This window comes from Oncorhynchus mykiss, chromosome 6 (assembly GCF_013265735.2).
Source record: "Oncorhynchus mykiss isolate Arlee chromosome 6, USDA_OmykA_1.1, whole genome shotgun sequence".
Taxonomy (NCBI): Eukaryota; Metazoa; Chordata; class Actinopteri; order Salmoniformes; family Salmonidae; genus Oncorhynchus; species Oncorhynchus mykiss.
In genome coordinates, this window is record NC_048570.1 from 31,995,140 (window position 1) to 32,047,303 (window position 52,164).

At 45.9% G+C, this 52,164-nt stretch overlaps 3 protein-coding genes and 1 pseudogene across 8 annotated transcripts; 3 read left to right on the forward strand and 1 right to left on the reverse strand.

The window, feature by feature from the left end:
• The first annotated feature begins 427 nt into the window (after positions 1 to 427).
• Positions 428 to 7,520, forward strand: fancg (FA complementation group G). Of its 2 annotated transcripts, XM_036979906.1 has the most exons (13): positions 428 to 648; positions 3,373 to 3,472; positions 3,629 to 3,754; positions 3,854 to 4,029; positions 4,206 to 4,341; positions 4,437 to 4,567; positions 4,648 to 4,794; positions 4,875 to 5,032; positions 5,164 to 5,550; positions 6,278 to 6,318; positions 6,424 to 6,567; positions 6,655 to 6,769; positions 6,929 to 7,520. In XM_036979906.1, the coding sequence occupies exons 1-13, from the start codon at positions 574 to 576 to the stop codon at positions 7,029 to 7,031; spliced, it is 1,839 nt and encodes a 612-aa protein (XP_036835801.1). In that variant the 5' UTR covers positions 428 to 573; the 3' UTR covers positions 7,032 to 7,520. The 2 variants fall into 2 exon arrangements, with proteins under 2 accessions (XP_036835801.1, XP_036835802.1); XM_036979907.1 differs by lacking the exons at positions 3,373 to 3,472; positions 3,629 to 3,754 and having other exon boundaries at positions 435 to 648.
• Positions 7,521 to 7,976: 456 nt separating this feature from the next.
• On the forward strand, positions 7,977 to 17,895 carry LOC110525771 (transitional endoplasmic reticulum ATPase). Its single transcript, XM_036979905.1, has 17 exons — positions 7,977 to 8,159; positions 9,161 to 9,272; positions 9,449 to 9,621; positions 12,710 to 12,852; positions 12,951 to 13,081; positions 13,307 to 13,438; positions 13,830 to 13,932; positions 14,074 to 14,207; positions 14,443 to 14,578; positions 14,680 to 14,792; positions 15,588 to 15,752; positions 15,883 to 16,005; positions 16,096 to 16,308; positions 16,446 to 16,754; positions 16,887 to 17,042; positions 17,146 to 17,300; positions 17,389 to 17,895. Exons 1-17 carry the CDS (start codon positions 8,143 to 8,145, stop codon positions 17,492 to 17,494), a joined length of 2,421 nt encoding a protein of 806 aa, XP_036835800.1. The 5' UTR covers positions 7,977 to 8,142; the 3' UTR covers positions 17,495 to 17,895.
• A 1,494-nt stretch (positions 17,896 to 19,389) lies between these two features.
• On the forward strand, positions 19,390 to 22,240 carry LOC118965021 (annotated as a pseudogene).
• Positions 22,241 to 26,601: 4,361 nt separating this feature from the next.
• LOC110517556 (dnaJ homolog subfamily B member 5-like) lies at positions 26,602 to 38,531 on the reverse strand. Of its 5 annotated transcripts, none has more exons than XM_036979913.1 (4): positions 38,013 to 38,531; positions 36,393 to 36,645; positions 35,076 to 35,731; positions 26,602 to 26,870 (listed from the first exon to the last, which is right to left on the reverse strand). In XM_036979913.1, exons 2-4 carry the CDS (start codon positions 36,601 to 36,603, stop codon positions 26,637 to 26,639), a joined length of 1,101 nt encoding a protein of 366 aa, XP_036835808.1. In that variant the 5' UTR covers positions 36,604 to 36,645; positions 38,013 to 38,531; the 3' UTR covers positions 26,602 to 26,636. The 5 variants fall into 5 exon arrangements, with proteins under 5 accessions (XP_036835808.1, XP_036835807.1, XP_036835809.1 ...); XM_036979912.1 differs by lacking the exon at positions 38,013 to 38,531 and adding an exon at positions 37,596 to 37,836; XM_036979914.1 differs by lacking the exon at positions 38,013 to 38,531 and adding an exon at positions 37,322 to 37,446.
• Positions 38,532 to 52,164: the final 13,633 nt, after the last annotated feature.

Here is a 52,164-nt window from a genome sequence, read left to right on the forward strand (position 1 = left end):
TCATATTTCCCACAGATCCACAAAGAATTTGAAAACAAGTCAAACATTGATATACTCCCATATATGTTAGGCTAAGTACTGCAATGTGCAATCACAGCAGCAAGATTTGTGACCTGTTGCCATGGAAACAGGGCAACCAGTGGAGCACATACATCATTGAAATACAACCAATATTATCTGTTTACTTATCGTCCCCTACTGTTCACACTACAACTATTTGCACATGGTTAAATCACTGTACATAGCTGATACCGTTTGAGTGCAATGTTTACTGTACACTTGTACTTTTTTTGTTGACGTTGTTTTAGTTTATTCTCACTTTAGTTTTTTCCCCACTTGCTTTGGTAATGTAACATGTTTCACATGCCATTAAAGCCCCTTTGAATGGAATCGAGTGTTGCCTGCTTTGTCCAGTAGGCGGCGGTAGAGCAACATGGACATACGCTGGACAGAACATTCTTCGCTGACAAATAGCTTCCTGTCTTTGACTCCAGAGAGGGAAAGTTCGAAACAACAACAAAGAGACTCGAGCGGTTGTATTTTGAAATACTTGTAAAGGATTGTGTGACAACGATGTCTCGCGTATCTGCTCCATGTTTGCTGGACAGATGGACTGAAGAAAATAACGCTATCGTAGACAAGTGGAAGGTGAGCTACTATAGCTAGCTAGCTAGCCAACAAAAGAAGGGTCATGTCTAGATGGATCCAACATTTGTCAAAAGTATACTCATATATATATATATAACATTTTAGGCTAACCCTTTTCCTAATTCTCAACCTGTCACGTAAATTATCCTAAACTTGCTACAAATGATGGATCCCTTCTTGACCACAAAGTGTTGCCCTCTATCGATTGAATTTGGCAGTTAATTAACGTTATAATGAACAAAAATATGAACGCAACATGTAAAGTGTTCGTTTCATGAGCTGAAACAAAAAGATGTCTCAGAAATGTTGTGCACAAAGGCGCTAACATCCCTGTTAGTGAGCATTTCTCCTTTGCCAAGATAATCCATCCACCTGACAGGTGTGGCATATCAAGAAGCTGATTAAACGGCATGATCATTACACAGGTGCACCTTGTGTTGGGGGAAAAATAAAAGGCAGCTTTAAAATGTACAGTTTGGTCACAACACAATGCCATAGATGTTTTAATGGAGTGTGCAATTGGCATGCTGATTGCAGGAAGGTCCACCAGCACTGTTGCCAGATAATTTCTCTACCTCCAACGTAATTTTAGAGATTTCGGCAGTATGTCCAACTGGCCTCACAACCACAGACCATGTGTAACCACGCCAGCCCAGGACTTCCACATCCGACTTCTTCACCAGCAGAGTTGTCTGAGACCAGCCACCTGGACAGCTGATGACACTGGGTTTGCACAACCAAAGAATTTCAGCACAAACTGTCAGAAACTCTCTCAGGGAAGCTCATCTGCATGCTCGTCGTCCTCACCAGGGTCTTTGCTGATATCAACGTTGTGAACAGATTGCCCCATGGTGGCGGTGAGGACCGGGTTATGATATGGGCAGGCAGGCATAAGCTATGGACAACAAACACAATTAGATTTTATCCTGAGATATCCTGAGGCCCGTTTTCATGCCATTCAGCCGCTGCCTTCACCTCTTGTTTTAGCATGATAATGGACGGCTCCGTGTCACTAGGATCTATACACAATTCCTGGAAGCTGAAAATGTCCCAGTTCTTCCATGGCCTGCATACTCACCAGATGTCACCCATTGAGCCTGTTTGGGATGCTCTGGATCTACGTTTACGACAGCGTGTTCCAATTCCTGCCAATATCCAGCAACTTCGCACAGCCATTGAAGAGGGGTGGGACAACATTCCACAGGCCACAATCAACAGCCTGATCAACTCTATGCGAAGGAGATGTCGCACCAGATACTGACTGTTTTTCAGATCCACGCCACAATCTTTTTTTTAAAGGTATCTGTGACCAACAGATGCATATCTGTATTCCCAGTCATGTGAAATTCATAGATTAGGGCCTAATTCATTTATTTCAATTGACTGATTTCTTTATGTTGCATGTCGCGTTTTATATTTTTGTTCAGTGTAACTGCTTCCATAGCCTTCATGTCTAAAGGTGTTTTCTCATATAGTCCTCTTTAAAGTGAACTCTGGGGTAAAACAAAAAAAAACTGTTCTCTTTGTATTCACATTGTCCTTGCCTTTGAATGAAAACTCAACTCTTTTGCCAGTTTACCAGATGACGGTAAACCCGGATGACGCTGTGCCAATTGAGCGCCGCTCTATGGGACTCCCAATCCCATTTAATAGAAATTAGTGTATCTGGGAATTAACGGTAAATGTACTACTGGTGAGCCATTCCCGCAGCCTCCACAATGCTTTAGTCCACTCCGAGAAGCGTGAATCAGACAGGTTTCTCGTGTGCCATAAAAAAATGTATATATTGTTGGTCGACCAAGTTTTTTTTTTTTTTTTTTTTTTTTTGTCTATCTACCAAACAATCGCTGACCTCCAACTTTATTTTTCATTAACAGCACCTATTGTCCTAGAGTGCCACGCCTCCCGAATATTCTAATTTTAAAAATGACCAATAGAAGTATAAAGATGCAGGAACGCCCCAAATTGCGGGTCGCAAATTCACCCGTCTCATTTATTAGGCTACAGATTAAATAAGTTATGGCAATTTCACAGGGTGATGAGCTTGGTGCTCCTTTCCAATAAATATTGAGTGTATTATTCTGGTGACATGATCGCTATTTTGTCAAAAATAATCTAATGTAGTGGGCTATACCAGCTTTGTATCTGCAAGCTGTTGGCTAGAGCGCACTTGCCAATACCATACATTATATAACGCAAACAGTAGAGTTGAACATTTGTGGAAAATCATTTAGCTTGTGTTTTATATTCGATACATTGGAATTGAACCAGAAGGGTAGTTTATGTGCACTACGGCATCACGCACAGCCTTTTCTCCGCAACAAGTCAATTCCATGGAAACCCATCTCTGGTAGGAAAGTGCGCATATTGTTTTTATGCACATTTTGTCTATGTTCACATGAAAATCTGTCGCCAAATGGATGGTGGCACCAATGTGAGGGGATTTGGCAGGGGAAACCGTGTTGCAGTAGCCTATTGTGTGGTGTGGGAATAATAACATGCAAACCTGAAAAAGGAAACCGGACCGTGGAATTTAAGTGTACCAAACTCAGACCACTTCTGGAGATGGTCTCAGTTCGGTTCGCTACAGGGCTCTTTTCTAAGGGTCTGAGTTCCTTTGGAGCATTAACACTGCACAGAAAATTAAGGGAACAGCACTGAGTTCACAAAAGTTGTCTGAAAGGGACCAAGTGTGACAACACCCTAACAAACGTGTCTTTTCAGCAACATCGTGACAGAGGAGACGCAGTAACTCGGGAACAGGGTCTGACACTACTGAAGTGTTGCTACGTGGAGAGTCACAAACTATTACAGAAAATACAAGGTGCAATATCTAAGATGGCATTTAATTTAAGCTAGCACCCCCCAAAACAGTCTTATACAGATAAGTCTCTCCCCCCCCCCTCCTCTCTCCATCCACCCCACCTTCCCTCACCTCCTCTCCATCCCTTTCCGCCCCCTCACCTTCCTTCCCCTCCAGGTGTACTTGCGGTGCCGGCCCATGTCCAGTTGGAGTTGACAGTGGTGTATAACTGCTGTCTGTTCTCCTTCAGTCAGACACAACTCACTGAGGCAGAGCATCTCCTCACACACAGCCTGGAGAGAGGTATGAAACACGTGCACACTCACACAGGTAGGAAACACACACATCTATCTTTGCCCTCTTCCCCCATCTCTCTCACCTCACTCCCTATACTTTGTGCAGCTCTCGGTGCTGTAGGTTGTGATCGTCCACCTCCCAACCCCCCAGTGTTCTGGTGTATGGTTCTAAAGTCCCTGGGTTCCACACCTTCCCTGCGCTCCTGTGCTCTGCATCTGCTCTGTCTGAGCTGGGCTCTCTGGCTGTCTACCTGCAGACTGGGGCACATACAGGAGCTGCAGGTAGTGTGTGTGTGTGTGACCAACCTGTTATTGGATTTCTCTGTGTGTAAAACACTAGGATTGGTGTATTAGGTCATGATGAAGTAATCAGAAATTAGGTCTTGAAACAATAGTTCTTTACTGTTACACACTGACATCACAAATATTCATGTTTTTCTGGTTCCTTCTGTCTGCAGGAAGAGCTGCAATCGCTCTCTGAGGGACTGGGGGCAGTAGAGGTGGCTGTGGAGAGGAGTGCAGTCAGGCCAGCGGTGCTAGTGCACCCCAGGGATCTAAAAGACCTCCTTCTCATCTGCACTGTCATCGCTCAAGGTCTGAACCATTCAGAGCTCCCCATGCTGGTTAGATTAACACTTAACTGTCCAAGGTCAGAGAGGTTTAACCCTTACCTGACCTTACCTTTGCAGGTGCTGAGCTGCTGTGTGAGGGGCGGTGTTCAGAGGCCCTGACTGTTCTTCAGAGAGACCCCTCCCCATTGGCCCCCAGAGAACTGCTCGCCCAGATACACACTCTCATAGGCCTCTGCCTCAGCCGCACGGTAAAAACACACACCTCACAAGCCCTTCAGACGCATGGTGAGAGAGAGAGTGATGACAACTGAGATGTGTTTATGTGCAGGGTCGTCCACACAGTGCTATGCAGTGTTATAGGAAGGCGTTGGAGACGGACGTGAGGTGTGTGTGTGCACTGCACCAGAGCATCCTGGTCTACAGGCAGTTGGGAAACACACAAGCAGAGATCCAGGCTCTACGTCTGCTACACTCAGTGAGTGACACACACAGATTAAAGGCATCTGTCTGAGGCAGTAGTTGACTGAGATGTGATGGGTCTTGTGTCTGTGCCAGGTTCTGATGATGCCACCTGCCACCCAGCCTGCTGTGGCCCCACCTATCATCTGTCCCGCCTCTCTGCTCCCTGGCCAATCCCTATCCAGCCTGCTTATTGTCCCCTCCCCCCTCAGCGTACTACACAGTCTGGCTCAGAAGTGTGTGCTCCATGGAAGGCAAGTTCCCAGATAGCCAACATTGTCGACATACCTCCTAGGAACGTCTTCAGATCTGAGAGGGTTGAATTTGTACGACTGTTGTTTATCTTGTAGTGTGCTATCCTATGGTTGTGTGTTTTGTGTTGTAGTGTGTCAGAGGGTGTAGAGCACTACCTGGACCTCCTAGCTGCTCTTCAGTCAGATCACCAGCTGTCTCAGGGGTTCTCTGAGGCCCCTTCGCTCCCCAGGTTACCTGAGCTCTACCTGGAGGCTGGCTCCTCCCTGCTGACAGCCCAGCGGCCTACAGACTGCCTGGCACTTTGTGATGAAGTCATCAGTACGACTCTGGAGCTGCTCCCAGAGAGGCTGTTGCTGGAAGAGCCCATGGAGGCATCTGTGCCTGGGTCTCCAGACAAGCTGGGGTTAGGCCAGGACCGGCTGGGTGTGGTGTTGTGGTCTGGGGCTGCCTACCTTCTCCAGGGCCACTGTTACTCCCACCTCAAGGACTGGAAGCAGGCTGTCACCCACTACACCAGGTGAGCCTCATATCGCATCACACTTCACCCACTGCGCCAGGTGAGTCTCATATCGCGGGCCTCCCGGGTGGCGCAGTGGTTAAGGGCGCTGTACTGCAGCGCCAGCTGTGCCATCAGAGACTCTGGGTTCGCGCCCAGGCTCTGTCGTAATCGGCCGCGACCGGGAGGTCCGTGGGGCGGCGCACAATTGGCCTAGCGTCGTCCGGTTTAGGGAGGGTTTGGCCGGTCGCGCAAAAGCGACTCCTGTGGTGGGCCGGGCTAACCAAGTTGCCAGGTGCATGGTGTTTCCTCCGACACATTGGTGCGGCTGGCTTCCGGGTTGGATGCGCGCTGTGTTAAGAAACAGTGCGGCTTGGTTGGGTTGTGTATCGGAGGACGCATGACTTTCAACCTTAGTCTCTCCCGAGCCCGTACGGGAGTTGTAGCGATGAGACAAGATAGTAGCTACTAAAACAATTGGATACTATGAAATTTGGAAGAAAAAGGGTCAAATTCAACAACAAAAAAAACAACAACAAAAAAGTCTCATCGCATCACACTTCACCCACTGCGCCAGGTGAGTCTCATATCGCATCACACTGCACCAGGTGAAGCTCACATCGCATCACATCAAGAAGTTCACATTAGACTGGTCGGGTTACCGACTCCACCAGATGAGCATCAGTCCTTACACCTGAGTGCTGAAACTGTGTCTTCTAGTTCTGAAGGAGTGTGTGTTGTGTTTCAGGTGCATCAACCTGCTGATGAAGGTGTCTGTTAAACAGAAAGGTGAGTATTCAGCCTGGCCACTTGAACATATGTCAATTGATGTTGTATGTTTGTTGATTTGTGTATCTGGAGGTTGTCTTGATGTGTGTTGGTGTTGTGTTGCAGGCTGTGTGAAGCTGGAGCTAGGTGTTAGGACCCTGCAGAGGCTGAAAGGGATGGCTCTGGCAGGGAGAGGAATCAGCTTCACACACAGAGACCAGAAGAGGGAATCCCTGAGAGACCTACAGCTCAGCCTGCAGGCTGCACCAGGCAACTACAGGATTAAATTGTCTTTATGTAGACTAGTATCTAGTAAGTAATACATGATTGTAATCCAGCCCCTGGGTGTGCATACAGGGTGTGCGAGCGCTGGGCTGTGGCTGACTGAGGTGCTGTGGAGGCTGGGGAGGAGACAGGAGGCTGCAGCCTTTTGGGAGAAGACCCAGAGCTCCAGCACAGCTCCATCATTAGAGTAAGATGACATCAGTGGTACAAATGATCACCTGGATTTACTCGCAATACAAATGGAAAAACATGTAGAAAAACATTGTTTTGAGTATAAAATTGAGAGTTATAGGTGTCCTTTGAGACACATCCTAACCCTCTGTTTGTCTGCATTCTCTCCTTCCAGAGGTGTTCCCCTGTACCTGCTGGACCCCCAGACTGGCCCCTCCCTGGACCTCACTGACCTCCAACGCAGAGTGGAGGAGTTCGTCAACGCTCAGCACAGCTAGGGTGTGTCTCCAGAAACACTAGCGTGTCCACATAAGCTCTGGGATGTCTTCATAAGGCTTAGTAAGCCCTGTACCTGGGACAAGCTGGTTTTACCCACCCGTCATAGTGTGAGGTTCATATCCTGGCTGAAATGGAGTTCCAATTAAGTGGAGTTGGAACTCTGTTAACCTCTGAAGCCCAGCCAAGATTTTGGAGGATGGCCACTCAAGACTAGAACTCTGTAGACCAACTGTGCCACTGTGAGCTGTAGCCACACTGCCTGGCGAGGCAGTTGCCTGTCCTGTTCCGCATACAGAAGGAATAGGACAGGCAACTCTTTGGGAATGCCACAGTGCTCTGTCTGAGTGACTTATGTAAAAATGTGTCAGTAGTACATTATAGTGATATGACAAATATGATACGGTGTTGCCTTATTTCTGTAAATATGTAATATTTTTGTTTGAAATTATTGTTTATTTACTCAGCACCATAAAGAGTGTGGTTTATCTCTTCTGTGTCAGTTATTGTTTTAATGAATGTTCAGTGTGGGAGATTTAGCAAGCTCCTGTTACTGGTAAAAACAACTGTCTCTCTGTTTTGCTATTAGGATTAACTTGTGCTATAAGGTTAGATCAAGAGAGCTAATGTTATAAAGCAACACAGTGATTATATACAGTCAGCGTGATATGGGGGATTGCACTTATTTTACGCCCCAGCAAACCGAGGCAGAGTCGAGATATGGACCAGAGAATAGACCGATAATGCCACTAATTCGGTTTCAATAAATCGAGTGCATCTAACTTGTCGCCATAACCTCAACGCGGTGCACTCTGATTGGAACATAGCAGTTTAATGACAGGCGCATTAGCCAATGGGTCTGAGCACATGGATGTCGCCCACTAACTGTCTGTGAATCCAATTGGTCAACAATTTCACAACGTTTTAGAAAATGTTAAAACGGCCTATGTGATTGGGTTCTCGAATGTAGTGTCTCGTTATGCACCAATTTGAGAGCTCTAGTCCATAACAGTAGCGATTGGACCTGAAGAGATCGGTGTGAAGTTACTTTGCCAGTGACGCTTCACAAATAGCGAGCTACTTTTTATTTATACATACTATTTCAGTAGTACCATGGCCTCGGGAGGAGAGTAAGTAGAAATGTGTTACCAGTTGCTTTACTACTGTCAGCTAAACAGCCAACACATCTAGAAAAGTATATTTTCACAAGCGTGTTACTAAACTCGAGTATTATACCTCAGCTAAGGTTAGCTAGCTAGTTAGCGTATATGTCATGCCCTACTAACGTTACGAATTAACTTGGCTAGCTAACTAATGTATGAGTTAATGTAAAGTGTAATTGGGACCAGTTTGACAAACGTTTGTAGGTAGGCAGTTAACGTTAGCTAGCTAAGTTACGCTGTGTCAAGCTAAGTTGGCCGGGCCTACCGGCACATTTTACTAACTATGTAAGCTAACTAGCCTGTGACACGCTGGCCTCCGGGCTTGACAAGCTCATCCAACGACCATGATGATAAATTAGAGTCAGGAAATGTCTAAGTTACTGAGAACTCAATTCGTTAAACGTTACTAGTTAGCCAACTCGCTAGCTACGTAACGTTAGGTAACGTAAGTGGCTAGCTAACTCAAAGCTAGGTGAAAATGTCGGCCTTGTCACTGGCTTAGCTAACATACTAGCCTAACGTTACCAGCCTAGCTAACTAATAAACGGTTAGTGTTATGATGGTTTAGGAGTATGGCATATTGCGAAAATGTAAACTAGATATCTAGCTAATGCAATAATGTTTATATACCGAACTAGCTAACGTTAGCTACATCAATGTTTTAGCTGGTTTAAATAGCCGTAGCTTGCCAGCTCGGGATCCCAAAAGTTGTCCTTTTGCTGTGTCATCTGCTCACTGCTACTGAGCTAACGGTAGCTAGTTAGCCAAAATTTGCTAGCTGGCGATGAATTAACAGTATTTATGCCGAGCTACCTAACATTAGCATAGTTGACTAGCTGACTACGAAAATTACGTTTCTAAATAATCTGAATAAGACAAGGACTAAATGTTTATGGAGGAACAACTGCGAATTATCTGACGGTCAGCTTTGAGTTTTAATTTGTCGCTTTTGTTTCTGTTTGAACTAGATCCAAAAATGATGACCTTTCCACTGCGATTCTGAAGCAGAAGACCAGACCAAACAGATTGATTGTCGATGAATCCATAAATGAGGACAACAGTGTGGTCTCTCTCTCTCAGGTAGGCCTAAAATACAGGTCATTGGGTGGATTTGTGTTCACGTTTAGAATCCCAGAATGTGATTATTTTATTATGTGTTATTTTGATACTGCTGCTTGTGTGGAAAATATCTTGTTTTGTGGTCTACGTATTTAGTACACTTAGTGAAATTAATGTCATCCGTGCTCTGTTTTTAGGCAAAGATGGATGAGCTGCAGCTGTTCCGTGGCGACACAGTGCTGATGAAGGGGAAGAAGCGCAGGGAGTCTGTGTGTATTGTCCTGTCTGACGACACCTGCTCTGATGAGAAGGTCCGCATGAACCGTGTGGTCCGCAACAATCTCCGTGTCCGTCTGGGGGATGTCATCAGGTACGCACACACAACTGTATATTAACTGGATGGCGCTGATAGAGATGGAGGCTTCGCTTCAAGTCCTTAGGAAACTTCAGTATTTATATTTGTTTGTATTTCTTAACTTGATTGCCCAGAAAACAACCTTAAGTGTTATTACATACAGACGGGAATAACTATTGGATATCAGAGATGTCAACTTACCAGCACTTCGACCAGGAATACGACTTTCCCAAAGCAAATGCAGACACAAAGGTGTCTGCACCTCCCAGGGCATTTGAACTGATTAGAGGGTTACCAAAACATCGCCATCGGAGGAGATGGTGCCTGAGTGTTCTTCCAGTGAGGCTTCGGATACATGCACACCACCCATAGCTTCCGAGTATATTACTCGCTAATGTCCAGTCCCTAGTTAACAAAGTCGACGAAAATAGGGCAAGAGTTGCTTTCCAAAGAGGGATCTGGGATGGTAACATACTGTTTCACGGAGACATGGCTAGCTGGGGACATGCTGTCGGAGTCCATACAGCCAACGGGATTTTCAGTGCATCAAACAAAGGGTGGGGGTGTATGTATCATGATTAACGACTCATGGTGTAATTGTAACAACATAGAAGAGTTAAGTCCTTTTGTTGACCTGACCTAGAATTCCTCACAATCAAATGCCGACCGTATTATCTCCCAAGAGAACTCTCCTCGGTTATCGTCACAGCCGTGTATATCCGCCCCCCCCCCCCCCAAGCGGATACCAAGACGGCCATCAAGGAACTTCACTGGACTTTATGCAAACTGGAAACCATATATCCTGAAGCTACATTTACTGTAGCTGGGGATTAGAACAAAGCTAATCTGAGAACAAGGCTACCTAAATTCTATCAGTACATCGATTGCAGTACACAAGAAACACACTCGACCACTGCAACTCTAACTTCCGCGATGCATACAAGGCCCTCCCCTGCTCTCCTTTTGGAAAATCTGACCATTACTCCATCTTGTAACTCCCTTCCTATAGGCATAAACTAAAACAGGAAGCGCCCGTGCTTATTTCTATCCAATGCTGGTCTGACCAATCGGATTCCACACTCCAAGATTGCTTCAATCACGTGAACTGGGATATGTTCCGGGTAGCTTCAGACAATAACATTGACGTATACGCTATAAGGAAGTGTATAGAAGACGTTGTACCCACTGTGACTATTAAAACCTTCCCTAACCAGAAACTTTTGCAGCATTTGCGCAAAACTGAAAGCATGTAGCATTTAAGCATGGCGACTGGAAACATGACCGAATACAGTGTAATTATTCCCTCCGTAAGGCAATCAAATGAGCAATTCAACTGCTCAAACACGAGACTTGTGTGGCAGGGTCTACAGACAATCAAAGATGACAAAAAGAAAACCAGCCGTGTCACGGACATCGACGTCTTGCTCCCAGATAAATTAAACAACTTCTTTGCGCGGTGAGTAAAACATTTAACCGTGTTAACCCTCGCAAGGCTGCCTGCCCAGACGGCATCCCTAGTCACGTCCTCAGAGCATGCGCAGACTGGCTGGTGTGTTTACGGACATAATCAATCCCGATCCCAGTCTGCTGTCTCCACATGCTTCAAGATGGCCACCATTGTTCCTGTTCCCAAGAAAGCCAAGGTAACTGAACTAAATAACTTTGGCCCCGTAGCGCTCACTTCTGTCATCATGAACTGCTTTGAGAGACTAGTCAAGGATCATATCACTGCCACCCTACCTGTCACCCTAGACCCACTCCAGTTTGCTTAGTGCCCCAATAGGTCCACAGACGATGCAATCGCCTGCACACTGCCCTATCCCATCTGGACAAGAGGAACACCTATGTAAGAATGCTGTTCATTGCCTACAGCTCAGCATTCAACACCATAGTACCCCCTGCTCTGGCCAACTTGGTCCTGGACTTCATGACGGGCTGCCCCCAGGTGGTCAAGGTAGGAAACAACGTCTTCTCTCCGCTGATTCTCAACACTGGGGCCCCATAAGGATTTGTTCTCAGCTCTCTCCTGTTCTCCCTGTTCACCCACAACTGTGTGGCCATGCACGCCTCCAACTCAATCAAGTTTGCAGACGACACCAGGGTGTTAGGCTTGATTACCAACAATGACGAGACAGCCTACAGGGAGGAGGTGAGGGCCCTTGGTGTGGTGTCAGGAAAATAACCTCAGTCAATGTCAGCAAAACAGAATGTGGATTTCAGGAAACAGCAGAGGGAGTACCCCACTATCCACATCGACGGGACAGCATTGAAGGTGGACAGTCTTAAGTTCCTCGGTGTACACTGACAAACTGACTGAAACGGTCCACACACACACACACTGACAGTGTGGTGAAGGCGCAACAACGCCTCTTCAACCTCAGGAGGGTGGGAAAAAATATGGGTTGGCACCGAAAACCCTCAAACTTTTACAGGTACACAATGGAGAGCATCCTGTTGGGCTGTATCACTGCCTGGTATGCCAACTGCACCGCCCTCAACCGCAGGGCTTTCCAGAGGGTGGTGCATTCTGCACAACACATACGATCTGCCCTTCAGGACAACTACAACACCTGATGTCACAGGAAGGCAAAAAGATCATCAAGGACAATAATCACCCGAGTCACTACCTATTTACCCTGCTTCCATCCAGAAGGCAGTCAGTACAGGTGCATCAGAGCTGGGACAGAGAGTGGAACTGTTTTTCAATCTCAAGGCCATCAGACTCTGAAACGGTCACCACTAGCACAGATATCATCGGCCACTTTAATAAATGGAACACTAGTCACTTTAATAATGCCACTTTTAAAGTATATACACATACGAGATATGTGAACATACTGTATCCTTCACAATCTATTGGGTCTTAGCTGCTCTGTCGCTGCTCATCCATATGTTATACTTATATATTCTCATTCCTTTACTAGATTGTATCAGGTTTAGTTGTGGAATTGTTAGATACTGCTGCACTGTCGGATCTAGAAGCATAAGCATTTCGCTACACTCGCAATAATATCTGCCAATCTTGTGTATGTGACCTATACGATTTGATTTATATAAAAATTACCAAAGCAAATTGAGATTAGTGACGTTTCTCCTTCTACAGTATCCAGCCGTGTCCTGATGTAAAGTATGGGAAGAGGATTCATGTTCTGCCTATTGATGACACAGTCGAAGGGATCACTGGCAACCTGTTTGAGGTCTATCTCAAACCCTATTTCCTAGAGGCCTACAGGCCCATCCGCAAGGGTCAGTACACACACCTGTTACCATTCATTTTGTTTCCAAAGTAAGACTGAACAATATAGTTTGTTCTGTAATTAATTATGTGATGTCATTGTGTGTAGGTGATATCTTCCTGGTTCGTGGGGGTATGCGTGCGGTGGAGTTCAAGGTGGTAGAGACCGACCCCAACCCCTACTGCATCGTCGCCCCAGATACAGTCATCCACTGCGAGGGAGAGCCTATCAGGAGAGAGGTGGGTCACAACCTTCCCCGTCGCTTGTGGGCAGAGCACTCTTCATTTAGCCTATGGAAATGTAGGTGTTGCGCATGCTTTCCTGAAGTCCACAGCAACGGGGGGGGGGGGGGGGTGATATCTATATTGACTTGGGTCCTATGTATCCTGAAGTCCCTGCCAATACCTGGCAAATGGTGAGCAAACCTACCCTCAGACTGACTTGTGTGTTTCCTGTGTGTGTAGGATGAGGAGGAGTCCCTGAATGAGGTGGGCTATGATGATATCGGAGGAGTGAGGAAGCAGCTAGCTCAGATCAAGGAGATGGTTGAGCTGCCTCTCAGACACCCTGCACTGTTCAAGGCTATAGGAGTCAAGGTAAAACACACAGAACTCCTATCTTCTAGGCCAGGTGTATTCAACTCTTACCCTATGAGGTCTGGAGCCTGCTGGTTGTCGGTTCTACCCGATAATTAATTCCACGCACCTGGTGTCCCAAGTCTAAATCCGTCTCTGATTAGAGGGGGAAAATGAATTAAAGCACTGGATCTGGCTTTGAGGTCCAGAATTTAGTTTGAAGGTTCTATGCCTTCTGTCAGCCTCTACACACTTTCTTGATTAGAATTTAAACGCATGATTTTTTGACTTTTAAAGTCAATGATTTCAGGTGGCTTAAGCATAGGAAACATTTAGTTGTATTGGAAACTTGTTCTAATGTCCCCTGTCAACAACACTAAGGAGATTGACATGTACCTCCACTCTCCTCCAGCCCCCCCGTGGTATCCTGCTATACGGACCTCCCGGTACTGGAAAGACCCTGATTGCCAGAGCTGTTGCTAACGAGACCGGAGCCTTCTTCTTCCTCATCAACGGTCAGATACTAAACCTTACCCTGTCCCTGGTAGAGGATCACTTTCCACGATATCACTATTCTTTTGTCATTTTGTGGTAGCTGTTTTGATTTTGCCCTGTATGACCTTTATCGGTCTGTGTGCCGGTCCGTGTGTGCGTAGGTCCTGAGATTATGAGTAAGCTGGCTGGGGAGAGTGAGAGCAACCTGAGGAAGGCCTTTGAGGAGGCTGAGAAGAACTCTCCTGCCATCATCTTCATTGATGAACTGGACGCTATCGCTCCCAAGAGAGAGAAGGTGTGGAGAGGGGGAATGGGTATTAACGGTGTATATCGGTTGATGTGCAGAAGAGGTTAATCAAAATGGAATACTAAAACCTGAAATCCCCTTTTTAAAGGACAATAATAGGTCACCCAACAATGACACTATAATAAAGTGTAGCAGCTATAAATAAATGGTGGTCTGAAATTTTCTGTAGACCAACTGTTAGATGGAGAGACATTTCATGCTGTTATGTTAACTGTGGTTGTAGACTCATGGAGAAGTGGAGAGGCGTATCGTGTCTCAGCTGCTGACCCTGATGGACGGGCTGAAGCAGAGAGCTCATGTCATTGTCATGGCAGCCACCAACAGACCAAACAGCATAGATGCTGCACTTAGAAGATTTGGTACGTATACACACTATCTGTTGGATACAGGGTGTTATTGTTTTATTGTGCAGGTGTTGTGTATTGGTTTTCCCAATGCTAAAACGTGTGTGTGTGTCCAGGGCGTTTTGACAAGGAGGTGGACATTGGTATCCCTGATGCTACAGGCAGACTGGAGATCCTGCAGATCCACACCAAGAACATGAAACTGAATGACGATGTTGACCTTGAGCAGGTGTGTGATGACTCTTTGTCTCAAAGGCACTCTATTCCCTACAGCCCTGGTCAAAAGTAGAGCACTATTTGGGGATAGGGTGCCATTTGGGATGTATCCTTGGTGTGTGTCTGTATTGAAGTGTCTGACACATTTGCCTAGGGCTGGGTGATATGGGCCAAATATCATACCACTGTATTTCTCTCATTTCTGATGGTATTTGATGTTTCTGAATAATCGTTAGAAAATGTTTGTGTAGTTCATGGCAACAACTTAATTCTAAGTAGTTTTAATGGGTTTTCTCCTTTTCTGATTGCTTTATACCGTTCAACCAAATAGAGGCCAAACTGACAGTATTCCGGTTTGTACAACTTTGCATATGATACTCGACCAATGGCTGTCCATTTGCATTATTGATAAATTACAGCATTTTCATAGTTTATTTCATGCACTAATTTATCATTGTCATTTCTTTTGTCTTATAAATACTTTCTTATTTTTGCCACTAGGGCTAGTCGGACGATTTCTGGGGATCTGTTTGGCAAGCTAGAAAGTTGGCTAGCAGTTCTCAGCATTTAGCAGTTTCTTACTGGCGATTTTTAAAAATTTATGATTACCATAATTGTCTAAACATTACTGAACAACTTTAATGTAATGTAATTTTTGTGTTAGATAAAGTAAAAATCCAATCCGGTCTGTGAATGAATACCTGTATTTTACTGCCCAGCCCTGCATTTGCCAAGTCCATGTACCTGTCAGCATTGTGTTCTGAGGGGCTCCTGCATGTGTTAACTCCCTCTGTCTTTCTTTGTGTAGGTGGCTAATGAGACCCACGGCCACGTGGGTGCTGATCTGGCTGCCCTGTGCTCAGAGGCTGCTCTCCAGGCCATCAGGAAGAAGATGGACCTCATCGACCTGGAGGACGAGACCATCGATGCGGAGGTCATGAACTCCCTTGCAGTTACCATGGACGACTTTAGGGTAAGAAACACTCTACCAACTGTAAACTACGTAGGGTGGACTACACACAATATCACAATCCTGCATATAATAACTATACTATACTACCTGTTATGTGTTTTTATATATTAAACGTGGGTTTTTCTTTCAGTGGGCTCTAAGCCAGAGTAACCCATCAGCTCTGAGGGAGACGGTGGTGGAGGTTCCTAACATCACCTGGGGGGACATCGGAGGACTGGAAGACGTTAAGCGGGAGCTGCAGGAGCTGGTGCAGGTAAGGCGTGCGCAGAGCACACAGTTTAACATTACACATTATCATACCTAATTACACATTATCATACCTAATTACCTCTCTTCCCTGTAGTACCCAGTGGAGCACCCAGATAAGTTCCTGAAGTTCGGTATGACTCCTTCAAAGGGAGTGTTGTTCTACGGGCCTCCGGGTTGCGGTAAGACCCTGCTGGCCAAGGCCATTGCCAATGAGTGCCAGGCCAACTTCATCTCCATTAAAGGACCTGAGCTTCTCACCATGTGGTTTGGAGAGTCAGAGGCTAATGTCAGGGAGATCTTTGACAAGGTATGACATAGTGACTCTCCAACAATAAGTGAACATTTTGTATTGGTGCACTATAGTAGATTCTAAATCATCATAGAGAAAAACTGGGGTGTTAGCGTTGAACCCTGCGGTTCAATCTCCTGTTTCTCTGTTTGCAGGCTCGCCAGGCAGCCCCATGTGTGTTGTTCTTTGACGAGCTGGACTCCATAGCGAAGGCCCGTGGAGGTAATGTGGGAGACGGTGGCGGTGCGGCCGACCGTGTCATCAACCAGATCCTGACTGAGATGGACGGCATGTCCAGCAAGAAGAACGTCTTCATCATTGGAGCCACCAATCGCCCTGACATCATCGACCCTGCCATCCTCCGACCTGGCCGTCTGGACCAGCTCATATACATCCCTTTGCCTGATGAGAAGAGCAGGATCAATATTCTCAAGGCTAACCTCCGGAAGAGCCCCATTAGCAAGGTAAAACAAACACAGTTCCCCAACAGTCCATCCTCCTACGCCTGTCATCATGCCAATGTAGCAAGGGCTGATGATGCCGTTATATAACCTTAAATGATTGGTTAAACCTGGTCTCTTCCGTCTTTCCTGTAGGATGTTGATCTGGACTTCCTGGCTAAGATGACCAATGGGTTCTCAGGTGCTGACCTTACAGAGATCTGCCAGCGGGCCTGTAAGCTGGCTATCAGAGAGTGCATTGAGAACGAGATTCGCCGAGAGAGGGAGAGGCAGACCAACCCCTCTGCTATGGTCAGCTCACAGCTCACTCACTCACACCTCACTCGCTCACTTAATGTTTCTCTCCCCATGTCTACTTTTCTCTTTTTCAATTAACCTTTCTCCTCGTCTCCAGGAGGTGGAAGAAGACGACCCTGTACCTGAGATCAGGAAGGACCACTTTGAGGAGGCCATGCGATTCGCCCGCCGTTCCGTCAGTGACAATGACATCCGCAAATATGAGATGTTTGCCCAGACACTGCAGCAGAGCCGAGGATTTGGCAGCTTCAGGTACGGGTGTGACTGTGACTGCGGGGCGGGTGGGTGGTGTTTAATTTTTATGTTTTTTATGTAATGGTGAATATTTTCTCTCTCCCAGGTTCCCCTCCAATGCTGCAGGGGGCAGCGGTCCCAGCCAGGGTACTGGGGGCACTGGTGGGGGGCCAGTGTTTAACGAGGATAATGATGATGACCTGTACGGATAGATGGACGGCTGGATGGATGGTGCCACATGGTGGCCATTTCTGTTATCATACCTGTACAAACACTCAAACCCAATTGACCATTTTTAGGACTATGTGCTTCTTTCATGTGTTTCTTTTTGTATGATTCCTCTCTGGTGGAGAAAACAACATGTAGCTGCCTGGTTTGATCTGGAAGGGGGGCAGTGGATAGAGGTGATTGGTTGGTGGGGGTGGGGGGGGGCTTGAGTGGCCCCATTCTGAGTTTATTACAATCCCATGTGACTGGTTTTAGTTGTGGGATTCTATGCGAGACTATAAAAGGGGATTAAAGAATAGCTAATGACTTAATTTTTTTATGAGTAGTAGCAGATAATGTATGACAAGTTTGAAAATGTTGAAAATAAAATCTCACGAAATGACAATGTTTGACGTAATTAATGTCCGTCTGTTCCAATTCCTTGTTTGACACCAGGTTCACCATAACAAAGTTGTCTAACCAGTTTCTCATTCCTTTAGATGGGATGTCAGAGGTCTGACCTATTGTGGGACTGGGTATTGAACCCAGGACATTGCATGCTTTAGGACGTGTTATACCATTGTGCTAAAAAGCCTCTATTTGCTCTAGTCGCTAACCTGAGCCCTTAGGTCTTCAGGGTTTGTTATAACAAGCTTGTTGAGTAGGAGTGTTAACCCTAGTGTCCTTCCAAACCTGGTCACCGTACCACCATGGCAACCTTGCGTTAAACACCTGTAAATTAAATTAAATTACAATGGATAAAGTTGAATGTATGAGCTCTCAACGTTTATATCCAAAATGGTGGCAATTGTTTCAATGTCTGCAATCCCTTATCTAACCACACGGTGTCCCACTTACCTGACCAGCTCATCCCAGGGTGCATATAAACTGCAATTTAAACTTTGACACATGTTGATTGTTTATATTCAAATGTATTTAATGAGCCTGAGTGTTCTGTCTACGAGTAAAAATGGGTTATTTGCAGGTGGGCTGTTTCGGGGCCTGTTCCTCTAGATGCGTACGGTCTGTTTTGGCTATTTACCAACAATTTGGGTTACAGATCCAGCCAGACTTGGTCTTAAACCAGTGTGACTCCTGAGCATTACAGACTGGCTGACAGACAGAACTATCACTCCTTATGGTTTCTTACTCTAGCATGTCATTTCTACACGGATGTAACTTCTCACATTACAGGGAACCTTTACTCTCTCCACTAAGCTGCACTATTGTCTTAATTCATTCATCACTATTTGCACGCAATGTGGTTCAGAGCAGCGTTGAAAGGGTGTAGACCATAGCAATCTATTGGAACAAATGCAATTTTAAACTGAAGCTGAAACAAGTAGCAGGGGGGTAATTCTGATTTCAGCAGCATGACCTCAGACCACTCAACCTGCTTTGGGTATTGGACTATGCTTTAAAATTCTCTCACGTGACAATGTAATATAGGATGATACTATTTAGACATGTGTTCAAGCCAGCCTGTGACTGTCATATAGTTGGATCAGCTATTTAGCTACAGAAGTGAAATTAATCTAGTTAAATTATGATGGGTTCAGAGCTGTTTGAAAGCGAGATGGAGAAAAGTGGTGGATTTGGCCATTTTAACTATGTATATGGGGTATCCTATCCCTGTCTCGGATGATATAAGTATTTGTCACACGTGAGACCCCTGTGCTGAGTTAATGAATTCCGACATGAGTGATAATCAGTAACACCGCATTCAGACTTAGTCATGGTGACTTGCAACTCACTCCAGGTCATCTGGGTCATTCTCCGAGTCCTATAGAGATGGTTTGACCTCTAGAGCTAGATACCGTGTTGCTACCTCATATACAATTCCATTAATTCCTAATGTGTTTGTCTGTCTGCCTGCCTGTCAAAACCTCTGGTCTGAACCATGAGTTTCTACGTGACCCTGTTGTCTGGGAACCTGGAAGAGCGCTCCCGGACAGGTCAGAATGCTATTAAAAGTTACGTTTTCTAAGCTAGCTGTGGAATGAGTTAATGGTACGTTAACTCCGTTACACGTGCATGCACAAGCTTTCTTGTTCCCATTGTAGTGATGGGAGAAATGAGAATGCATGTGCATGCATGCAACTGGAACAAATATTGTCCTTTAATGCTTATTAAAAAATCCAAAATCATGGGTATTAATATGGAGTTGGTCCAGCCCTTTGCTGCTATAACAGCCTCCACTCTTCTGGGAAGGTTTTCCTCTAGATGTTGGAACATTGCTGCAGTGACTTGCTTCCATTCAGCCACGAGCATTAGTGAGGTCGAGCACTGATGTTGGGTGATTAGGCCTGGCTCTCAGTCGGCGTTCCAATTCATCCCAAAGGTGTTCCATGGGGTTGAGGTCGGGCTCTGCAGGCCAGTCAAGTTCCTCCACACCGATCTCGACAGCTTTTCTGTATGGACCTCGCTTTGTGCACAGGGGCATTGTCATGCTGAAGCAGGAAAGAACTGTCCCCAAACTGTTGCCACTAATTTGGAAGCACAGAATCGTCTAGAATGTCAGTGTATGCTGTAGCGTTAAGATTTCAATTCAGTGGAACTAAGGGGCCTAGCCTAAACTGAAAACACAGCCCCAGACCATTATTCCTTCTCCACCAAACTTTACAGTTGGCACTATGCATTGGGGCAGGTAGCTTTCTCCTGACACCCGCCAAACCCATATTTGTCCGTCGGACTGCCAGATGAGGAAGCTGATTGTTGGAAAGGTGTCATCCTATGACGGTGCCACGTTGAAGGTCACTGAGCTCTTCAGTAAGTCCATTCTACTGCCAATGTTTGTCTATGGTCGATTTTATATACCTGTCAGCAACGGGTTTGGCTGAAATTTCCGAATCCATTAATTTGAATGGGTGTCCACATACTTTTGTACATATAGTGTATGTGTGTCGTGTGTTGATCCCCTGTGCAGTCCCCCAGTCCCTGTATCATCAGGATGTATTTCTGACCTCAGCTGTGTAACACCCAGCATCACCCTGACTACGTAGAGACAGCCTGTAGTAAGAGTCTAATACACCTGGGACTGGAATACCTGGCCCTCTACCTCATGTACTGGCCCACAGTCTTCCAGTGAGCAACACACACATACACCTAATCACACCTCGAATTTGTCCCACACATGTTGGTCCTCTGAGCTGCCTGCGTGTTCTCCAGGCGTGGGACAGAGCTGATGCCCAAGCGGGTCGTTGGCAGTGTGAGTTACGATGACATACGCTACTGGGAAACCAGGGTTGCCATGGAGAACCTGGTTGATAAGGGGCTGGTCCGAGGCATCGGTCTGTCCATCTTCAATTAGGTGTGTGTGTGTGTACAGTATGTTTTTGTAATGGTGTCTCACTCTTGTGTGTTAGTAGGTGGAGTGTCACCCAGGCCGAGCTGCTGAGTCACTGCAGGTAGGTGTGTGTGTATTCTAGGACGGTAGGTGTGCGTGACAGCCTACTGTCCCCTGGGTAGTGCTGAGCAGTCCAGGGCTTCACCTGATGAACCCTGCCTGCTGCAGGACCCTGGACTGGGGAGCTGTCACCTCCACCACAGAAAGACCCCTGCTCAGGATATACTCACGTAACACACAAACACCTCAGTGTAACTAGCCGTAGTGTAATTAACAATGCTCAAGTGTGTGTGTGTCTCTCTGTCTCCAGGTGGCAGGTACAGAGAGGGATGGTCTGGATCCCCAAGAGCGTCACTCCTTCCAGGATCCTGCAGAACCTGCAGGTCAGGAGGACAGCGCCATCTAGTGGAAGGAATGCCAATTGAACTGCATGATGTTTTACCAGTTTGGAAACTATTCACCTCTTCCACAAAATGTGACTTTTCGCTGGCTGAGTCTAGGAAACTACAGGCTATAATTTTGTGTAGCTGCTGGGATTGTTTTTCTTGAGTGGGAATTTGTTTGTCTGATTGACAGATGTTTGACTTTTCCTGTCGGATGAACACCTGAAGCAGATCGAGTCGTTCAACAGAAACGAGAGGTACATCATCCCGGCTGTGGAGGTGAGTTCTGATTGTCTCAGATGAGACCTCAGGGTGCAGGTCCATAGTCTTATATACAGCCTCATTACGTAGTCACAACTAGACAGGTGAAGAAGAGCAGATGAGGATGCCGTATGAGACTACTGAGATGCAGCCAAATTCAGCTGAGCCATGGGGTTTTGTGGTGGTACTGAATGGAACTGTGTGTGTTCTCTTCACAGAGGGACAGAGAGTGGAGGGACGCAGACCACCCTCATTTCCCGACCTGATCTAGAGACAGATCCACTGGCCACATCTAGAGTCAGATCTACTGGCCCCACATCTAAAGTCAGTTCTACTGACCCCACATCTAGAGTCAGCTCTACTGGCCCCACATCTAGAGTCAGCTCTACTGGCCCCACATCTAGAGTCAGCTCTACTGGCCCCACATCTAGAGTCAGCTCTACTGGCCCCACATCTAGAGTCAGCTCTACTGGCCCCACATCTAGAGTCAGCTCTACTGACCCCACAACTAGAGTCAGCTCTACTGGCCCCACATCTAGAGTCAGCTCTACTGACCCCATATCTAGAGTCAGCTCTACTGGCCCCACATCTAGAGTCAGCTCTACTGGCCCCACATCTAGAGTCAGCTCTACTGACCCCATATCTAGAGTCAGCTCTACTGGCCCCACATCTAGAGTCAGCTCTACTGGCCCCACATCTAGAGTCAGCTCTACTGGCCCCACATCTAGAGTCAGCTCTACTGGCCCCACATCTAGAGTCAGCTCTACTGACCCCACAACTAGAGTCAGCTCTACTGGCCCCACATCTAGAGTCAGCTCTACTGACCCCATATCTAGAGTCAGCTCTACTGACCCCACATCTAGAGTCAGCTCTACTGGCCCCACATCTAGAGTCAGCTCTACTGGCCCCACATCTAGAGTCAGCTCTACTGTCACCACATCTAGAGTCAGCTCTACTGGCCCCACATCTAGAGTCAGCTCTACTGGCCCCACATCTAGAGTCAGCTCTACTGGCCCCACATCTAGAGTCAGCTCTACTGGCCCCACATCTAGAGTCAGCTCTACTGGCCTCACATCTAGAGTCAGCTCTACTGACCCCACATCTAGAGTCAGCTCTACTGACCCCACATCTAGAGTCAGCTCTACTGGCCCCACATCTAGAGTCAGCTCTACTGGCCCCACATCTAGAGTCAGCTCTACTGGCCCCACATCTAGAGTCAGCTCTACTGGCCCCACATCTAGAGTCAGCTCTACTGACCCCACATCTAGAGTCAGCTCTACTGACCCCACATCTAGAGTCAGCTCTACTTACCCCTCCTGTCTCAGCCTCCAGTATTTATGCTGCAGTAGTTTGTGTCGGGGAGCTAGGATCAGTCTGTTATATCTGGAGTACTTCTCCTGTCTTATCCGGTGTCCTGTGTGAATTTAAGTATGCTCTCGCTAATTCTCTCTCGGAGGACCTGAGCCCTAGGACCATGCCTCAGGACTACCTGGCATAATGACTCCTTGCTGTCCCCAGTCTACCTGGCTGTGCTGCTGCTCCAGTTTCAACTGTTCTGCCTGTGGTTATGGAACCCTGACCTGTTCACCGGACGTGCTACCTGTCCCAGACATGCTGTTTTCAACTCTCTAGACACAGCAGGAGTGGTAGAGATACTCTTAATGATCAGCTATGAAAAGCCAACTGACATTTACTCCTGCGGTGCTGACTTGCTGCACCCTCGACAACCGCTGTGATTATTATTATTTGACCATGCTGGTCATTTATGAACATCTTGGCCATGTTCTGTTATAATCTCCACCCGGCACAGGCAGAAGAGGACTGACCACCCCTCATAGCCTGGTTCGTCTCTAGGTTTCGGCCTTTCTAGGGAGTTTTTCCTAGCCATCGTGCTTCTACACCTGCATTGCTTTCTGTTTGGGGTTTTAGGCTGGGTTTCTGTACAGCACGTTGAGATATCAGCTGATGTAAGAAGGGCTATAGAAATCCATTTGATTTACTGACCCACACATATACTTTTATTTATACAGAATACCTGGACTGGAGTTACTAGGCCTAGTCAATAGAGATTTGAATATTTGATCAGACAAAGACCATCTGTTATGCAGCTCATGTTCCCTTAGTAAGAATCCACATACAGCTTACTCAATTATTAAGAATTCATTATTAGTGGGAAAATAGATTTGTTTCTAATCCTTGATTTTGTTATACTCAAACTGATCCAGTGTTCCGCTGTGTGGATATCTAATCTGTGAGATTGTTGGACAATAAATGATAGATAAATCATCCTTTCGTCATTGAAGTAACAACAGAGCGGAGTGTGATGGATAGGTGAAAGCAGTCGAATGGGGGTCAGCTACAAATAACGCCACTCCTCACATAAACACACAAGACCATACATAGCTCAATACTTGGTTTATTGGTTGTCATTGTAAAATTCAACTCACATGAGAAACTTTGTCAAAAGTACAGAAGCTGTGAAACAGTGAGAATCACTCAGTTGCAGTGTCTGTATCTCTGTGTGTGAACATGAAAATACGTTTGGCACAACCTATAGGCAGGGAGCAACAACCGTATCATTCTGGTTCCTTACATATTCCTTCACTTCCCTCTATACTGTAGACCAGGGCTCGCCAACCCTGTTCCTGGAGAGCTACCTTCCTGTAGGTTTTCAATCCAACCCTGTTCCTGGAGAGCTACCTTCCTGTAGGTTTTCAATCCAACCCTGTTCCTGGAGAGTTACCTTCCTGTAGGTTTTCAATCCAACCCTGTTCCTGGAGAGCTACCTTCCTGTAGGTTTTCAATCCAACCCTGTTCCTGGAGAGTTACCTTCCTGTAGGTTTTCAATCCAACCCCAGTTGTAACTAACCTGATTCAGCTTATCAACATGCTAACTATTAGAATCAGGTAAGCTAAATTATGGTTGGAGTGAAAACCTATAGGACTGTAGCTCTTCAAGAACAGGGTTGGAGAGCTCTGCTGTAGATATTTCGTCAATAGAAAACATATTACAAGTGGCAAAAAGACCAAGAAAAGGGTCTCCATTTAATATTGATAGTCTTGAAGTGATGTTTGATGGTACCAGACTGATAGGCCCCTCAGCGCAGTACAGATCACTGCAGCCCCCATACGGTCAGTGTCGGTATACACTGGTACTGAGTACCATCAACTAAAATGTTCTACTGGTTGAGTAGCAGCACTCGTATTTATATACATATGTAATCACTTTAAAGAATTGCGGCGTTCCAGCTCCTAAATAGAAACATTACCGGGAACAAAAATGAGTACCAGCATCTATTTCATTCCTTCACCTCAAGCACCACATACAGTAGCACTCCCACTAAACTCCCCACAGCCAAAAGATGGCATCCACAGTAGATCAGTCCTGGCTATCTGGGCAGGTTTACATTGAATGTGTTTCACAAAACCTATTATAAAGTTTCATAGAAATGTGTCTTCATATTCTCTGTGTTTAACCTGTGGACACTGAGTGTGTGTGTGTGTCTCCAAGTTCAAGGCACTTACCAGTCTCTCATTGAGTCAGGGAGAGCTTAAGGCAGTTGTTAAAGACTTAGTCATTCCCTTTGAGAGAGACACACCACAGGGATCAACGCACCTATGGATGACAGACTTAGATGGAACGGTTCAATTCTGGTCCTGGGGGGCCAAAACCCTTGTGTGTCTTTTGTTTCTACCTGGTGTTTAATTGCACTCACCTGGTGTCCCAGGTCTGAATCAGTCCCTGATTAGGAGAGGATGAAAAACAGAAGTTCAAGCACTGACCTAGATGATGATGACCCATAGTGCAGGGGTATTCAACTCTTACCCTACGAGGTCCAGAGCCTACTTTTCTGTTGTACCTTTTAAGTAATTGCACACACCTGATGTCCCAGGTCTAAATCAGTCCCTGTTTAGAGGGATAAGAATGGGGGAGGAAAGCAGTGGAACTGGCTTCGAGGTCCATAGTGGATCACACAGTGCTGGGCTTCTCAGCCAGTCAGGGGGTCTGGACCAGAGACATAGATACACAGAGTTCAGCAAACTGTCCGCCATGTTACAACCAACCCTTTCACAACAATTACATGCTCATTTGCACTTTGAGTGTGGATTATGGTGAGCAAATCCAAATCTCAAAATATGTTTGCCAAACTATACATCTATGTCAGTGGTTCTGCACTGGGAGGATCTGGTAGTAGTGGCTGGAGCAGTAGCCTTGTCCAGCAGATAACACAGAGTTCACACATTATGCTTTATTAAACATTAGAAACAGATGATTACGTTAAAATGGGGAGCAGAGACTGAAGCTGCTGGTAGATAAACAATAAAATAATCCACTTTCAACTTTCCTCTGGAAAATCCTGGACAATCTCCTCTTTTTCAAATAAAGTGTTCCTCTCAACTCCTCCATAAGAAGAGGAGGATCAGGGGGATGTATAAAACCCTTGATAAATGTGTAGAAAAGAAGAGCATTAAGAAAAGGAGTTCCGGTAAAAGCCAGTAGCCACGCTGAGCCGTTCCTCCGTATCACTTCGCCATGTCCGTGTGTGTGCGCTTGGGCGAAAAGAAACAAAAACATCCTAAAACTGGAGGTCCTCTTGTCATTCCCAGAAAAAAAACCTTTCCCTTAAAAATAGTGTCCATGTAATGTTGTGTGGTAGAAACAGTGAGATCTTGAAATGGGGGAAGATGGGTTGGGTCCAACTGGTAAAAACGGTTTGTGTGTATGTGGTGGGGAGGGGAGGGATGGCGAGTGGGGGTAATGAGTCTGGGGGGGTAATGAGTCTGGGGGGGTGGGGAAGGGAGGAGTGTGGGGGGTGTAATGAGTCCGGGGGGGTGGGGAGGGGAGTAATGAGTCTGGGGTGTTGGGGAAGGGAGGAGTGTAGGGGGTGTAATGAGTCTGGAGGGGTGGGGAGGGGTTAATGAGTCTGGGGGGTTGGGAAGGGAGGAGTGTAGGGGGTGTAATGAGTCTGTGGGGGGAGGGGAGGGGGGTAATGAGTCTGGGGGGTTGGGGAAGGGAGGAGTGTAGGGGGTAATGAGTCTGGGGGGGTGGGGAGGGGGGTAATGAGTCTGGGGGGTTGGGGAAGGGAGGAGTGTAGGGGGTGTAATGAGTCTGGGGGGGTGGGGAGGGGGTAATGAGTCGGGGGGGGGGGTGTTGTCCTAAGACTGGGGTAGGTGTTGTCTGATGATCTCTCTGGACTGGGGAGGGATCCTGTCTGGGAAGCGAACCGTGAACTCTACGATGAGATCGCCACGCTGAGTGGGGCTCTTAGGGAGGGGCAGGCCCTCCCCCCTCAGCCGCTTTACCGTCCCAGGCTTGATGACCTCATGGCAGGATAGCGGGATGACGCGGTTATCCAGGGTGGGAATGTTCACCGTACAGCCACACAGCGCCTGGGGGAGGGGGATATGAGAGGGTTTACTACTGTATCATATGACACAAGCATGTTTACTATATGACTGCTTCATTACAACAGTGATTCTCAATCTGTTCCTCTTGGCGTTGCACAGAGTTGTTCTACTCACACCCAATGATGACAAAATCATATGTTGTTAGTTGTTAACTAATTCAGTGATTAAGGATAGGTGAAAACGTGTGTTTCGGGAGCTATGGACGTAGAAAACTAGTATCTGTTCCAGTTTAGCAGTCTAGAACACAGATTCAGCTGGAGAACATTAGAGAACATGACTTGGCGCTCAGAGTGGAACAGAATGACATCATCATCTACAATGGATCACTCCCTCTCTGACACTTAAACAAGTTTCCTGAGCTTGGAAAACCCCGGTGTGTGTGCTTGTGTGTGTAGGGTTGATAGTTGGGGGGTTGTAGAGTGCACAGGAGGCTAATTTTAGAGTGTGGTCTCATTTCTACAGCTAATGAAGTAAGACCGAATAAGCTGAGGTCGTGGTCTCTCTCTCTCTCTCTCTCTCTCTCTCTCGCTCTCTCTCTCTCTCTCTCTCTCTCTCTCTCTCTCTCTCTCTCTCTCTCTCTCTCTCTCTCTCTCTCTCTCTCTCTCTCTCTCTCTCTCTCTCTCTCTCTCTCTCTCTCTCTCTCTCTCTCTCTCTCTCTCTCTCTCTCTCTCTCTCTCTCTCTCTCTCTCTCTCTCTCTCACACACACACACACACACACACACACACACACACACACACACACACACACACACACACACACACACACACACACACACACACACTCACACACACACACACACACAGACAGAGAGAGGCTGAAACCTGGGTGTCCACTCATCTTAGGTCAGTTTTGCACCCTACAATTAAGTAAAAGAAAACTGATCCTAGATCTGCAACTCCTACCCAGAGCAGGCAGCACACCATACTAAACTCCAACCCTAACCTAGGGCCAGGGTTGGGTAGCAACTGAGTAATCAGAATACAAAAACAAAGTAACTAATCAGCTTGGATTAATTACAAAAATGAATAATCTGATTATGCTTGCATTCTTAAAAACAACTGATTGCATTCGGGATTACTTCATCTAATCTCAAGAGGCAACATTTGTAAAACTTTGCCAGCATTTGCCCACTTTCATTTAGCGCACTCTCAAGACTTCTCACACGCTCTTAAAGGTTCTATTGTTCTGCTGACCTCTCATCAAGGATGGATGGCTTCTTTAGTATTAAACTGGTTGAATGAATAGGTAAGGCTTCCAAAACATTTACACATAGCCTTCTGGCCAGACAGTCGTCATAGAGTTCCTGCTTGCTGCGTTGCACTTTCCATCTTTCTCCGTTGTGAGCTCTGTCCGTAGCAGTAGAGAAATGCTTTCTGATTGCGCAATATTTCAAGACGCAATCCCAGAATAACACTGAAGAGAACTGGGACCCAGCGTTCTGTAGGTCTGAATTCTATTTATCAACTCTTACTATATTGAACATAGGGCACTCACGTCGGCCATTCAAGGTGACAACATAGGCCTATATATTACATTTACTGGTGTAAATACTACGGCAGACTATCAGTAGTCTAACTCTCAGTAGTCTAACTCTCAGTAGTCTAATATTAGGCTAGATGTATTGTTTGCAATCTAGCTAACTACTTCCTCATTTGGTGAATTAGCCCCAAATGAATTTGTTTGTGATTTTTGTGCCCTAAAATAGTTACTTAATCTCTATTGAAAAAGAAAAAAAAAAAAAAAAATGCTGGGACTGTATTTTGACAGTAATATACAATTGCCTAATTGTCCAACTCAAAATTCGTGACAATTTAGGGTGTGCATCATAAAAATATCTGGAATTGTGCATTCAAATTAATTTATTGATCATACCATTTTATTTTAGGACTTAATGAAGCAGGTAGAATTACTTAATAAAATGATTAGGCAACCCGTGTTTTCTACTGCGTGACCCCGCAACAAAATCTTGGTGCGACCATATGGTCCAGACAACTGAAAATGTTGGTATGGAGCCCTGTGACTATGCTCTCACATATCAAACACTTGAGTTGTAGGATCTTTATGCTCTCACATATCAAACATTTGAGTCGTAGGATCTTTATGCTCTCCATATCAAACATTTGAGTCGTAGGATCTTTATGCTCTCACATATCAAACATATGAGTTGTAGGATCTTAATGCTCTCACATATCAAACATATGAGTTGTAGGATCTTTATGCTCTCACATATCAAACATTTGAGTTGTAGGATCTTTATGCTCTCCCATATCAAACATATGAGTTGTAGGATCTTTATGCTCTCACATATCAAACATATGAGTTGTAGGATCTTTATGCTCTCACATATCAAACATTTGAGTCGTAGGATCTTTATGCTCTCCCATATCAAACATTTGAGTCGTAGGATCTTTATGCTCTCCATATCAAACATTTGAGTCGTAGGATCTTTATGCTCTCACATATCAAACATATGAGTTGTAGGATCTTTATGCTCTCACATATCAAACATATGAGTTGTAGGATCTTTATGCTCTCACATATCAAACATTTGAGTTGTAGGATCTTTATGCTCTCACATATCAAACATATGAGTTGTAGGATCTTTATGCTCTCACATATCAAACATATGAGTTGTAGGATCTTTATGCTCTCACATATCAAACATATGAGTTGTAGGATCTTAATGCTCTCACAATAGTCCCCCATTTAGAAATACTAATGTTACTCAGTTAAATAATACTGTATTAGGTGAACGTTTTTTTATGTTTTAAAATATCTGTTATTCCCAAAGTAATCCAAAAGATTGCGTTACTCATTTTGAGTAATCCAAAGGATCACCTGACCGATCACTTTATTTTCATGTAACTGTAATCAGCAACAGATTACATTTTTAAAGTAATCCGCTCAACACTATCTAAGGCTGGATTGAATCATTAGCGCCGAAGATAAGCACGATTGAAATTTGAAGACAATGTTTCCGCGTTCACGTTGACTGCATTCTCGGTAAACGCTGCATATGCCGCATCAATCAAAAATTACCTTTACATTTCAACCGCGCTACAAAAAATGACATTCTGCGCTATGTTTCGAATCCAGCCCCTAGACAGGTTGCCATGACACTGGAGACACACAGACAGCTGACATAAGGCCAGTCTAATGATGTAAGCCTCAGCTCAGACAAGGCAGCACCAGAATAATATATACCACTCCTGATAAATTCAAACTCTGACTACGTGCAGTAGGCTTACAGTTTTCCAGTCCCAATTCAATAACATTAAACTATTTTGAATTGTGTGTTCCAGTTTAGTGCTTACAAGTTGCCCAATCAGGTGTCAACAGCCCCAGTTAGCAGTTGCCTAATCCAGTGTTTACTAACCCCCGCGCCTCAACCCCCCCACACCTTCCAAAACATAAGGCATCCAGAAACCATTGCCTAAGCGTTATCACATGCTATGTTGTCTTTGCCAATGCATATAGCATATTTCTCTGTAATATCAGAAGTCAAGTTCCTCTTAGAGTTAGCGATAGCCTTCTAAGTATGATTGTGTGTGTGTGTTCTTCCTTCCTGTTTTTCACACTGACGCCGAATGGCAAACTGTCCTGATTTAGAGAGAACAGCCGGAGAGACAGCAGGGCCACCGGCTCCAGTGATGACATAAAGGTCCAGACTCCAGACATCCTTGGTAGAGGTCATTGAATGGTCATAATGCAGAGGTAACAATTGTCTTTAGCAGACTAAAGAGCCTTCAGCTCTGCACTCTGCAACGTAGCTCTCATTGGGCTTGTTATTGTTAGACCTAAAGCCTGTGTAAAACAGAGGGCCTAAAGTCAGCCGGTGTAGCTAGCATAGGGTCTGACCCAGCTATTTTAGGACCAAAACCCAGCCAGCATAGCTAACAGAGTGTATAAAAGCAGCCAGCCCGTCAACAGCGCCCAGTGCCAGGCCTCTGTAATCATACCTTCCTGTTGGATGGAAGCAGAGCTCCCTGGCAGCTCCAGTTAAACTATATTTTTCAGATAATGGTTCAGATAACCCAAATACCCAATACTCTCTCTCCCTTCAACATCTCCCCTTCCTCCCTCCTCACCTCTCTCCGGTCTCTCTCCGGTCTCTCTCAGGTCTCTCTCCTTCACTGGATCTAAATGAGCTTTTATTGTCTTTACTGGATACATTAGGGGCTCGATTCAATCCGTATCGCGGAAGTTCAGCGCTATAGCACGTTTGAAATGTAAATCAAATCAAATTCGATTGGTTATACACATATTTAGCAGATGTTATTGCGCGTGTAGAGAAATGCTTGTGTTCCTAGCTCCAACAGTGCTAGGCAATGTTCCCGCGTGCGCAACGACTGCACTCACAGTAAACGATGTATATGTCGGGTTCAATCGGAAATGACCTTTACGTTTCAATCACGCGACAGCGCTGAACTTCCGAAATACGGACTGAATCAACTAGGTCTGTGTCCCTGATGGTACCCTATTCCCTGCATATTTAATGCACAAAGAGTAGTGCACTATCTCATAACTAAAATATATTTCTATGGCAGTATATGACATTAAGATAGAACAGTTTATGACAGCAGTAAAACAGACCTCCTGGTTAATGAGCTTATCTGAGCACTGCGGTACTTGTATAATTAATACAGTATGTACTTAACAAGCTCCTGTTTAGGGTCTGCCATTAGCCAGTCCATTAATATAGGCAGTAGATAAATGGCAGCTATATTGGAACTATAAAAGAGTGTTTCATTTCACAGGCTGGTCACAGCTGAGCTTGTGACCACACAGGAATAGAGGTTTAATTAAATGAACTGTCTGTCAGAATACCACCCTCACACCACAATCCTCTCTCTCTCTGTCTCTCTCTCTCTGTCTCTCTCTCTCTGTCTCTGTCTCTCTCTCTCTCTCCGTCTCTCTCTCTCTCTCTCTCTCTCTCTCTCTCTCTGCCTCTCTCTCTGTCTCTCTCTCTCTGCCTCTCTCTCTGTCTCTCTCTCTTTGTCTCTCTCTCTCTCTCTCTCTCTCTGTGTCTCTCTCTCTGTATCTCTCTCTCTATCTGTGTGTGTGTGTCTCGCTCGCTCTCTGTATAAAAGAGAAAAAGAGCTGTCTAAGTGTATAAATCCTTTATTGTGTGTTTTTGCACTACATGGTGAGTACCATAACGATTGTTGTGCTCATTAAAAGAACTATCATAAAGGAAGACATATGAGGCAGGACAGGGCAGAGTGTGAGTGGGCCTGTCACACAGGGACAACACATTCCCCCATGCTCACTCACACTGCAGCGGCAGAGAGACATTCTGCAAAGCACTCAGTCTGCCCACCCAGAGCTCAGCTCACTTCACAGATAGACTGGAGGGATGTGTTGAACAAGGTCATGTACTCAGAGGAACAGCCTCTTTTAGGTGGAGTACCCATGTTTAACTGCACACACACACACACATCTTCCACCACTGCCCACAGCCTAGTGCTAGAAACATGAACACCAGTGTACTGCTGTTAGAGGTGCCCGGGGCTCTGAGTCAGAGAGAGTAGGAAAGAGTGAGAGAGAGAGAGTAGGAGAGAGAGAGAGTAGGAGAGAGAGAGTAGGAGAGAGAGAGAGAGAGAGTAGGAGAGAGAGAGTAGGAGAGAAAGAGAGTAGGAAATAGTGAGAGAGAGAGAGTAGGAGAGAGAGAGAGAGTAGGAAATAGTGAGAGAGAGAGTAGGAGAGAGAGAGAGAGAGTAGGAGAGAGAGAGAGAGAGTAAGAGAGAGAGAGAGTAGGAGAGAGAGAGAGTAGGAGAAAGAGAGAGAGAGAGAGAGAGAGAGAGAGAGAGAGAGTAGGAAATAGTGAGAGAGAGTAGGAGAGAGAGAGAGAGAGAGAGAGAGAGAGTAGGAGAGAGAGAGAGAGAGAGAGAGAGAGAGAGAGAGAGAGTAGGAGAGAGAGAGAGAGAGAGAGAGAGAGAGAGTAGGAGAGAGAGAGAGAGAGAGAGAGAGAGAGAGAGAGAGAGAGAGAGAGAGAGAGAGAGAGAGAGAGAGAGAGAGAGAGAGAGAGAGAGTAGGAGAGAGTAGGAAAGAGAGAGAGAGAGAGAGAGAGAGAGAGAGTAGGAGAGAGTAGGAGAGAGAGAGAGAGAGAGAGTAGGAGAGAGAGAGAGAGAGAGAGAGAGAGAGAGAGAGTAGGAGAGAGAGAGAGAGAGAGAGAGAGAGTAGGAGAGAGAGAGAGAGAGAGAGTAGGAAAGAGAGAGAGAGAGAGAGAGAGAGAGAGAGTAGGAGAGAGAGAGAGAGAGAGAGAGAGAGAGAGAGAGAGAGAGAGAGAGAGAGAGAGAGAGAGAGTAGGAGAGAGTAGGAAAGAGAGAGAGAGAGAGAGAGAGAGAGTAGGAGAGAGTAGGAGAGAGAGAGAGAGAGAGTAGGAGAGAGAGAGAAAAAAGAAGAAAAAGAAAAAGCCCGCAGAGCAATGTATGCAATAAAAATGAAATTATTCAAAATCAACATCCCAATTAGAATTTGGACTAAAATATTTGACAGTGTAATCCTACCAATAGCACTTTATGGAAGTGAGGTTTGGGGGCCACTCAATAAACTGGATTTTAAAATGTGGGACAAACATCCAATTGAAGCCCTACATGCAGAATTCTGTCGGAAAATTCTACAAGTCCAGAGAAATACACCAACTAATGCATGTAGGGCAGAATTGGGCCGTTTTCCAGTAATAATGAAAATACAGAAAAGATCATTAAAATTTTGGCTACATCTAAATTCAAGTCCAAATTCGAGTCTGCAATTTAAAGCACTTCAAGCCCAAGAGCTGAGCCCAGAAACGAGCCCTCTCAGTCAGCTGGTGTTGGACCTCACCAACCAAGCTGACGCCAGCACTGCTTCAAAAGAAAGAATTCCAATAAGCAAAATTATGAACCAATCAAAGGAATCATATTTACAATACTGGAAAAACGAAACAAAATCCCAAAGCCGACTAAATTGCTATCTGACCCTAAACAGAGAATATGAATTGGCTGATTATCTCTACTCTGTCAGAGATACGAAGCAGAGACAGATCCTTACCAAGTACAGGCTGAGTGACCACCGATTGGCAATAGAAACCGGCAGACATAAAAAGACATGGCTACCCAAAGAGGAGCGTGTATGTGGTCACTGCATGACAGGGGAGGTAGAGACAGAGATGCACTTTCTCCTTTACTGTGATAAATATTCCTCACAAAGAGATTCATTATTCACAGAAATGACTACATATATTCCAAATTTTTACAAATTGAACCCAGAGGAAAAACTAAGAATACTCATGGGCGAAGGAGCAATGGCTCCTCTTGCAGCCAAATATGTATTTTCCTGCCATAGCCTGAGGGACACTGAATAATAACATCTGCATAGTAAACAGTAACTTACTTATTATTACTATTATTGTTATTACTATAATTATTAATGTTTACTGTAGACTGTTACCATTTTATTGTTATTATTTTTGTATTTAATTTTGTATTATTATTTACTACCATTTTATATTATTATTTGCTATCATTTATAATTTTGTTACAATGTATATTGTATACATTGTTGCTTTGGCAATATTGACACAATGTTTTTCATGCCAATAAAGCAGCTTGAATTTGAGAGAGAGAGAGAGAGAGAGAGAGAGAGAGAGAGAGAGAGAGAGAGAGAGAGAGAGAGAGAGAGAGAGAGAGAGTAGGAGAGAGAGAGAGAGAGAGAGAGAGAGAGAGAGAGAGTAGGAGAGAGAGAGAGAGTAGGAGAGAGAGAGAGAGAGTAGGAGAGAGACAGAGAGAGAGAGGGAGAGAGAGAGAGAGAGAGAGAGTAGGAGAGAGAGAGAGAGAGAGAGAGAGAGAGAGTAGGAAAGAGAGAGAGAGAGATGTGACTTTTGATGCTCTTCATTAGAACATGTCCACTTACTAAAATTATATTAACACACACACCCTTGTGAAAACCTAGAGGCAGATAGAGTTTGAATCTCCTGTAGAGTAAAACATTTCAAATCTTGTCTGAACAGGTTAATACCACAGGCCTTCAGTTCTATGTGAGTGTTCTGTAGGGTATTTGTGGATAGAAGGAGAGAGAAAGAAAGTAAAAGAGCACTTTGTCACAGGCTGCTAGTTTTGTAATAATGTATTTGTGGAGACTAAGGCTGTGTGAGAAAGACAGAGCGACAGACAGACCGACAGAGCGAAAGACAGACAGCTCCTACCTCCTTCAGACTGATGTTGCCTGTGTAGATGATATTGGAGCCGTCTCTCCTAAAGTGGGCGTGTCCTTTGTCTCTGAGCACAAAGGCGATGTCTGCAGGAATGTTCTCTGGGGTCTCGTCCCCCTCCTTAGGGAAGGTGATCTTGGTGCCCTCCTTCCATCCTCTCTTTATCACGATGTTCAGGATCTTGTCCTCCGTACAGCTGCTCCTGCCATCAGGGTTCAGCCTCCTCCTGGTGATCTTCATCCGCTTGGTGCAACCATGGAAGATCTCCTCCAGAGACACCTTCAGCTCGTGGACGACCGGGGGGTCCTGCTGCCTCCTGGACCCCCCCAAACGCTCCGACTGCACCCCCCTCCTCCTGCCCCCACCATGGCCAGGGAAGCCGTTGACCCCCCCGGGGAAGCCGAAGTGTGTGAAAGAGGCGAAGGGGTCTTCCTCATCCAAGTCTGTTTCCATGTCATGGTCGTTGGGGACCTTGGAGTGGACGCCGTTGGAGCGGTTGTGGTGGTTGCGGTGCGGTCCGAAGAACATATCGAAGGGGTTGGACCCGCCGAAAAAGGAGGCGAAGGTGGCATGGGGGTCCCCATGGAAGGTGTAGTGGTACGACCCACCAGGAACCCCAGACTGACCACTACTGCCCCCCGCCTTCAGACCTGACCGAGAGGGAGAGAGAGAGAAGGCTGTGAGTACACACACTCACCACACACACATCCTACCTGTAGCCTAATTCCCCTTCCGATGAGAAAGGAGAGAGTTAAATCGTTTTAGAGATTTGACAGCAGGTAGGAGGGAGTTTGAGGAGCGGAGGCCCTAGAGGCATGAGTAGCAGTCAGAGCGAACCCATGTGGGTGAGAGAGTTCCCACAGGATCCGGTGGGGGGGAGGGGGTCTAGCAAGAGCCTTGCTGCTACAGAAACAGAGAAGACTACCCACAGCTAAACACACACACACATACACACCACCTCACTGCTATTCTTATCTCTGCCTCCGCATGGATTCAGGCCTATCTGAGAGACGCAAACACACTGTGGAAAGACCTGGTCAGACAGGATTGAACACACAGTCAGACTGTCGGAGGGTAGAGGTGGAAGGGTGAGGTAGGGAGGATAGCTAAATAAAGAAAGGATTCTGCTCAGTGTTCTCTCTCTCTCTCTCTCACACACACACACACACACACACACACACACACACACACACACACACACACACACACACACACACACACACACACACACAACGATAAATTACTTCATGACAATTATATAATCACACCGACAACACTCTCAGAATGCTGAGCACCCTCTCTTTCTCTTACCCTCCTCTCCTAGCTGGTCATAGATGACCCTCTTCTTGGGGTCACTCAGAACTTCGTAGGCCTCAGCGATCTCTTTGAACTTGTCCTCTGCATTTGCGTCTGTGTTCTTGTCTGGGTGGAACCTCAGTGCCATGCGGCGATATGCCTTCTTGATCTCCTCCTCGTTAGAACCCTTAGGGATACCCAGCGTCTTATAGTAGTCCTTCCCCATGGCAACGACCTTTCTGTGACCCCCAACACACACCCTGGCACTCTGGAGGTAGAGGGAGAGAAAGGTTACTGGGTTAGGTATACTCCTGGGCCTGAAAAAAACTGATCCACACAGCCTGGCTCTCTGGTGAGGCACACACACACATGCGCACACACACACACACATGCGCACACACACACATGCGCACACACACATGCGCACACACACACACACACACATGCACACACACACACACACACACACACACAAGTATTCTAAACACACATGTGAGTATTCTAATGAATCTTGAAGTCTTTACTCCATCACAGATGATGTGTGGAACTTGCTATGGTAATGTAGTAAGGTGTTGCCATGGCAGTGTAGTAAAAGCTCAAAGTTAGTGAATGTGAGGAACTCCCTACCATCTGGCACCTCGCTATCTGCCACACACACACACACACACACACACACACACACACACACACACACACACACACACACACACACACGCTATCAGTAGTCTTATAAAACTGCAGTCCTGTTAGCCTAAATATGACACTATGCGTCTGTCATTGTAGGCTACAGTCTGCCCTGCGAGCTATTTTATAGCTGGATAAAATACATCAATCAGATGGTAGGCTATTTATATGGCCTATGTATGGTTGTTATTTGGGTTTTCCTGTAAATATCTTCATCACTGTGAATCTCTACGGTAGAAAACGAGACAAAGAAACAGCACCTGTCATCCATTATAGAGCCGATCTGCGCCGCACCGAATTTTGCTGTCGTTGTTCCGGCAGGTAGGCTAATTGTAGACTATTGCCGGCAAATATGTCAAGAGACAACAACGCCTCTCTCAGTGTGAGAATCGAACCTATCGATTGACCAATGCAGAAACCGGAGTGGTGCAACACCAGCTATTCCACAGGCTTCAATGACAGCGGTGGAAACTGACAGTGAGCGGTGCGGAGAGAACACATAAGAATAGAAGGATGAAATTAAACGTTTCCTACCCGATATAATTTCCAGTAGAAAAATCGGCAGATCAGATGAACATATCCCCGTCCCTCTCTTCTCTCCCGCCCTGGTATCCCTCTCGGGTCTTTATTGTGTGACGTCAGAGTTCAACTGCTCACCGGTTCCGAAATAGTTGGTGACAGAACAACGCTCTGACGTCAATTAGGCGAATAAAACCAAAACCCATGCCATTCAACCAGTGACTCAAACTCACATAGTTATGCGGTGTGGTTCTGGTTAAATTAAATAGACCTTCAACACTTATTTCCACTTACGATGTTAAACCCCTGAGGAGAAATACAGCAACAACCCAATTCCTGTCCTGGCCATAAGCTGAAATAGCCTAGGCCATATCTACTTCGAGTTAGTCTAGTAAATTTTTCCGTAGCCGGTGTGTTTTCGTAGCGTCTTACCGTATGCTAGTGACTGTCTCTGGACTTCACCAACTGTCCCTCGCCGCTCCTCCGCACAACAGCTGATTTGCGGGTCGAACTCTGCCAGTTCAAAGCGCAGCGCGCTTTGTTCCAGTCCACTCCGAGCGGATGGGAAAATACAGCCCGACTGTCTAGATAATTTGTTGCGCTGATTGAAGCGTTTATCAAATTAACTTCACCCGAGTCAATTTATCCAATCCATTTAATCACTGATCCACTAAGTGAGATGTTGGTTTACTTGACTTCCATTCCTGGGAGGAGATAAACAGTCTGAAGTTTAGGATTAGTCTACATCATGGCTCTGCTTCACTCTGAGAGAGCTGGGATTCTACTCTAAAAGAAAACAGAGACATATTAGGAGTCTGTCTGTCTGTCTGACTGTCTGTCTGTCTGACTGTCTGTCTGTGTGAGAGAGAGAGTGTGATAGCAGAGCCCTAGGCAGATTTACCCAATGCCCGTGGATGGTACTCCAGGCTGAGGCGGTGTGTGTTTGTGTGTATGCCCGTGGATGGTACTCCAGGCTGAGCTGTGATATAAACAGAGTTGGTACATGTGATCACTGGCAGTCAGGGACTAGAACCTTCCCGCACACGCAGGCAGGCAGGCAGACAGACAGAGAAGCCTGAGGAATGAGTCAGTCTCTCTCACTCAGTGCAGAGACCAGGGGTACATTTCAACAGTCTTAAGTGGCTGCCTCTCCTTGTGTCCTTTCCTTAATTGACAAATCTTACATAAATCTTACATCACTTCCATTCATCCAATGTTGTCAGTTCAGTACAAATAAAGAGGAGAGGCCATTTTAGACTGCTGAGACGCAGCCTGTGTCTCCTTCCCAATCTTCTGCTCTATACGTACTGTATTTATATCTCTCCACATGTCTACCTCTTCTCCCCTTCCTTTCTCCTCTTTCAAGAGGATGTGTTATGTCATCAGAGAGAGTTATGCTGTAAGAATCTTTTCTGTGACATTTTTACTGTTAAGGACGTTAACTGACATTAACTGCCTGCTCAGTACAGCACAATTAAAAAAGGAGTTGATTATAGTTTTCATTCCTACATTATGCAATTTCCAAGAAAAGGCACTATGTTCAGAAGCCTGTAAGCAGTAAATGTACCTCCAAGAGACATAAGAGAGCGCAGAACCATTAGGGTGTGGGGGAGGATTGAAGAGGTGGAGATAGGTGGGATGGGTGGAGAGGTAGAGATGCAGGCATGTCACTCAAGGTAGACAGAGAGGGAAGGGGATAGATAGAGGCTAAGGGGGAATTGTAGAGCGAGAGAGAGAGAGAGAGCGAGAGAGCGAGAGAGAGACAGAGAGACAGAGCGACAGAGAGACAGAGACAGAGAGAAAGTAGAGGAAGAGAGCGAGAAAGTTGGCCCAGGTTTAGTCTGGCTATAGCTTGAGTCATCCCTTTCTCTTCAGTAGTGAGGAGGTGTGAAAGAAACGAGTGACTTAGTGGAGAAGAGCAGCTCTCGTGGGAGGAGTCTGTCTGATAAACCGTGCACATGCATGCAGCATGTACAGTGCCTTCGGGAAAGTATTCAGACCCCTTGACTTTTTCCACATTTTGTTACGTTACAGCCTCATTCTAAAATGGATTGAATTGTTGTTTTTTTCTCTCGTCAATCTACACACAATACCCCATAATCACAAAGCAAAAACAGGTTTTTAGAAATGTTTGCTAATTTATTAAAAATAAAAAAACTGAAATATCACATTTACATAAGTATACAGACCCTTTACTCAGTACTTTGTTGAAGCACCTTTGGCAGTGATTACAGCCTCGAGTCTTCTTGGGTATGAAGCTACAAGCTTGGCACACCTGTATTTAGGGAGTTTCTCCCATTCTTCTCTGCAGATCCTCTCAAGCTCTGTCAGGTTGGATGGGGAGCGTTGCTGCACAGCTTTTTTTCAGGTCTCTCCAGAGATTTTCGATCGGGTTCAAGTCCGGGCTCTGGCTGGGTTGTCCCGAAGCCACTCCTGCGTTGTCTTGGCTTTGTGCTTAGGGTCGTTGTCCTGTTGGAAGGTGAACCTTTGCCCCCAGTCTGAGGTCCTGAGTGCTCTGGAGCAGCTTTTCATCCAGGATCTCGCTGTATTTTGCTCTGTTCATTTTACCCTTGATCTTCACAAGTCTCCCAGTCCCTGCCGTTGAAAAACATCCCCACAGCAAGATGCTGCCACCACCAAGAGATAGTGCCAGGTTTCCTCCAGATGTGACGCTTGGCATTCAGGCCAAAGATAATCTTGTTTCTCATGTCAAATCAATTGAATTTACCACAGGTGGACTCCAATCAAGTTGTAGCAACATCTCAAGGATGATCAATGGAAACAGGAGGAACCTGACCTCAATTTTGAGTCTCATAGCAAAGGGTCTGAATATTGATGTAAATAAGGTATTTCTGTTTTAAAATGTTTAATAAATGTGCAAACATTTCTAAAAACCTGTTTTCACTTTGTCATTATGGAGTATTGTGTATAAAAAAATATGTAATCCATTTTAGAATAAGGCTGTAACGTAACAAAATGTGGAAAAAGTCAAGGGGTCTAAATAGTTTCTGAAGGCACTGTACACTGGTGTCAGGTGTAAGGGCACATACCATACAGTACAGTTTTTTTTCTGTTGACATTTCCTGAGACATTCCCCTGTGGCAAGCTGGGTTTGGCCGGTAGGGATATCCTTGTCTCATCGTGCACCAGCGACTCCTGTGGCGGGCCGGGCGCAGTGCACGCTAACCAAGTTGCCAGGTGCATGGTGTTTCCTCCGACACATTGGTGCGGCTAGCTTCCGGGTTGGATGGCGCTGTGTTAAGAAGCAGTGCGGCTTGGTTGGGTTGTGTATCGGAGGACGCATGACTTTCAACCTTCGTCTCTCCCGAGCCCGTACGGGAGTTGTAGCGATGAGACAAGGTAGTAGCTACTAAAACAATTGGATACCACGAAATTGGGGAGAAAAAGCGGTAAAAATTAAAATTAAAATAAAAAAAAGTGAGTGTGAGTGCAACAGGGTAATTTGCATTGATTTAATTGAATAAACATGATTAATCCTATAAAGGGATTAACACACTGGGTAACATTTCTGTGAGTGTAATATTTCTGTGAGTGTAATATTTCTGTGAGTGTAATATTTCTGTGAGTGTAGTATTTCTGTGATTGTACACAGGAAGGCTCTAGACACTACATGTACTGACTGCTGACCCAATGTTTGTTTCCATGACAACAGAAGGAGCTGCCAACAGCGGAGCCCTCTGAGTGCTCTCTGTCTGTCTCAGCCTAGTCCTCTGTCTGTCTCAGCCTGGTCCTCTCTCATCCTGGTCCTTTGTCTATCTCATTCTGGTCCGCTGTCTGTCTCAGCCTGGTCCTCTCTCATCCTGGTCCTTTGTCTATCTCATTCTGGTCCGCTGTCTGTCTCAGCCTGGTCCTCTCTCATCCTGGTCCTTTGTCTATCTCATTCTGGTCCGCTGTCTGTCTCAGCCTGGTCTCTGTCTCAGCCTGGTCCTGCGTGTGTGAGGGTGGTGAGCGTGTGTCCCAGCAGAACGGGTAACAGAACCTGTCACAAAGTCTTACTAGATCTACTAGCAACAAATTCCATGATCAACAGCACTTAAGAAGAGCTCCTCCTTAAATTGCACATGTTTGTAAAAAATGTGTATTATATGTTTACAGTTGAATTATCTTGGTGCATTGCTGTGTTCGGGCCATTTACAGGACTTGGAAGATACTTTTCTTTTGTGGAAATAGTTTGTAGATTTTGAGAGATTGATCGACTTGGTCTTGCTGCGGTGCTGACCCATCAAGACTCATCTGCGGTGCTGAATCATCAGACAACACAGGATAGGGGAACTATAAACCCAACATGGACAACAACAAGAATTAGGACATAGATAAACAAACACAAAACCAACAAAGGGAGAAAGAGGAAGGATTTCTGAGGAATTTCTGAAAGATAGTTCAGGCCTTGATAGCGAAACAAGCATTCAGACAAAAAAACAAACAATCAAAATAGCACTTGGAAAGGAGGTGGGAACATTCTGAACACTGAGAGAGTATTTTAATTTATGTGCAATGTGTTGTTTCATTGAAAAACACATTTCATATTTTTACTTGTATTCTTCATAAAAGTGCATTGTTTAAAAAGTGAATTTATCTATAGGTGCATTATTGAAATAAGTGCTTTCATCAAGAAGCACAAGCACGTCATTCTAGAGTAGAGTGAATTGTTTAATGAGGTCACAATGGAGATGAAAAGGAATGCATTCTCTAAGCATTGTTTCAGAGACCTTGCCATCACATATCTTGAAAATGTTACAAGTGAGTCAGGAAAAAATAAATTGCTAAGAGAATCCCCAGAGACTCTGAGGGCAGACTTAATTCTAAAAGCAGATGATCCTAATGCTTGGCACACAGCTCTCCACAAGAACAATAATGGACTTAAAATGTCAGGAAACAGAACAATGAGGCAACTGTACATTGATTCCACCCCCAAATCTAACATGCATTTTTATAATAACGGCACTGTGATGGTTCAAGGTTCGGAGGCCAGTCTGGATCAATTTGTCCACAACTTCGACCAATAAAACCTCTTGTTGCTGAACTTAAAACCTCTCCATTGTCACTACCTACAACAGCCTCCACTCCCTCTGTGCCCCAATATGTAGTCCCCAGTGTTCCTCCCTCGCCTGCAGCAGACACAGCCCTGAGCAAGCCTCTCTCACACGGGACACCTGCAGTACCACAGAATATTATAGAGGAGGAGACCAGCCTGGTGCGTCAGCATAGGGACGAGATCAGCCTGGTGCGTCAGCATAGGGATGAGATCAGCCTGGTGCGTCAGCATAGGGACGAGATCAGCCTGGTGCGTCAGCATAGGGATGAGATCAGCCTGGTGCGTCAGCATAGGGACGAGATCAGCCTGGTGCGTCAGCATAGGGATGAGATCAGCCTGGTGCGTCAGCATAGGGACGAGATCAGCCTGGTGCGTCAGCATAGGGAAGAGATCAGCCTGGTGCGCCAGCATAGGGACGAGATCAGCCTGGTGCGTCAGCATAGGGATGAGATCAGCCTGGTGCGTCAATATAGGGATGAGATCAGCCTGGTGCGTCAGCATAGGGATGAGATCAGCCTGGTGTGTCAGCATAGGGATGAGATCAGCCTGGTGCGCCAGCATAGGGACGAGATCAGCCTGGTGCGTCAGTATAGGGATGAGATCAGCCTGGTGCGTCAGCATAGGGATGAGATCAGCCTGGTGCGTCAGCATAGGGATGAGATCAGCCTGGTGCATCAGCATAGGGATGAGATCAGCCTGGTGCGTCAGCATAGGGACGAGATCCAGGAGCTGCAGTGTGCAATGAAAAATGTTGAGGAGGACAACCAGGCTCTCAGGATGGAAGTGTGTAGACTTAGAGAGGAACTGTCCAGCACAGTCAAAACCAGCCACATGTACGACCTGCAGAAGGAGCTACATGAGCTAAGGCAGGCCACCACCAGCCACCACCATCCACTCTACAAAGAGTCCCACAAAAACCCAGGACCAAGCCAACAGCTGAATCAAAACCAACCAACCCAACCAACCAATGCACCAACCCAGCTGACACCCTCCATCCCCATCTCACGGCCTGTAATTACTCCCATCACTCCTGACATACTCCACAGATCTGATGAGAAACCAGACATTATATTAACGATGGACTCCAATGGAAAGTTTATATTAAACTTTTCCCAAATAAATAAAAAGGTGGCAAAATGATGGTGCCCCACAACAGAGAGAGGTATGGATCTCTTGACTGTGGCCCAGCTTGTCTCCCCATAATTCACACAGGGACCAATGACCTGCGTGCCCAACAGGAGAGAGTGGCCACATCACTAAGAGGAGTGATTGACAGGTCCTCCACCATCTTCCCCATCGCAAATATTGTAATATCTACCTTGCTCCAGAGGAGAGATTTCTACCACAGGAGGTTGGTGGCACCTTAATTGGGGAGGATGGGCTTATAGTAATGGCTGGGGTGGAATGGTATCAAATACAAACACATGGTTTGATGCCATTCCATTTCTTCCTGGCCATTATTATGAGCCCTCCTCCCCTCAGTAGCCTTCTGTGATTTCCACCTTGCCACCATCGAAGGTAAATGCCAGCCTCTCTCGGGGGACTGTGTGCTATGGCCTAACGTACACCTGGCCCACCATCCCACCCTCAGCTTGGACTGTCTTTACGACAATGTACACCTGTACAAAGAGGCAGTCCCCACCTTCTCCAGGACCTTAAAGGATGTTGCTCTGGGTGGCCAGTCCACCTCACCTCACAGGAGCAACAGAACAGTCACAAACTCCCTGAGACAAATCAGATGCTCCATTAGACATGCATGCAGTGGTGCCTCACAGAGACTGGAGAACAGCCAGCAACACTGCCCCCCACATCACCATCTACCACTTCTCTCCCAGGAACTGCATGCAGACACACTGAGCTATGACCAAGTCATACGCAGGCAAAGAGGCCCCACGCAGATTTTGGAGCATCGCCGGCCACACTGCCCTCCACACCACCCTCTTCAATTCTCCCTACAACCTCCCACCCATGTTACCAGACCAGGCCCGCCTCAGCACAGCTCTACCAGACCAGGCCCGCCTCAACACAGCTCTACCAGACCAGGCCCGCCTCAACACAGCTCTACCAGACCAGGCCCACCTCAGCACAGCTCTACCAGACCAGGCCCGCCTCAGCACAGCTCTACCAGACCAGGCCCACCTCAGCACAGCTCTACCAGACCAGGCCCACCTCAGCACAGCTCTAACAGACCAGGCCCGCCTCAGCACAGCTCTACCAGACCAGGCCCACCTCAGCACAGCTCTACCAGACCAGGCCCGCCTCAGCACAGCTCTACCAGACCAGGCCCACCTCAGCACAGCTCTACCAGACCAGGCCCGCCTCAGCACAGCTCTACCAGACCAGGCCCACCTCAGCACAGCTCTACCAGACCAGGCCCGCCTCAACACAGCTCTACCAGACCAGGCCCACCTCAGCACAGCTCTACCAGACCAGGCCCACCTCAGCACAGCTCTACCAGACCAGGCCCGCCTCAGCACAGCTCTACCAGACCAGGCCCGCCTCAGCACAGCTCTACCAGACAAGGCCCACCTCAGCCCAGCTCTACACAGCACAGACTTCTACCCTAGGGTCTGGCAAAACACTGTTGAGGTTATTGCACCACATGATGCAGTCCACACCATGTATCATTCACATCATCAGCCCTTGTTTGCTGAGAGTCGGGAGCTTCGCCAGCCACACTGCCCTCCACACCACCCTCCTCAATTCCCCCCACACCCTCCCTCCCAGGCTAGTTTTGGTTACCCTCCCTACTCCCATCCCCAGGGCAGGCCTGGGACACTCCTGCCCCCCATGTCAGCCCCAACCCTGCAACAGGAGCTAGAATAGAGCATTGGCAGCCACTCCGGTCGGGTGGACTGAGCTCTGCCAACACTGCACTCCCAGTTCCTGCCCCAGCCCCGGCAACGAGCGACTTGAGAGAGGTCTGTCAAATGCTCAGTCTGCTCTGCTCTCAAGTGGTTGGCCAGGGACCTTGGCAAAGTCTCAGCTCACTCAACAAATAACTGCAGATGACCCTATGCCTGTTAGCTCTTATGAGCTGAATACCCCCTCTGACTTTAAATCTCTCAGGGTGCCTGGGCTAATGCATCTAATGTGCGAAACATGAATAAAAAAATGGACACAATTTCCATTTGGGGACATGACTCATGTCCTGACATTCTGGCTCTCTCTGAAACATGGTTAAATGGTTCTGTCGCTGACAAAGACAAAATTATTAATGTATTTAGATGTGACATATTACAGAAAGGGAGAGGAGTGGCCATACAGTGTATGTAAAATTACATTTCATAGAGTCCCAATCTTTAAATATTTCTGTTCCCAAGAAATTTGAGCTCCTTGTACTGTAGATGTGTCCATAAACCAGAATACATATGTATTTGTTGCTGGGATTTACCGCCCCCTTGCTGTCATGGCGGTTGCTATTTGTGCTATATCTGAGTGTTAAACACTTTTTCTGTCCTTGGAGTTGGTCATTTTAAGGGATTTGACTCTGGATTGGCTATCCCCGGCCTCAAATCAATTTAAGAGTATATGCATTTGAACGTGACTCAATTGATCTCAAAACCCACATGGCTACATTTTTTAAAATCCTGTTAACTCATTAATTGATTTAATTCTGACTAATAATCCCCATAAATATTTGGCTCGTGGAGTATTTGCATATGATCTCAGTGATCATTGTCCCATAGAACAGTATGTATTAGAGATATGAAACAACAAAAATACTAAAAATACTAATCCTCATTTAATGAAGATCTCCTCAAAGGTTGTTACATGACATGTTCTACTCTGATATAGCCACCAACTCCAGTGTTCCTGACCCTGAGTTGGCTCTAGAAAATGCATCCTACATGTTTATTCCTCTGGCAGATAAAACACCACACCTTTTAAACAATTCAGAGTCAAAGATAGATCTAACCCTTCGTTTTCATCTGACCTCACTCAAATGAGAAATCAAGCCTGGGCCAAAGCAAGGACAGCTGACTCTGTAGTGGACTGGAAATCTTTCAGACAATTAAAAAACAGGTGTACTATCTCGATAAAGAGAGCAAAAAAAAAGCTATTTTTTTTACATCTCTAACTCTGCTGGTGATCCTTCTAAATGTTGGAAAACAGTAAATGCGCTGAAGCGTACAAATTCCTCTTCTTCCTTGCCTAAGTGAAAGGGGGATACCTAGTCAGTTGTACAACTGAATGCATTCAACTGAAATGTGTCTTCTGCATTTAACCCAACCCCTCTGAAATCATAACTGAGAAGAATGGGATAAGTGATGCTTTTAATCATTATTTTATCTCGGTAGGCTTTTTATTTGAGAGAAACTGTGGTTTAACAAACTTTTTATTTTATTTTTTAAATATAACCTTTATTTAACTAGGCAAGTCAGTTAAGAACAAATTCTTATTTACAATGATGGCCTATACTGACCTAACCAGGACAACACTGGGCCAATTGTGCACCGCCCTAAGGGACTCCCAATCACGGCCGGTTGTGATACAGCCTGGAATCAAACCAGGGTGTTTGTAGTGACGCCTTTAGCACTGAGATGCAGTGCCTTAGACCGCTGCGCCACTCGGGCACCCTGGTCAGTCAATCGACTGCTCTTCCCTCTGCCAGCCTCGAGCTGACTCAACGGTTAACCTGTCAACTTCTAGTGAATCTTTGTTTTCATTTCAACAATTTACTATCTGTGATGTAAAACAAATCCACTGGGGCTGATATACTTTACCATTTTTTTCTGCAGCTCTCTGCCCCCCTTATTGTTGAATCATTAACCAATATTTTTTACCTGATGATAATCAAACAGGAAAAAGCTCATCCAGATGCGGCGTTCCTAATGGCCGGAGATTTTAATGGAGGGAAACTTAATTTCGTTTTACCTCATTTCTACCAGCATGTAAAATGTGCAACCAGAGGAAAAAAAACTCTAGACCACCTTTACTCCACACACAGAGATATGTACAAAGCTCTCCTCGCCCTACATTTGGCAGATCTGACCATAATTCTATCCTCCTAATTCCTTCTTACAAGCAAAAATTAAAGCAGGAAGCACCAGTGACTCAGTCAATAAAGAAGTGCTGTTTTGCTAGCACAGACTGGAATATGTTCTGGGATTCCTCCGATGACATTGAGGAGTACATCACATCAGTCACTGGCTTCATCAATAAGTGCATATATGATATCTTCCCCACAGCGACCGTACGTACATACCTCAACCAGAAGCCATGGATTACATGCAACATCCACACTGAGCTAATGAGTAGAGCTGCCACTTTCAAGGAGCGGGACTCTAACCTGGATGCTTATAAGAAATCCCGCTATACCCTCCGACAAATCCTCAAATAGGCAAAATGTCAATACAGGACTAAGATTGAATCGTACTGCACCGGCTCCGACGCTCATCGGATGTGGCAGGGCTTGCAAATTATTACAGACTACAAAGGGAAGCACAGCCGCGAGCTGCCCAGTGACACGAGCCTACCAGATAAGATAAATTCCTTTTATGCACGCTTCGAGGCTAGCAACACTGAAACATGCATGAGAGCATCAGCTGTTCCGGACGACTGTGTGATCATGCTCTCTGAAGCCGATGTGTGTAAGACCTTAAAACAGGTCAACATTCACAAGGCCGAGGGCCAGACGGATTACCAGGACGTGTACTCCGAGTATGCGCTGACCAACAGGCAAGTGTCTTCAAATCAAATCAAATGTATTTATATAGCCCTTCGTACATCAGCTGATATCTCAAAGTGCTGTACAGAAACCCAGCCTAAAACCCCAAACAGCAAGCAATGCAGGTGTAGAAGCACGATGGCTAGGAAAAACTCCCTAGAAAGGCCAAAACCTAGGAAGAAACCTAGAGAGGAACCAGGCTATGTGGGGTGGCCAGTCCTCTTCTGGCTGTGCCGGGTGGAGATTATAACAGAACATGGCCAAGATGTTCAAATGTTCATAAATGACCAGCACGGTCAAATAATAATAATCACAGGCAGAACAGTTGAAACTGGAGCAGCAGCACGGCCAGGTGGACTGGGGACAGCAAGGAGTCATCATGTCAGGTAGTCCTGAGGCATGGTCCTAGGGCTCAGGTCCTCCGAGAGAGAGAAAGAAAGAGAGAAAGAGAATTAGAGAGGGCATACTTAAATTCACACAGGACACCGGATAGGACAGGAGAAGTACTCCAGATATAACAAACTGACCCTAGCCCCCCGACACATAAACTACTGCAGCATAAATACTGGAGGCTGAGACAGGAGGGGTCAGGAGACACTGTGGCCCCATCCGAGGATACCCCCGGACAGGGCCAAACAGGAAGGATATAACCCCACCCACTTTGCCAAAGCACAGCCCCCACACCACTAGAAGGATATCTTCAACCACCAACTTACCATCCTGAGACAAGGCCGAGTATAGCCCACAAAGATCTCCGCCACGGCACAACCCAAAGGGGGGCGCCAACCCAGACAGGAAGATTACATCAGTGACTCAACCCACTCAAGTGACGCACCCCTCCTAGGGACGGTATGAAAGAGCCCCAGTAAGCCAGTGACTCAGCCCCTGTATAGGGTTAGAGGCAGAGAATCCCAGTGGAAAAAGGGGAACCGGCCAGGCAGAGACAGCAAGGGCGGTTCGTTGCTCCAGAGCCTTTCCGTTCACCTTCCCACTCCTGGGCCAGACTACACTCAATCATATGACCCACTGAAGAGATGAGTCTTCAGTAAAGACTTAAAGGTTGAGACCGAGTTTGCGTCTCTCACATGGGTAGGCAGACCATTCCATAAAAATTGAGCTCTATAGGAGAACGCCCTGCCTCCAGCTGTTTGTTTAGAAATTCTAGGGACAATTAGGAGGCCTGCGTCTTGTGACCGTAGCGTACGTGTAGGTATGTATGGCACGACCAAATCAGAGAGCTAGGTAGGAGCAAGCCCATGTAATGCTTTGTAGGTTAGCAGTAAAACCTTGAAATCAGCCCTTGCCTTGACAGGAAGCCAGTGTAGGGAGGCTAGCACTGGAGTAATATGATCAATTTTTTTGGTTCTAGTCAGAATTCTAGCAGCCGTATTTAGCACTAACTGAAGTTTATTTTGTGCATTATCCGGGTAGCCGGAAAGTAGAGCATTGCAGTAGTCTAACCTAGAAGTGACAAAAGCATGGATTCATTTTTCTGCATCATCTTTGGACAGAAAGTTTCTGATTTTTGCAATGTTACGTAGATGAAAAAAATCTGTCCTTGAAATGGTCTTGATATGTTCTTCAAAAGAGAGATCAGGGTCCAAAGTAACGCAGAGGTCTTTCACAGTTTTATTTGAGACGACTGTACAACCATTAAGATTAATTGTCAGATTCAACAGAAGATCTCTTTGTTTCTTGGGACCTAGAACTAGCATCTCTGTTTTGTCTGAGTTTAAAAGTATAAAGTTTGCAGCCATCCACTTCCTTATGTCTGAAACACATGCTTCTAGCGAGGGCAATTTTGGGGCTTCACAATGTTTCATTGAAATGTACAGCTGTGTGTCATCCGCATAGCAGTGAAAGTTAACATTATGTTTTCGAATGACATCCCCAAGTCTTCACTGACATTTTCAACCTACAGACTGAGTCTGTAATACCAACATGTTTCAAGCAGACCACCATAGTCCCTGTGCCAAAGAACACGAAGGTAACCTGGCTAAATGACTACCAACCCGTAGCACTCACATCTGTAGCCATGAAGTGTTTTGAAAGGCTGGTCATGGCTCACATCAACACTATTATCCCATAAACCCTAGACCCACTCCAATTTCCATTCAACCCTAACAGATCCACAGATGATGCAATCTCTATTGCACTCCACACTGCCCTTTCCCACCTGGACAAAAGGAACACCTATGTGAGAATGCTATTCATTGACTACAGCTCAGCGTTCAACACCACAGTGCCCTCAAAGCTCATCACTAAGCTAAGGACCCTGGGACTAAACACCTCCCTCTATAACTGGGTCTTGGACTTCCTGACGGGCCGCCCCTAGGTGGTAAGTCTAGGTAACAACACATCTGCCATGCTGATCCTCAACACGGGTGGCCCCTCAGTCGTGCGTGCTCCAACACCATCATTAAGTTTGCCGACGACATGACAGTGTTAGGCCTGATCACCGAAAACGATGAGACAGCCTATAGGGAGGAGGTCAGAGACCTGGCTGTGTGGTGCCACGATAACAACCTCTCCCTCAACGTGATCAAGACAAAGGAGATGATTGTAGACTACAGGAAAAGGAGGATCGAGGCCGCCCCCATTCTCATCGACAGGGCTGTAGGGGAGCAGGTTGAGAGCTCCAAGTTCCTTGGTATCCACATCACCAACAAACTGTCATGGTCCAAGCACACCAAGGCAGTCGTGAAGAGGGCACGACAAAGCCTATTCCCCCTCAAGAGACTGAAAAGATTTGTCATGGGTCCTCAGATCCTCAAAAAGTTCTACAGCTGCACCAATGAGAGCATCCTGACTGTTTGCATCACTGCCTGGTATGGCAACCGACCGCAAGGCACTACAGTGTTGTGCGTATTGCCCAGTACATCATTGAGGCCAAGCTTCCTGCCATCCAGGACCTCTATACCAGGCAGTGTCAGTGGAAGGCCCTAAATATTGTCAAAGACTCCAGCCACCCTATTCACAGACTGTTCTCTCTGCTACCGCACGGCAAGCTGTACCAGAGCACCAAGTCCATGTCCACGAGGTTTCTTAACAGCTTCTAGCCTCTCTACTGTTATTTTACTGCTGCTCCTTAATTGTGTGTTATTTTTATTTTTTTACTTAACACTTATTTTTTCTTAACTGCATTGTTGGTTAAGGGCCTGTAAGTAAGCATTTCACTGTAAGGTGTCCACCTGTTATATTCATCAGCCATCAGAGTCCAGCAACTGTGGGGCATATGCTTTGGTAATGCCAATTTCTGAGGGGGTTTTGGGAGGCATTCATGGGCCAGATGGTGTTTGAGCTGCTAATGGAGAATGGCTATTGTTTATTTTGTTTCAGTACAGGCAGTTATGTCATGTCAATGGTTACAATATGCAGATACTGTAGGTGTCACAATAACAATGGAATCCAATTTTCTTTTGTTCATTTTATTTTCTCTTTTCTGTATTTTATTTCAACTGTTGCATGTATATATATTGTAATGTTTTATTTTTTGTTTCAGTCATTGTTCTTGTTGAATTGTTTTGTATGATGCCTTGGTGGAGTGGGTGGGAAGGATCAGTTCTGGGGATGTCGTATTGATGTCAATCTCTCTCTCCATGTTCTCAAATTTGAAAATGTATGAAGTATAAAAAAAAACACGAAACATAGATGATTTAGTTCAATAGCTGAGAATAAAAACGGACTTCTATAGAAATAGGTCCTACCTTGCGCTAAATAGTTGACAGATTCTTCAGTTGACGTTCCCATCGGTCCTAGACTATGACGACATCATCTATATGAACACAGCTGCCACTTCCTTAAAGCTGTTAGATGCAGTTTATCATAGTGTACTGCGCTTTATTACAGGTGACCAT

Coding starts and splice junctions, on each gene's coding strand:
- LOC110525771 (XM_036979905.1), top strand. Junction 13,082..13,306: donor GAGAGCCTATCAGGAGAGAG/GTGGGTCACAAC, acceptor CTGTGTGTGTAG/GATGAGGAGGAGTCCCTGAA. Junction 14,793..15,587: donor ACGATGTTGACCTTGAGCAG/GTGTGTGATGAC, acceptor TTCTTTGTGTAG/GTGGCTAATGAGACCCACGG.
- fancg (XM_036979906.1), top strand. CDS start 574: ATGTCTCGCGTATCTGCTCCATGTTTGCTGGACAGATGGACTGAAGAA. Junction 5,551..6,277: donor GCTGTCACCCACTACACCAG/GTGAGCCTCATA, acceptor GTTGTGTTTCAG/GTGCATCAACCTGCTGATGA. Junction 6,568..6,654: donor CAGCCTGCAGGCTGCACCAG/GCAACTACAGGA, acceptor GTGTGCATACAG/GGTGTGCGAGCGCTGGGCTG.
- LOC110517556 (XM_036979913.1), bottom strand. CDS start 36,603: ATGGGGAAGGACTACTATAAGACGCTGGGTATCCCTAAGGGTTCTAAC. Junction 35,732..36,392: donor TGACCAGCTAGGAGAGGAGG/GTAAGAGAAAGA, acceptor CCTCTCGGTCAG/GTCTGAAGGCGGGGGGCAGT. Junction 26,871..35,075: donor GCAACATCAGTCTGAAGGAG/GTAGGAGCTGTC, acceptor CCCCTCCCCCAG/GCGCTGTGTGGCTGTACGGT.